The sequence below is a fragment of the Haliotis cracherodii genome, unplaced genomic scaffold (assembly GCF_022045235.1).
Source record: "Haliotis cracherodii isolate W230 unplaced genomic scaffold, xgHalCrac1.p SCAF_2, whole genome shotgun sequence".
Taxonomy (NCBI): Eukaryota; Metazoa; Mollusca; class Gastropoda; order Lepetellida; family Haliotidae; genus Haliotis; species Haliotis cracherodii.
In genome coordinates, this window is record NW_027266275.1 from 8,697,112 (window position 1) to 8,769,200 (window position 72,089).

Genomic DNA, 72,089 nt, shown 5'->3' on the forward strand with positions numbered 1-72,089 from the left:
TCCCGTTTCTGTCATTCGATTGGTGATACGAAAAACAGAAGATTTAAACATTTTTATACTAAATACGGTAAATTTCATCTTCACAAATAGTACTATTCCCTGACTACTATTGCTATTAAAGGGAAGTTAATTTTATATGTCGTAATTAATAAACTTCTTATGGAAACGCCATTTTATCTTTTTCAATTTATAAGCTCATATATATTGTGGTATTATATGAAGTGTAACTCTTGCAGTTTGTGTAGCTCTTAAAACGTAATTTGCATTATATATATATAATCAGTTTTCTTGCAACGGGTATGACTTCTCAGAACGCCATTGTGAACTGGAAAACACACAATATTATTGAAGTTTCCCAGGCATTTACCCTCGTACGTATGACGTAACATGAATTTATTTTAAGTGAATAAAATCTGATCGTGGATTTTTATGAGAATGTTTCACTATTACACCAGATATATGTTCTATGTTGGAAGAAATCGATGAAATGGAGAGCTTGTGAAGCCATGTGAGAATGTTGCCTTTTCGCACCAGGCAAGATACAGCATAATATAAAAACTGTAAGATTGGCGGGTAATTTGTACTTGTACATTACTGCGCATAGGTGTACTCCAACCAATGCGGCAGATGTTAGATGTGTTCAGGGGTCTGCACTTTGTTGTCAGTTGAAATGCAGCTTGCGTTTATCATGAACAAATATGAACCAAAGGGGGATAACTAGGAATGACGACGAGCAATAGTTGGTATAAGATATAAAACAAGGTTTATCCCTATAGGCTAATGAATTTACTAACCACCTTTTGCAATCTCTCTTCTTCCAGGTTCTTGTTTTCATAGGGTATCTTTGCATATGAAAGTAGGTTTAACGCTATATTAGTAGTAGATCTAGTTGGATATGATTGATCGTAATGACGCATGGTTACTACCATATTCAATATTTCATATACATTCTTGTTTCAGTTTTCATGACACCTGAATTAGTATTGATCTATGCTGATTTTCTTAACCGAGTTTGGTAAACAAAGTAGATCTACCTGTCATTAGCGACTCAAGGGCGGGCAACTCCATGGCTTTTTTGTGGTGTGATACGTGTGGATTATGTGGTTTGCATTTCCTGTTTTGGATTAGGCACAATCAGTATGCATTCAACCTAGGTTGGGTCAAGGGAATTCGTCTAAACAAATGTGTTCTTATCTAATAAATTTCAAATGGAGGTAGGGGTAATTCTACTTCAAGAACATCCCAGAAACCATCATAAAAAAGTTAATGTGTATACATGGTATACTTACGAATAGCCGTGACATATCACTACGACTCCTGTATTCGATCAAGCGATGAAATATCGTGCTTAGATTTGCATTAGTAAATAGTCAACATGGGATGTGGATTACAAGATTTACCGATACCGTGATAATATCAAGTCACACTAATTACTATACAATGTACACCCTTTATGGTGTTAGCATCACATTTTAATTTCTCATTTCAGGAAATGGCATCTCAATTCGGAGGAGCAAAGAACCCTCCTTGGGCCAGACCAGCATCAGGTAATGTAGTTTTTAGTGTATTGCATCTAACCAGGAGCACTTTGGGGTATTTCAATTAGCGTCCCGCAGAGGATCAAACTCGCGTTGCCAGCTTGAAGCTTAGCAAGGCTAATTCTAATTAGCCAACACTTTACCAGGAGACAACAGGGCGCTTTTTAAAATAATTAGTACTCCTTTACCAAGTGATCTGCACTGATAGTTTACCTTCATGCGCATCTGACAAGTGAACTTTTTAACCTCTAGGCTACCCAACCACACCCATCTCCAGCTGAATAGGCTCCTGTTGATGTTTGTGATAGATGCCACCAAAATTTAGAAGAGCTATCATAGAGAAGCAGAGTTGCCAACAATTATGAGTTTTACAAGGTCATTACAATAGTTTGAACCAAATTCCGCCAGTATGATGATTTTTCTTTTATGAATGTAAATAAATATTGCATTGAATTGGACTTGTTATTGATCAAGATATAGGCATTGTCATATACAACAGTTATTAATCAGTTATTATCCTCATGATCACTTGTTTTAGCTTGTGGGTATCCATGTTAAACTCCATGGTGTCTCAGTGAGCAAGCACTATAAGACCGACATAAGTCCGCACTAGACTACAAGCAGCTTGACCCGTGCATGTATGTTGCTGTACAAGTGATGTTATCTTGAATGTGTCCTTAAACCCCTTAGATTAAATTGCTTTGTGAGAAGGCGCCAGCACAATTTATGGTTTTGTTCTGAATTTGCAGTTGGCCCAGAGTACATGTCATCAGCAACAGGACCAACCACCGTTACCCCAACATCTCTAGCTCAGGCCCAGAATGCACTACTGAACGCAGGCTCAGTGACAGCAACACCTGTCTATAACCTCGGCACACCTGGTGGTGGAATCTCGCAGCCACAGTACAATGCACAAATGGCAGCGCTGGGTTTACAGGCACAGGTAATTCAAGCTATTAAGAAGAAACAATTTTTAATACATCTTCTGCTTACCATATGAGAAAGAAAACAGTGCCGTGCAATGGAAAAATGTTATTTCCGTTTTCGGTCTACTTTTGCAAGGACCCATAGCCACTGTCATGTGACCGTCTGTTGTGACATCACATCTGGTCACATTGCTGCTTGTCGCCAAAAAGACATGTTGTGCCCTGTTTTGGTCCTCAACTTTTGGCTTAATTTAATTGTTAGCACTCTGTCTGTTAAATTTTGTCTGCAATTGGTCAAGTACAGTGGTCCCTCGCTACAACGCTACCAATGGGGTCTCGCACATTGCAATGATACCAGTTGTTTACCGTTCATAGTGTAAAAATATATATCCATTATGTTTTTGCCATTTGTTTTTATTTACAAGCCTTAACTGTCACATTCAATGTGAATGTAGTCTACGAAAATCTATGTCTATGAAAATATCGATCGATAATGGTAGTAACAGACGCTATGAGTGAAGAGCCAATCAAAATCCATTACACAAGTACGGAGTGATTCAGTGGCATTGATTGGTCATGTTGCTTAAAATACGGAAAACGTGAGTTTTGACCAGCACTATGCGCATTCAAACACATTCATGCAAATATAGATACACATTCAAGCCAGATTAATTGGTTTATACGGTTACTTGATCCGAATCAAAAGGAATGACCGCCGTGTTGTGACAGCAACTACATGTGAGTTGACAGTGTCGCTTCAGATTGGATTGCCCACTAATAAAGAAAATAAACTTCGCTTGTGGTTCTCTTTCATTGCATGCATGCGCTTCTAAGATCAAAGGATGTATATTGTGAAAAGTTAACTAGTAGAACAATCGTATTTCCGGGACTTGCCACGGATGTTTTCAAACAGATAATTAGAGCTCTATTTAGTGATAAACGGTTGATTATGAAATGAGAAGCGTTGTGTGCAAATGAACAACGAACAGCAATACAATCACGGCTGTGTAAAACTCTCAGTATTAAAAGTGTACATAAATTTTGGGAGCCATGCAATGCCGCGCGTAGTAACCGAGGTAGCGCTTTATCGAAGAGCCCAAGAGCGAGGGATCACTGTATACCTCTTCATTTTATGTTCGCTTTTTGTGTAATAATATGTATGTTTTCCATGTGAAAAGACTTTGTCTTTTTCTTTTTCATGGCTCGTTGTTTCCCACCATTTTGTAATTGCATTACATGTTTGTCTCTTATATTCAAGGCAGTCATTGTTGTTGGCAATTCTTGGAGTTTTCACGTTTGTATTTTGATACACTTTAAACTTCTTTTGCTGATTTAAACTTTGGTTTAGTTAACGGTATGTACAAATCTACTTTCACTACAATTTCAAGTGTTGTGTACTTTATGCTTGAGCAGTGCATTAATTGTCGTGGCACAAAATCCTCAAAGATCCTCATCCGCATTGTTTAGATTGCACTTGTATGTGCACGCCGAATTTAAAATGTAATTTTTTGTTCGCCTTTCTCCCGTCAAGTTTCTCAACTCATAGACAGGTCATGCACAATCATATTCTGCAGCAGTCCATGCCAGATTCGCAGGAGGCTTTGAGCCACTTTTCCGCGGTTATTACCTCTCAACCTACATCTATCTAAACCCTACCAGGCTCATCGACTATGACTACATCTTCAAGGCGTCTAGCCACACCTGCAGTGTCTTCGACGCTTAGTCAACTGGCCTCTGTACCAGCCAGCCCCACCACCAACTGCCCCAGCGCAGGAGACAACCCAACGCTTACCAGTACATCGGCGCCTGCTGTTAAACTAGGCATGGCACAAGGAAATGGTTGTTTATTCCCCTATTCCAGACATCCACAACAAATGTCAGTCGCAACACCATATCACTATGGTTACGCGCAGTCATCCTGCTCGCTTACCTGATCGCTAACCTTGATCCTCTGAAAGCGAATAATCCTCACAAGATCAGAGCAGTCGCCTCAACCATGGCTCTACATAGCAACTGTTCTATTAGAGCAATCAAGAAAGGATGATTTTTTAGGTCTTTGCCAGCCATGATCTTTGAGGTGTGGGACTTGAAGACGTCGAAGGCGTTTGTAGCTTTGGCCCTCTGGTAGTAGCCCAGTAGGTTACCAACCACTGATGCAAGTAATGAACTCTTCCTGCCCGGAGAGTCTTACCCGATACACGCAGTGTTATTTTGACATGTCCGTTAGGGGGATTATCAGGCATTTTAGCTTTGGCTCAGTAACACAGTTTGTTAGATTTTAGCTTACGCTAATTTCTTTTTGCTGTTTGTTTACATGGATTTATCCTCAATTCTCATTTCTTTCTGATGGATAAGATTGAACGAGGATAACCATTCAGCACTTGACTTGCTATACGGTTCCCTTGACATGCATGTGGCTTGAAACTGAAAACAGAAACAACATTTTTTCTTCATCAAGGGTCATTGCTAGGCGCTGTTTTCTTTGTCGTTTGTACGATAAGTATACAAACGTAAAAAATATTTTGAATATACTAATTTTGCTTAAATTGGTCAGTGGAATATAAGTTGCCTGTTCAAAGCCATAATATAGGTATTACTATATAACATGAACTGGAATTTCCAATTTGCTGTATTGCTATATATTGTCACTTTTCAGGCTAGTAGACATTCTTGGTTAACATTCCCGCCAAGATACATCCCTGGAACCGATTTAAGATTTTTTCGAGTTTTGTCATTTTTGTGATTCACTACTTCGTAAACTATAAGTGAACACATTTTCCAAGTTTTAGCAAGTGTCAGTATCATAAATCTGTTATAAAAATCCTTGTAATGTTCAGTCTATGTGTTATTTAGTCTTTCTTCTCCTTCAGCAACAACTACAGCAGGCTGCTGCTTCAGCTGCAGCTGCAGCTGTACTTCCCCAGCCGGGCATTGCCATCCCCACCACCCTAGCCACCTCCCAAGTAGCCACAGTGAGCTATCCACCACCACGCATCACACAGCCACAGTCACCCAAACAGAGAGTCTTCACAGGAACAGTCACAAAACTACATGACAATTTTGGATTTGTAGATGATGATGTCTTTTTTCAGACTACGTAAGTGAACTGTAAGAAGAAGTATTTTAATGAGATATGGTTCAAATTTGTATTATTCTAATCATGCTAAATTAATTTTGAGAAAGAATCATTCACATTATATAGCTAATATTTGATATTACTGGAAAGTAAATAAGACCTCGCTACTTGATTAAGAAACTGAGTATTATTGTAACATATTACAGTATTAACTGAGTTGCATCTTCCAAAGGCAAGGGAGTTAACTGATTATGAAAGTCCAGTTTCCACCAAAGACTGGAATTTCGCAGGACCACCAGTTTCTATTACGAGTGATGTCCCTTCTGTGTCCATCCTTTTGACCAATCAGATTCTACCTCTCACATAACGTACAATTGCTTCAAGCAAAATGGTGGCACCCAGTCAAGATGATCTGGCCGATAATCAAGATCTATATTGTAATAAAACAGGTCTTACCTCACGAAATGCATATCGCTTTGGCATCTTGATTAAAAACACTAGCCTAGTCGGGTGGATACTGGACTTTTGTAGTCTGTTAACTCCCTTGCCTCGGGATGACGGAGTTAGGGGAGTGTAATTATTTGTCAGATGTAAGATGAAGTGAACACTTTATTGCTGAAAACATCTCATTTGGTTGGTTTGATGGTTTGACTCTCAAATATATCGTGTTTGATATCGTGTTTGATGTTGTATTGTGAGTTGACATTTTATTTATTCTACAGTTGTGTCAAAGGAAGCTTGCCAAAAGTTGGATCTAGAGTTCTAGTGGAAGCCACCTATAATGCCAACATGCCCTTCAAATGGAATGCAACCAGAATACAGGTCTTGGCTAATCAGGTAAGCAGGGTTTTCCCCGACGCAGAATTCTTGCATATATGACTCTCAATTAGGGAAAAATACGTCCAGAAATTAATGGCTGCGTCATGACTGACGCAATTTCAAAATATCTGTGTTGTTGTTTACCAGCTTTGGAATGAAAATATTACAACTACTCACCTGAACTTAATTTATACACATTTTCGAAGACAATATATGCAAATGTCTTACAATTTACGTCTAGTTTTTAATTAACCATCGTTTTTAGAAGTAACATAACTTCGCATAACACCACTGTCATGGGCTAATTTGGATAGCCTGTCACATGACCAGACTTTTCTCTTGTTTTAAAACAAACGCTAAAATCAGAACAGCCGGGGGCTTTACATATTGTTTTGCATAATTATATAGATATGCTACTAAAACTGTGCGACTGTGAGGTACACGACAAAATATATTTATTCATCAAAGTGAACGTAACTCTCACACTCCGTGTGGCTTCGATGACAGCACGTGATGTAAAGAAAGGAAAACTCCGCAAATGGACAAGGTTTTTCACGTTTCGGCATATTTTCTCACTAAAAGTTAACCATGACTTTTGTTTATCTAGATGTGTAGACTCGTAAAAAATGAAACAGAAGAAAATATTATCATTGTTGCGGTGAATAATGTGATTTGGTTAAGCGGAACCTATGGAACGGGGTAAACGGAAGTTGTAAGTATCGGAGGGACACATGTTTTTGCCGAAATTGAGTTTAACATTATTGAATGAAGTTTTAAATAAAATTAATAAAATAGATGACAAACATAAGGTCAGATATACAGAGAACACATTTTTATTACCAGATAGTGGATTAACTTGCGTAATTCAATTCGGATTTATTATGCTATTTCCAATGACGTATCATGACAGCCTGAAATGAGACTGAAGAAAATTCTGTGCGTATTATACATGAGAGATATTTTTTTCAGGATTTAATTGCCCATATTTAGGGGTGCGTATTATACACGAATAAATATGGTATATACGAAGTGTAAAGCTTTGAGCGTGTTTGTTGTTGCTAATAAACTGTATTCAACCAGAAAATATTACGAGTGTTCATAATTCTTCAGTTCAACTTCACTGTTGATAGATAATACAAGATAACTAGATAAAAGATGTAAATGAGTTAGTGGTATTAAATTATAATCTTACATAAAATGTATTTTAATATCCATCCATGATTAAAAATTATGTCTCACAGTTGAGACTGATGTTATTTATTCATCCTGTATTAGTGTCACTGTAAATTGTTTCATGAGCTGTGAAGTAATTAAAGACTGTGAAAAAATAAAACCAACAAACTTTTTTTTTCATTCATATATCCTTTATTTCTCTGTAGTACAATCAGCTGAGAACATTAATTAGCACTTGTTAACTTAAACTAAAGACATATAATATTTAAAAGATACTTACTTAAAGTGTAACATTAACAGTGAACACTTTAAATTTCATTAATCATACAATAAAACATTTGACTCTCAAAAAATATTTTTGACTCCCAAAAATTCATAGGCTGAGTCAAGGTGACTCTCAGATATTGGAGTCTAGGGGGAACCCTGGGTAAGAGGTGTTTTTTTGTAAATATGTGATATGCTGTAAGTGGTATGGGAACCAGGAAAGTCAGAGAAACAATGCAGTGATCTGCACAATATTGGGTATGCAGACGATCTCGTGTAAACATAGCAAATCATCCACATAGCAATGTTCTGGAGTAGCTGTGAGCTAGTTGTTACTAAAATAGTGCAAATATTTATCTTGAAGAGCATTTGGATGGGCAACTCCTTTCGGGAGCTTGACTCCTGAGAGTTTCTTGGGCTATGGTCCTGCCCCAAACTGAAGCACATGTAGCACATATGGTGTCTCCTTTGGCACGTGGCTTTGTTCAAAATATGCCTCTTCACCCAGCAGTGAATAGGCACCTGGTAGTTGACTGTTAATCTTCTAGTGCCTAGCCACAGAAGCTGAGAATGAAAATCAAATCAAGTGCACACTGATCCATTGACCAGGTTAATATTGTTTCCCTTTGAGCATACTTTATGGTGTGGATTTGGCACATTATAGATATGCACAGTATTATTATTGCACAGTTTGAGTTTTATAAGGGTATTTTGTTTGAAATAAAATTGATTTACTCTTACGTTTCTTCATAACTGAAATGCACATGATATCTTTTTCATGTTGTAGAAGTGTAAGATGCTATTCTATGACTATGACAACAAAACCCTGCTCAATCATGTTGCTGATAATAGTTTTTTTCCATGTCTAGGGAGCACCAAACATCCCCACAGGACTTAAAGGTGCACCTCAGCTGACAATTGGAGCAGGGTTGAACCCCCCGGGTGTGAGTATCCCACAACCCGTGCCTCCAGTTGGCAACATGAACCCAATGCCTGGGAACCAGATCATTACACAGTCTATTGCAGGACCAGTCCTCTCACAGCAGCCACCCCCTCTCATGGCACAGAACCCACAGCCATCTCTAGGTAGTGACGACTACTATGTTGTGGTTGCTTCCACCACTAGACTTTTATGAGGAGCTAAACAATTACCATGTACTTGAAAACCTGTGGCAGCTAATTTTCTGTTCAATTTGACTCAAATGATAAATGTATTTTCTAATATCATTATGAAATCTGTGTTTTGTCAAATTTGTTTGGATCTACTTATGTAGCTTATGATAATCTATTCTGAAAATAATATACAGTATAGTGAAACTTCATCCTTTGAGTACCTGATTATTGCTTGTTACACCCAAGCTATCACTCTCAATTACCAGAATATGTTGCCAGCATGATATGCTTACATTGCCCGCATTGCCAACATTACCAACTGTTTCTACCTCACGGTGTCAGTTATAGTTGTATTCAGAATCATTTGTCTGAACTTGTTTTCCCTCCTGTCAGGTCTAATCCCAGCTCAAAGGTCAGGTGGTGGTCCACCTCACCGCAATGATGCAGGGCGATTCCAGGGGGTAAAAAACAACAGAGACAAAGAAAGAGAGAGGGAGCGAGAGAGGGAAAGACGTGAAAGGAAAGAGAACAGATTAAAGCGTCAGCGATCTCCGTCTCGTTCTGTCAAGTCTCCAGCTCCAAGACCTAGGAGTCCTATACGAAGGCGGCCTGCTAGGGTTATTCCAAGATATGTTGTACAGATACCCAAGTTGTCACTTGAAACGTGAGTACAACTCTAGTTTTTCACAGGCTGTTCAATGAATATGATATTAATGTGTTTGTATCCTGTGTGGTTCCCTTGAGACAGCAGTGCATATTCTAATCAATTAAAATTTACCTTATTTGATGGTTTCTGAGAACAGCACATCAGAGCAGAGCTTCAGGTTGATTAAAATTACCTATGAAAGGTGAAGGCCCAAATGTGTAGGTTGAAGGTACGCGAAGTGCTCCAAATTGGGTTCTCTGACTTATTTTTCATTGATAAACTATGTGAAGTTTCAAATGGGCATTTTATGGATGTTTAATGTTATAGAACTTTTCATGATTATTTTATGAGCGCTTCACAAGTGGGAAAACTCCTACGTTCTCTACATTACTTTTAATTCCACACATATTAGTCAGATGTAGACATTTTAGAATTACTTCAATTGAATACCATTGCATATTGTACACATACAGATAATACTGTAGCTATGTCTCTATTGTGTTATAGACTGTATTCCCACAACCTGATTCGAAGTTGACATACATATCGTTTTGTACTTTGAGGGACTGTAAAAATAAGTTACTCTTTTAGATGTTTTCACAACATTAAATAACTTGATATTGTATGTTTACAATGTTTTTATCATGATTTGTATGAAATGATTCATTTTTGTCATGACAGTCAACATGGTCAATGTTCTAATGTCACTGTATTTATCTTTGCAGGAAAGGAGGAAATGTAATTGCTCTCAAGTCACGTTATAGTAACTTGTACATACCAAGTGATTTCTTCCATGCTGGCTTCTCATGGGCTGATGTATTCCCTGTTGGCCGACCTTTCCGCCTCGGCTCCAACTGCCAGTTCCACATCATGCAGAAAGATGTAGAGCCGCTTCAGCCCAATGACGCTGTCTATGAGGCCCCTGATGCTGACCATAGCTTCAGTTCCAAGGTTGGTCCAGCAAGTTTCTAAGGGAAATGTTTGGAAAGTTGATTGACATTCATGAAAAACAAAGCCACATCACATGTATGTTTGAATAGTGATGAATGTGATGTCACAGTTTGAGATTGAGAACAGCCAATTATCAAGCTCTCTGCAGGGTTAGATTTGGCCACTAGCTGGTTTGATAGACTGAGACTTGTGGAAATCTAGGACTGCTTGTTATCTCCCTCAAAGTAGTTACATAAGTCACTTGCTCGAAATGAGTATTGGAATTTCATTGTGTTTTATTACCTCCAAAATGTATTGGTAGACTTGCTATGAATATTTTCAGTGTTTCCACTCACCAATTAGTAACCCACATTTTCTAATATAATTTTTTGAAACTGTTACGGGACTGGTCGCTTATATTTAAGGTTTGCGTGGGAGGGTGGGGGGAATATTACTTAAAAATATCGATCTGATTTGAAAACTGTAATTGACTATTCAAAATCTACTATTCTTTCCAAAACATACCAATTTGTAAACTTTCAAGAGGATGTTTCTTGAACAATTTCCTTTGAAACAATTCACCGAACGCATCCCTGCATGATCATGGTCACCACCTAAACAAATGCGTCACGCACTGACTACCCCTGCCAAATCATTCTCTTTCTTATCAACACTCAGTGGAGACTTGCTGTGTCAGTGTAAGGAAAATGTATATATATATATATATATATATACTTGCCTACTATGTTGTAGTGTTTATGCATTACGTATGGGAATATGGACAAGAAAAATCCTTGTCAAGCCTGCCTGGAATGCAGGTGTATGTTTTCTACATCGGCCCCTCATGATTTATGCTGAGATTGCCGTGGCGGATGTAGTTCTGACAAGAGATGCTCTGAATGTACTCATCTTACTGATAAATCTTTCAGCGTATATATCTTCACAAGTGTACTGTATATGACCGCGTATAAGCCGAATTTTGAGGACCGAAAAAAGATTCTGTAGAAAGGGGTTGGCTTATCATACATATAACGATCATTATGAGATTAAAAAAAACCATTATGAAAGTGGATGACTGGTTTGTTAAATCTTTATTAGAAATAATAATGACTTTCAATATAATTACAACGTTTTTCATCTTATATTTTTGAATATCTGCGAGTACCGTCACATGTCTTGCAGTCTGACTTCGCAGTGTTTTTTGCCTTTCACTTCCTTATCTGCTGGTTATATCATTTTCTTTCGTATTTCAATGGTCAAGTTAACACCTCGGCTTATCTACGGGGTCGGTTATCTGCGGTCATATACGGTAATAGACATGAGGTGGATCACCATTCAAAGTACAAGAAATTAAAGAATGCCGTCAAGCGCTAGTCATTGGCTACCAAGTCAAAGAAGTCCAGCATGCTGACTGTCCCCTCTGTCGTTACGTTCGGATGGTTCTCTCCGTTGATCCTTCCGAAACTACTTTGTCTATACCTGTGGTGGACCCTTCTACCGCTCCTAGAATGTCTGCTTCCAGCCTCCTTGCGTCTCCTGCTCCTTCGCATGTTGTACTGGGTAGTGACAATCGCTTCTCCAGCCCCTTGCTGACCTTGAAGATCTCTCCTTACGTCCTATTCGAGTGCTCCAAATCTACTTGGAAGCTGTGAGACCACTTTGACCCTCCTGGAAGAGGCTCTTCATCCCACTTTCAACGGCGGCCTTAACCGAAGTCTCCACAATCTCCTTTTGGCTCCGGTCGACCTTAATACGGGCCTACACTTTTGCTTGATTATTGTCTCCGAACATGTCCAATCCTCACAAGACTTAAACGTTAGTCAGACTGAAGTATCAGGATGGTATCACCAGTTTTGATGTGTTTTCCCGCTCATGAGGTACTCTCTTTTACGACACTAGGCAGTGTTTTAGATATTTTATTTATTTCACTGTTTGGCACCAACTTCCTCGTGTTTGTCTCATGGTTGTAGTCTATACAGGCTAAGGTATCTGCACCCCTCTAGCCTGTTAGCTCTGACAAAATAGGATGATGTTGCAGGGGTAAACACATGATCAGGTTGTGTAGGTCAATATGCACATGATTACAGGGCATGACCCATTTGTTTGGGTGTTTGGGTGATGCTGTGATGTGTTAGAGTGAATTGTTTTTAAGAGGCTGGAAACTCTTTTCAAACACATTTCCACATAGGATCAAAGAAGAAATGGAGAGTGTGAGGTAGGATAAGTATATAAATATATAATTTTTTATAAAAAAAATTCTTTTGCGTACTAAGCATATGATATTGTGTTTGCAGGTAATGCTGCTAGCCTCCCCTCTGATGGAAGAACTGTTGCAAAAGTCCTGTGCTTTGGCCCAGACAGAGTCAGATTCGTTCCAGCACCCAACACGTCTGTTACAGTTTCTAGTGGGAATCCGAGGGAAGAATGAGCCGATGGCTATAGGAGGTGCATGGTCTCCATCACTGGATGGTCCCAATCCAGCTGAAAACCCCCAAGTGTTGATTAAAACTGCCATACGCACGACTAAAGCATTAACAGGATTAGATCTCAGTTCCTGCACCCAGTGGTGAGTTTATGGCATAGTTCCCAAAATAATCATGCAATTTTTGCTTAAGCTGTTTATTTCAAATGACTGTTTTATCATGTTTATATAGCGCTGAATATATATTTTTTTCTATTTTGGTTTAAAGAATTTTTTTGTTGCAAATTTTAATGTCTTGTTAGGTGTTTACAATATCAAGATTCCACGAAAAATACAGCTTTTTGTATCTTTAATTATTCAAACTTTTTTTCAATATCATAGGTGAAATAGGTACCAGTTTTTGTGTCCTTTGTGATGTGATTGTTCATCTATGAGCACCTTTTTATCCCCACCCCAACCCCTGAAGAAAGATCCCTACTAGCTTGCATACCACTCCTTTATCGCAGGTATCGGTATGCAGAGATCGCCTATCTCCGGCCTGAGACCAACCACAAAGGCAGACAGGTTCCAGCTCGTGTTGAAACTGTCGTACTTTTTTTGCCCGACGTGTGGACTTGTAGCCCAACCCGCCTGGAGTGGGGCAATCTGCAGGTGGCCTACTCCAAGCAGCTTCAACGCAAGATTGCTGCCATCGAAGGGACAGACCCACAGGCACTTGACTAAATTATAACTTTTTCTTTCTCAATGCAGTGTGTTTGATATACCACTCTCTGTCTGTACAGTCCAGATGTAGGAGAACTGCCCACCGGTCACTCTAGCTAGACCGAACTTGCTCAACACAATCGGTGTCCTGCCATGGTTGGCTTGATGCCATAAGATTTAATAGAGAGGTTAGACGTGAAGGAGGTGTCCAGACTTGTTGATCTACGGTAACCTTTGGCCGCTCCTGTAATCATGTTCCCTTAGTTCAAAGTTGTGTTTAATTGTTACTTTATTGATCTTTCAGATTAAGTCTAAAACTTGAAAAGTTGGTACGTTAGACTCATGGACAGTATAACCATGTTATGGACATTGAATCATCCTGATCTTTGGCCGAGGTAGGGCTGATCACACATCAACACTATAATCACTGTTTCCTACTAACCCAGCTGGATGGTTTGGCGCTTGCTGACTCATCCAACAGAATTCACTCAGTGTAGGACTTGGATGATCAGAGAGTTGGTACACTTTACACGAAAGAAGTGCCTGGTCCAAGAGAAACTATCAAAGTGAAAGATTATCCAATGGCTTGGAAAATAAAGTAATCACTATCTGTGAATATGAGGATCAAAACAGATCACTGAACAGGGATTTATCAAGACCTGCTCAGATGCTGGTTTTCGGCCCTAAGTCAGCAGCAAATGTCATCAAAAATTCCCAAATTGGAATGATTAATTTCCCAGTTCATGTAATAACTAATTTGGGGCCTTTGTAAAGGTAAATCACATGTAACAGGTCCAATCAAGAGAAAGAGGTTTCAATGTTAATTTGATATTATGGCTGAATGCTATCTCAAAATACAATGTGGAACTACCTCTGATTGAACTATAAGAACTTTTAATAAAATCCGAGTTAAAACAAAATAATGATTTTCCCCATTGATATAGCCTGTCAGGGCACTTAGTTCAGAATCCAAGATAAATCCCTGGTTAATTAACTTTTATTCACTCGTCATTCTACAGTACACTTTTAGTTTCACAAGTTCGCTTCCTTGGAGCAGGCACATAATTATGATTCTTTTGCAGGATTGAAAAATAAGCTGAAAGTATGGGCAGTGCCCAGTACCTATGAAACTGGATATGAAGTGAATATGATGGGGGGATGGGACAAGATGGTTGTACGAGTGTGCTGCGTGGTATAACACCTAATCCAGGCAATTATGTTTCTGTAACAATGTTCTCTCTTCTGTTCTGTAGGCGGAGGAAGAAACGGAGGAAGAGAAGGAAGCAGCGGAAAAGTCTGAACCCACAAACCATGCTCTCCTCGATCCCAAAACCATGAAGGTAAGACAAGCTATCATAGACAGGCATCCTGACTGAAGTCTGCTATTTTAGCCACTTGGCTGAAGCCAGAGTCTAGTTAAATGTATTTGGTCTAGTAACATCAGCTATATTCTAGTCCATGTACCAAAACAAAAATCTACTGAAACTGATGACAAAGTATGTGTTTGGGCGAGAAGACTGAAAAGTACAGACTGTGACTTTTCATGATCACCTTCAAGATAAATGAATCACATTGTCTATAGCAGTGTTAATTTTCAGAAGCTATTCGGGGGGGCCCGGTCGGGTAGCCTAGTGGTTGAAGTGCTCGTCACACCAAAGACCCGGGTTTTTAATCCCAACATGGGTACAATGTGTGAAGTCCATTTCTGGTGTACCCCCGCCTTGATATTGCTGGAATATTGCTAAAGGCGGCGTAAAGCCATACTCACTCTCTCATTCAGAAGCTATGACGTGCTTTTGTCATTACCCTAATGTTAACACTTACAGACTGAGGTGTCCCTAGGTAACTATGGGAGAAAACCTAAAGGATCCAGGGGCAAAACTTTTTATTCAATCTTTTTCAACAACTAACAAACAATGATGTAACTCTACTTATGGATTTTTGAGGCCATTGTGATTATTTTCTATGGGCTCAGCTTGTATCTTCTAATGGTTGGAGATGACAAATACATGATGTCATGACTCTTCACTACTTGACAGATTGTGGACTTAAGGCATGAGTTAGAGTGTCGAGCCCTGAGCTCTAAGGGTCTCAAGTCTCAGTTGATTGCACGACTGACCAAGACTCTGAAACAGGAGAAAGAAGATGAAGATGAGGAGAAAAGCCAGGTTAGATTTGCTTTTTATGCTTTGCTGCTTTTGCTGCTTACAAGAATGTAAGACAGTAATTGTTAACTTAGGATTATCTGTAATACTGTTATTGTGACAAGATAGACACAATTTTATGGATAACAACTTCTTTAATACTGTGAAAAGCGACGTTTCGGTATAGATTCTTATACTGTTGTCAAGCAAGACTGTCAACTTCTAAGTAATGCCTATCAAACAATTTACTGTTATTGTGGTTACTGGCTAGTGGTAAGATAGAAACATGCACTTTCTGACCAGGCTTCTGTGTAGGTTGTATTGCCTTCACCATTGACAATTTACAAATATTATCTTCAGGTTGATAATAATGTGTGTGTGCCTTGTCTTAAAGCATTCGTCACGCCGAAGACCCGGGTTTGATTTCTGACATGATTACTATTTGTGAACCACCGTGATATTGCTGGAATATTGCTGAAAGCGGTGTGCTAAAAGCGGTGTAAAACCATAGTCACTCACTCACTCACTCACTCATTCTTCAGGTGAGGTTTATGTAAAAACCTTCTAGCGCCCTTTAGGACTTGAGAATGATAACTGGAAAGCGAATGGATCCACTGGTAGGGGAGCAAATTAAACCTCATTTGAGCAGATACTAGTACCTGGATACCTGCAGTATATAAATGTATAATATAATATGATATAATAAAAATCATCTTAATGAGAATTGTTCTCAACTATGTTTAAGTTACTTCTTCAGTTTACCCATTAGTCCCAAGCCCCAGTCTCATAAACTGTGGCTCAGTCAAGGAAGCACAGCTGTTTATATGTTAAGACCAAGATCTACTGAAAATGTTTCCAAAAAGACAACTTTGGTCTAGGAGTCTCGGAAGCATTTTCAGGGTGCAGCTTTTTCTATGTCTGACACATGTAAGGTTCACGTACCTGAAATTCTGTTTAATATCCAACCATGTCAATTGTAGCCCGCTGTGGTACCAGTCAAGGTTCCTGATGAAATTGAACCAGAGGAAAAAGAAGCTGCAAAGAAGAAAGACGTATGTTGGCTCTGATCAGAAACTGTTCAGATAATGAGAGAAGATATGTCCATGTTTAAGAATAAGTATAGTTGCTGAGTTTCATGGGTGTATTTGATGGTTTAGATCGTTGTCAGATGAGAATGTTTTCACTCTATGAATATCTCCCTATGATCTGATGCACGATTTACAGCTGTAACGGCTTCATTGCTTTATGACACAATAAGGGGCTTTTGGGAAGCTTTATGGTAAGAGTAGTGAGAGAAACAGTAGAGAAAAATATTTTGAGCCAGATATTTGTGTTGGCAGATTAAAAAAATATTTTTTTGTGTTTATTATACTTTAGGTCAGAATTATACACAGCAACATGGATACAGGCGCCGAAAACATTAATGAACCATCCAAAAATATGTTATACAGTCAAACACCATTGTGTCTAAGTTGAAGGGTTAATACTTTAAGTTATCCCAGGTTTGACACAACCAAAAATAATTAATATCGAAGGAATATGCAGGGACCAAGATTTTACAACTGTAAGTTTGACACATCAAAGTTTGACACAACGATGTTTGACTGCATCATGAACATTAATAAGCGTTTTATTATTGCATCTAACTTGTAACTTTTTTCTAGGAAGAAGAGAAGAAAGCTAAGGAAAAGAGAGAGAAGGCAGCAGTTGAGAGAAAGTACTGCTTGCCTAGCAACCCAGCTATCATTATCCACCCTTCCCCCACAGCCAAGGGAGGCAAGTTTGACTGCTCCCTCATGTCACTCAGTGTCCTGCTAGACTACCGACCAGAGGATAATAAGGAACACTCGTTTGAGGTGAGATCTTCACATCACATATTTCTGGTACTTTGCTATGTATCTGAAGTTGACCAGGTATTATCAGAAAAAACTTAATGTTATCAAGCTTGAGCGTGAGTTGGTCCCATGCTGGTCATAAGAGGCATGTGATCATGCCAAGGTGGTGCGGCTCATTGCTTACAATAGTATTCACTTGATTGTCTGTCCTAGAGGCAATTATATACAGGCCGTCATCATATAGCTGGTTTGCTGAGTGCGCTGTTTATTGATTAGGGCAAGCTGTAGTTAAACTTTGCTTATCGCTTGAACTCAAACATGTCAGTGGCATTGACAAGTCAAACATCCTAACAACTAACTGTCCTAACCATGACGATCTGTAAACACAATCCAATTCATTCATGACATTCTAGCACTCACCAACTGTCATTCCAATAATCCCAAGCACATCTCATTCACTTCCTGAATAGCAAAGCATTAGAGTTACTTCCCTTACATCATTCTATCAGCATTATATTATCTGTTTATAAGAGGAACTGCTAATGTGACTAAATAATGCTCAGGGATGAATTACAAAATTGCTGAAAATATTATGGCTTTATCAACATGGAAACAATGATTGTTTGAGGGATATTTCTATGAGCACTGACTTTCAATGATTGGTTTTCCATTATCACGTTCTCACCAAGGATGAACATCTGAAATTATACTCTACAGATAAGAATTCTTGCTTCTTTGACAGTAACACCCAACATGGCAGCATTTTGTTTCCTAAATAACTTGATTTGCCTTTATTCAGTTTTATATGAATTTCTTTTGCCCAGAGATGTACTCATGGATCATTATTTTCAGGTGTCCCTGTTTGCTGAGCTGTTTAATGAGATGTTGATGCGTGACTTTGGCTTCCAAATCTACAAATCTCTTGTACTTGCGCCACCCAAGAAAGAGGAAGAAAAGAAGGATGACAAAAAAGATGAGAAGAAGGATGAAAAGAAAGATGACAAAAAGGAAGACAAGAAGGACGATAAGAAAGATGACAAGAAAGATGAAAAAAAGGAAGAAAGGAAGGATGACAAGAAAGATGATAAGAAAGATTCTAAGGTTTGACTTTGCAGTTTGACTTTGATGGTAAACAGGTGTACATTATGACTTTAGTCACGTTTTAAAGTATCAATGTTGCAAGCTAAATATTGTTACTATGTAGCATTCTTCAATTCAAAATGAAAATTCGAAGGTACAGTTTTGAAGCTTTGATAAAGGTATCATGAACTTAACTGAGCATATGCTTTCAGTCTCAGTCAAAATAGATTCATTAGAAGTGGTGGTGCTCAACAACTCTATTGGTCATGTATGTAATGCAAAGCAAGAATTACAAAGAACCAAACTGTTAGATGGGCGTCATTGTAGGGCCTTACTCAGTCATTTCAGAGAATGAGAATGTAGAGAATGAGGTATTGATGTATTGTTGAGCTGCATCAAATATCTGCGTATACAGTTGTAGGAGGGGGGATAGGCAGGTTTGTTTCATCTGATTAGCTTCACTTCAAATGGCTTAACTCCTCAACATATATTTTTAATAGAACTTTCTTTTGTATGCCATTTGTTGTGCATATAAGGTTATAGGTTTGAATGTGAAGGGACCTATTGAGGTAAAAGTTCACCTGATTTGCCTAATCTCTTCTGAGTCAGTTGAGCGGTATGATTTTAGACTATTTGGATGAGTTGGCATCAAGTATCACATTGCATGTTTTGCTAACAAACACTGAAAAATGTTCACTGAAATTGCAGGAACCTGTCATCAAGAAGAAAAAAACAGAAGAAAATGAGGTATATATATACTACTCAAAAGAGTCATACTTTGAGTCATACATGTCACTATGTATGTCATTTTATTTTTGATAAAGAACTTGCCCTTTTTATGAGTGTAATACATCAGACATGTATTGTTTTAACAATATTTGGTGAAAATTTCATCAAACTTACTTAGTGAAAACAGGTTTGTGATGAATCTGTTTATCTTCTAGGAGGAGAAGTTATCTGATGGTGCTATCAAGGAGGCAGTGGAGGAGGAGATGGAGACCGAGGAGATGGGCAATGATGAGGAGGTGCGAACCAATGGAAGCTTCATTGTTGAATGAAAACAGTTTAGGGTTGGGTAGCATCTCGGTAGTCAAAGCAAGCTGGAGGATTGTTATGTACACGTGCATTTCATTTATTGATTATTGACTTCTTAAAAAATATGATCAGAGTTGTCCCCCTTATGTTACATTTGCACTTTAGCCCTCAGTGTACTTTAGGTATGAATGACTACTTGATTAATGAAGATTATTTTTATTTCGAGACACTTTTTGTGGATTTCAAGATGTTCACTATGTTAATTTGTCATTACAGAATGAAGATAAAACTGATGGAGACTCCAAAAAAGATAAAGGTGAGGCTTACTAAACATACTGGTCTAAAATGTCTTTATCATGCTATTGACATTTCAAACATGTAATTCCTGAAATGGCTGCATTTATTTATTTTTTGTTTTTCAACTTCCCTAGACAAGAAGGATAAGGATAAGAAAAAAGATAAGAAGAAGTACTTGACTGTGGATCCTGCCCTGCTTCTTGCCTTCGTCTACTTCGACCAGAACCACACTGGCTACCTGCTGGACAAGGATGTAGAGGAAATCTTGCATACTATAGGGCTCCATCTTTCTCGTGCTCAGGTGATGACAATATTGTAGATTTCCTTACAAGATGTTGATGTACATTGTGATTTTAGCTGATTTATTTTAGCGTTAAAGTGATAGTGGCTTCTGTTGTCTTGTTTGTTTGTTGCTTAACGCCTCACACCAAATATTCCACTTATTTGATGGTTGGAGGTAAATAATGATGAACATTGATCTGCATAATTGGGATACAATGACATGCATCAACCAAGTCAAAGCCCACCTGAACGCTTTCGGCAAGGATGGGTTACTGAAGGCCAGTTCCAACCCAGATCTTGGGTGTGGCTTCTATCAAGTTCAAGAATTAAATACACCCAATGAGGAAACTGATTCATGTACATGTATTTGTGAGTCACCTTATGTTCTGTTTTGGTAATTGATGGGGGGCACGGGTGGCCCAGTCGTCTAAGGCGCCGCGATTCGCTGTGCAGAGTTGCGTCCCCTGGACACGCCAGAAACCTATGATTGTGGGTTCGAATCCCGGTTCACCCCGATTATGTTTCTAGGTTTGTCAGCACCATACCCGTGCTCGTGGGTTTCACAGAAGTGGTAAACGTCTAAGTCCTGCATCACTTCAGGCTTTCCTCCCACATTAAGCTGACACGCCGTGATATAACTGGAATACTGTTAAAAGCGGCGTTAAACCCAACTCACCCACTCACACTCACTGGTAATTGACGAAGAAGGCAGATATGTGAAGTGAGTTTAATCTACATCATATCACTATTTATATTTCTACTTAAATCAAAGTCATGTCTACATTAGGGAAGAGAATTTATGGATGTCAACTTCTTTATTATGAGGAACATGACTTTTCAGTATATACTTACTCTTTCATCAGGTGGTCTAAATGCCTTTTTTAAAGTCATGTCTTCATTGTTTAAGAATGAGAGAAGAATGACTAACTACTTCACTGGTAGTCTCTTCATGATTCACCTTATTTTACATTTGTGGATCATTATTAGACCTAATTGGGTAGTTAGGCATTTTTTGGCCAGATTTCTTGTCCCCAGAATATAGCCAGTAATTGAACAGACTGCAGACCATTAATGTTTCGTTCTGAAAACAGGTAAAGAAATTGGTACAGAAAGTTGTGTCCAGGGACACCGTGAACTACCGGAAACTGACGGACAAACCTGTAGTGTCTGAGGGGGAGACCAAGGTGGAGGAGGCTCCTGCAGGTGTAGCAGTCAGTGAAGAGGAGATATGCCAAGGTGTGGTAACCAGTCTCTGTACACTATGGTTATTACCTTGTAACATATGTTGTAACAAATGTTATAACAAATGTTATGCATATATTTGGGATAACACTTTCCAACAACTGGAACTCCAGATCATATACTTTGTGTACCCCTCTGACAAGTTGTTGGACTTCCATTTTTGTTGACACCTCGGTGGCTGAGTGGGTTAGATTGCTGGCAATTAAGTGCCTCACTCTGGCAGTGTGGGTTCGAATTTCCGGATGGGATTGGAAAATGTTATCCAAAATATGACATTTGTTACATTTGACCACTTTCTAAATGACACTGTGTGTTAACAGATATATTCCTTTGGAATAACTATGGACTTTCTTATGCACACTTGATGTAGATGGTGGGCTAATGTTTAATACCTTTTCTGATGGATGTTATTTGGTATTCTGTAATGTTCTTTCTAGTCATTTGGTTGTAATTTCAGTGTAAATACAAATACACCAATACTACATCTCCTGTGTTGTTTCTAGGTAACATAGACTTCTTGAAGAAAGCAGGAACAGTAGCTCCCAAGCCATCAGATAAGCCAAGCACTCGGAACAGTACCAGCAAGACTGATTCTCCCCAGTCCCACATCATCCACTACAAGGGCTCCCTGCTGGATATCGACAGTCTCATGGCCAGGCTGGACAAGAGTGAGAAGTGCCGAGGAGATCTGGAGAAGAAGATGGAGGAGATGACAACTGATAATTGTAAGTACAAGAGGCTGATAGACTCTTTTATCACTGTGGGCATTCAAGGTCATTATAGGTACCAAGTATTCTCTGCTTGTTTAAAGAATCTACTAATTAGGATTGAGAGGTTACAATGTTGTCATACTTTAGACCACGAAAAGCTGCTAATCTTGTCAGACAAAACTTGATTATTCAAAGGCTGCAGTTAGTCCTATTGTCAGACTCTAAATTCATGATGGCAAAAGATGGTAGGACTAGTAGGAATTGCTTGAAAGCTTCCCATAACTGACATTGTATGGCTGCCATGATGTGAAACAACATTCACCCATCGTCGAAGGGGAAGCTTTTAAGGGAAAGTGATTTTTTTAGGAACTTTCCGGAAAGTTTTAAGAAGTTTTAGGCTTCATGTAAATATACATTGAACCTATGTGTTTCCATATCCATTGTGTGATCTAGTGGATAGAGAGTCTGTCCGGAGACAAAAAGGTTAATGATTGAACCCCTGGCCTTGGATATTAAGAGATGGTCCTTGCTGTTACTCTGCTTTGGCATTAAGGAGATTAAACAAGTCAGCTTGGAGAGGGGTATACATGTTAAACTGTGGCATGGTATCTCAATAGGATAGCACTATAAACCCGGCATTAGTCCAGGTTATTCATCATACACATTGTTCTCCCATTCAGTATTGATTTGTTTGTGGCAGATTCCATGAAGAGCACCCTGAATACAAGTGAGTACAATTGTCAGAAGCTGATATCCGAGTTGCGGCAGGTGAAGACAGAACTGGAGAAGGAGCACATCATGCGTGAAGAGGCGGACACTTGTAACAGGAAGTGGACTACTGTTGTCACAGAAAGCAAGGATACCATTGCCAGTGCCCTCTCAGCCATGACCGCACTTCTGGAAAACAAGCCTGCCCTTGTTCACAATTCTGAACCAGAGAAGTCTGACAAAGATAATGTGAAGGATGTCAAGAAAGAAGCTGGCAATAAATAGATTTGTTATGTTTATACCATTTGTATATATTCACCTTTGCATACATACATCTTTGCATATGTTGATGTACCAAAATGTCAGTCATGTTTTGTCACATTCATGAATTGTTTCATTAACATTTGTCAACTGCATTTTATATGTTGATCTGTACATTATTGTGTTCACCGAGTAGAAGTTGAAGGTTTGGTGTGATAAAGTCATTTATGGAATACTTGGTGTTTACTTGCCAGATACGAAGGAAGGTGGTACAGTGCAACAGAAATTTACTTCTTTGGCTGAAAGAGGCATTGTCTTGAAAGAAGCAAATGGTCATGGCTTTTTCAGTCTCTAGATTGTTGCGGTACTTTTTACTTGTCGTATTTCTTTCAGGTCACTGTTTTAGGTCTGAAATTGCATAATAATTTTATTTCAGTCTGATTCTGTGTACCACTGTCAAAGGAAGGTTGTAGTTTCTAGTATTACTTCAATGGTGCTGTGTCTATGGTATGATAGTGGGTTGCATTCCTTCATTTGAGGGTGAATGGCATGGATTGCAGTGCAGCAGCAGTTAATTGATAGTTGAGACTAAACTGGAATACGGTTTGTTTCGCAGGCCATGCTGTATACGTATTCTAGTCGTACATTGCAATTTTGCCAAAAAGACATGATAGATGTAAATTGGCAAGCTTTCCTGAAAGACTTGTATGAATAGCAGTAGATTTGTTGTAGAAGGAAATAAATTTGAGTGTACACATTCAAGTTTTGCAGCTAGTTGATATAATTTGTTCCTTGTTGAGTTTCCTTGGGTAAGCGAGTTGAGTTGAATCGTGTGTCCATTTCCTATGAAATACGAGCACTGCCCTGGGGTAGCTCTGTGGACTGTGTCCACTAAGAGGTCACATTGACTTGATTCAGTTCATGTCGCATTAATACTGATAATGTTATCCAACCAACAGATTATTTAAAGAGATTATTATCCATACTTTGTTCAGCAATGGATTGTTCAAGAAGTATAGTCTTCTATTCCGAAACCATGGAGTTGCTTCATCGTGTCTTCATGATGTCAACAATGATAGGTTGTGATGTTATCATCTGCCTCATGATGTCAACAATGATCTCTATTTTATGTCAACAAAGTATCTGCATTAGGTCAGCAATATTGTAGAGTGTGTGAAATCATTATTGCATTGTCCTTCATATTAGGTTCTTGTTACGAGCAACATAGATGTTTATCATCTATCAATATGTGTGTGCTCCAACACATACATGAAATATAAATATTGGAGATAATATGCAATTGATGTGAAGAAAACATTCGGATCATCAAAGCTGCGGTGTTGTTTGACATATCAGAACATCACAGTTATCATGGAGGCATGGAATGTTTCTGCCTGCTAAAACTTGCAAGACATATATGCAGTGTTGTTGATTCTTACACAATTTGCAAGATTGTTATTTTGAAATATCTCTGTTTGGTTAGTTTGTTTGAAAAAGGCCCTTTCTTTATAAATATATGTGTCTGTGTTGACCGAATTGTGCAGTTGCCCTGTAGCAAAATTTGTATTTGTCTATTTGGGGAATCACTTCCACCAAGTGACCCTTATATTTTACTCAGATGGTGTTACTAGACAAGAAGACACAGCGTAACCAGCTAGCAGAAATATACTTATGATAAAGACCAGCCAATGGCTTTTATTCGATACATTCTTGTTCTATTGAATTTACCTCAGAATGTCTTTATGTCCGATATGTGTAAAATATGGTACACAATGATAGACATGAATAAATTATCATTTATATCAAAGTCATTTGTTGTTAATTGCTGTTACAGCAGAGAAATAGATTAACATAAGGATATCGATCGGAACAAACAGAACGATGCATGGTACTTCAACTGTTGTCCTGTTCGCCTCTGAATGTGGTAACTGTTGAAATCAGTCTCATAATAGATTTGAAAGGAAACAACTCACCTCTGATGATTGCTTTGAAATTATATATTGAATTTATACATACATTATTAATCATAACAGGACAGGTTGATATTAACCAACCTTATTGGTCAGTATTAAATATTTCCATGATGAAGTTAATGAATCCACGTATGTGTGTTTTTTCTATAAAATAGTTTAACTGATTCACTTCATTGTGTGAGGGGGGCACGGTTGGCCCAGACGTATAAGGAGGCGCGATTAGCTGTGGAGAGTTGCGTCCCTTGGCCACGCCAGAAACCTATGATTGTGGGTTCGAATCCCGGGGGTTCGAATCCCGGTTCGCCCCGATTATGTTTCTAGGTTTGTCAGCACCATACCCGTGTTCGTGGGTTTCACCGAAGTGGTAAAGGTCTAAGACCTGCATCACTTTGGGCTTTCCACCCACATTAAGCTGACACGTCGCAATATAACTGGAATACTGTTAAAAGCGCCGTTAAACCCAACTCACTTATTCATTGTGTGAGGATGTCCAGTTTGTTGACAAGCCAAGGGCCGGAAAAATATCAAGTCATTGTAAGTTTGATCCCAAGTCCTTCAATAACTCAAATGCTATGATGTGGATCAATCTGACTTAAAGTTTGCTCGAAACTTACTCGGACAATGTCTGGCAAGTGGCTCCCTTTAATGTGTCCAGTGAAGAACCTATTGTGAGGATCTTTGCACTGAAGAATGTATTGAATCTTTCTGCAACTTAGCTAGTGTTGAGTGTGAGGGGAGATGGCCTTGTTTCTTCCTGAAGAGCAAATTGTTTCTGAAATTGAAAATCTCTTTCTATGTTCGTGGGTTCGAATCCCGGATCGCCCCGATTATGTTTTTAGTTTTTTTCAGCACCATACCCGTGCTCCTGGGTTACACCGAAGTGGTAAACATCAAAGACCTGCATCACTTCGGGGTTTCCTCCCACATTAAGCTGACGCGCTGTGATATAAGTGGTATAATGTTAAAAGCGTTGTTAAACCCAACTTGCTTACTCACTCACTTTCCAGCTTACATAGCTGCTCTTTTTCTCTTCTCTTCACATCAGACAACCAGGGTGTCTGAGCATCACTGTGACAGTTTTTCTGTTTGGTGGAGCAAGGTTGTCTAGAATCTAACCAAATTATTGTAAAGGCTTACAGATTCTAGAACATCATCCAAAGCAGCCTAAATAGTGGGACAGAGTTCACATCTTGCTGGAGCAAGACATGAATGTACTTCCACTTCCTACATGCGTCAACTGTCTTATGTTAAGGTGGTTTGGGTATATTTACCATAACCATCACACAAAAATAATCAGACTGTTTCAAGTGATCGTGTATCAAGTTCCAGAAGTGTAACCCATCAGATCTTGTGATAAGTAAATCCAGAATTTGTCCTTTACTGTAGGTTTGAAACAATGAGCTGCAAAAGATTCTTTGATACCAACCATGACTTGAACCTCTTGGCATGGTTGTCACCTGTTATCAACGTGGATACCGAAGTCCCTACAAATAAGACACTTCAAATTCAGAGAGTCCTCACATCAATGGGGTGTTACGGCATCAGCTGAATCGGGCAAGTTTGGTTTAGGAAGACTTAATGCTCTGACAGCATTTTCATCCGGCTAGTGTCGATGAAATATGTAACCTGCAACCATTAAAGTGGTCAACCAGTCACTGTCAAGTTGTGTATTCCCATCTGATCTTAAACAAGCGCTCACATGACCCAGATAATCTCAAGAACTATTGCCCAGCGGCATCTGCTATTCACGTCAAAAGTAAATGAAAGAGCTGTGGCATCTCGTCTCCACCATCATTAGAAACTCAACAATTTGAGAGAAGTCCTGCAATCTGCCTTCAAATGCGTACATAGCACTTCCCACGGTGCAGAATGATCTTAATGCTTCGGATTCCCAGGGTGCCGCCATATTGCAGGGTGCAGGTCCTACTTGACCTGTCCGCAGCGTTTGATACCAAGGATCATTCCATTCATCTGTCACTATTAGAATCAAGATTTGGAATCAATGAAGATTCCCTTGCCTCACAGATCGCAATCAGTCTAATCGTCAATGATTCTATATCTGAGAAACTTCAACTGGTACGTGGAGTGCTTCGGGGTTCAGTCTTGGGACCTGTATTGTTCACCGTGTACATGTAGCCTGTGGAAGATACTTCCAGAAAGCACAGTCTATCCTTTCAGTTGAACCACGGGTGCAGACCTCTCATTAAGTCATCTGTTGACAGTGTATTTGCTGCCATAAGTGTATGCATTGACGATATCAGATTATGAATGTCCACACATTATTTGAAATTGAACTATGACAAAACAGAACTGCTAATCATCAGTACGATAGCTTTGTCAGCGAAAACAGTTTTTCCTGGATCAACAGTTGGCGACTGTAGTATCTGTCCAAGCAGTCAAGCCCTAACCTAGGAGTTATTTTCTAAACTCATGTGGATATGGAACAACATACTGACAGCATCTACAAAACGGCCCCCTTCCATCTAAGAGGCACTGGTCGAATTCACCTTCATGTAGACACGCCAGCAGTCAAGTCACTAGTGATCACACGTCTGGACTAATTCAGTTTTGTAAAGACCGCCTCAGCAAACCCTCAACAAACCCAAGAGAGTACCAAGTTCAACTGCAAGACAAATATGACCATTACACCAATCTTGAAATATCTGAGTTATTTACAAAATGCTCATGTTTGTATTCCAGGCACTTCATGACCAAGCCCCAGTCTACACCAATAATCTTCTCGACTGGTCCCAACCAAACGAACTGTGAGGTCGTCAACATGACAAACAGATGGAGTGATCTCCCTTATAGGTGGTCAGGGTCCCTCACAAACTGACCCGTGTAGAATAGGTCTTCAGCAACCCATGCCTATTATGCACAACTCCTTAAGTGTAATAAAGCAAAGAAGATGGTGTGTTATATATTTAGCCCATGAAGATCCTGGTTAGAATTGATCTTTATCAACCCATGCTTGTCGTTTGAGGCGACTCGCTGACTTGGTTGATGCATGTCATCGTATGTCAATCACTGGATTGTCTGGTCCAGACTCGATTATTTACAGACCGCCGTCATTTAGCTGTAATATTGCTGAGTGCGGCGTTAAGCAACAAACAAACAAACAAAACAAACAAACACAAACTGTGTTCTCCAAGGCCGGCTCATTAGAAAATATGAAACGATTTAAATGCAATATACAAAGTGGTCTGGTACGTGTATCCGAGTAAGACTGATGTGAAAGTCCCTTGTTAACTGCTCATCTACTGGCTTGGTGTATGGCTTGACGTCATGGGAATCTGAGGACGTGGCAACGGATCAATTGGTCTGATGAAAGCAGATTCTTTCTGCCCTTCACAGATGGGCGAATGCGAGTTTGGAGACTCAGAAACACTGTGTATACCCCCAGGACGTGGCAACGGATCAATTGGTCTGATGAAAGCAGATTCTTGCTGCCCGTCACAGATGGGCGAATGCGAGTTTGGAGACTTAGAAACACTGTGTATACCCCCAGGACGTGGTGACGGATCCATTGGTCTGATGAAAGCAGATTCTTGCTGCCCGTCACAGATGGGCGAATGCGAGTTTGGAGACTTAGAAACACTGTGTATACCCCCAGGACGTGGTGACGGATCCATTGGTCTGATGAAAGCAGATTCTTGCTGCCCGTCACAGATGGGCGAATGCGAGTTTGGAGACTTAGAAACACTGTGTATACCCCCAGGACGTGGTGACGGATCCATTGGTCTGATGAAAGCAGATTCTTGCTGCCCGTCACAGATGGGCGAATGCGAGTTTGGAGACTCAGAAACACTGTGTATACCCCCAGGATCATTGTACAAACAGTCCCGTGTGATGGAGTAGGCAGCAATATCTCATGACTGTAAACTGGACATGGTAACAGTTCCAGGCAATCTCAACGGCCATCGTTACATCCAAGACATCTTCAATCCAAATTGTTGTTGTGCCACATCATGCACTTGCCACCTGTATTTATGGACGACAAAGCTACCCTAATCGTCCTCGTGTTGTGACTGCATTTATGCAAGAAGCCGCTATTGGCACTTTGCCTTGGTCTGGTATGAATCCAGATTTGAATACATTGGAACATGTTTGAGACATTATTGGACCTCAGCTGCAGGCCATTGATCTTTTAGAACAGAATGTGGCAGCTTTCCATTTACATCGAGATTGGCAGCAGTTAGTTCTTGGTCGTATCAGAAGACCTGAATGAATGAGGAGAAGGGTAGAACCTCATCCAGGCACAGGGCGGTTACACTCGCTACTGAGTTTCAGGATTGTGATTATCATTGTAAGATTCAATAAAGGTTTTTTTATAATAGTAATGGTCGTTCGTATCTGATCAAAGAATTTCACAGATCATTAGTGTTCGTGGTTATCAAGTTTGCTCAATTACAGCACTATCGCAACCGTGTTATTATAGCAATTAAAATATTGAACATTTCATCATTATCTGTGTTTTCATGAGTCAAAAGTCTTATCTTACAAAGGACATCTCATTCTCCTCCATAGCTCAGGCCTGACGCGAATGATATCTTGTTGCTGTACAGAGAAGGTCGCGACCCATCAAGATCCGGGGTAGAATAGGTCTTCAGCAACCCATGTTTGCCGTAAAACGCGACTATGCTTGTCGTAAGAGGCGACTAACGGGATCGGGCGGTCAGGCTCGCTGACGTGGTTGATACATGTCATGATCCCAATTGCGTGGATCGATGTTCATGATGTAAATCACTGGATTGTCTGGTCCAGACTCGATTATTTACAGACCGCCGTCATATAGCTGGAATATTGCTGAGTGCGGCGTTAAACAACAAACCAAACCAGATAAGGTCGCAAAACAATATATCAATGGACCACTGAAAATCAGTGACGACATAAGGTGTTCGCGAAAAGGGCGAGTATGTCCTGCCCTACGGGAAAATGGATTGCCTTGGAACCTAAGTGAAATGTCCCAAAATAGTTCTTTTGAAGAGTCACCTTCTTCGGGTTGGACTATTGCGCAACCACTGACTGGAATTGATATTTTCTTTAAGCTGTATGTCCACTGTCAGGGTAACATAAAAGTTTTTACTTGTTTTTACTTTAGTGATCCAAATATTGGAAAATTCCGACATCTGTTAAAAAACTCCAGATAAATTAACTACATCTCCACGTTCTGTTAAAGAACTGAAATTGTAAATAATGTATAAAACTGTGTGCACACTTTTGTGATATGTACTACAGATCTGTGGCCTCTAAGTGCTTGAATAAAGATTGATTGATTGATTGATTGATTGATTGATTGGTCACGTCTATCTGGGTTTTCATTAAGTATCTTTAATAAACGTATGCAATATGTTTTTTAATTTCAGATCGTCATCCAACCACCCACATCTTTTTTACTGTCGAACCACAAACATAAACATGATTTTGTCTCTTAACCTCACCCATTTCCTTTCCCAGCTTTCAATAAACTAACATTAATAATAATAACATTCCCCAGATGACATGGAAAAATGTTTAGAGATTAAAGGCGGGTCACTAAATACCGATACGGATAACGATAATGATAACAAGTAAATAAATAGTTTTAACATACCTCCATGTCCGAATGATGAAATATTACTGATTCACTTGATATTGATAAAATACTTTGTAACAGGTGGGGTAGGATACGCTCACCTTATCGCGAACACCGGTCATTACTATTTGAGGGGGCACGGGTGGCCCAGTCGTCTGAGGCGCCGCGATTCGCGGTGCAGAGTTGCGTCCCATGGGCACGCCAGAAACCTATGATTGTGGGTTCGAATCCCGGTTCGCCCCGATTATGTTTCTAGGTTTGTCCGCACCATACCCGTGCTCGTGGGTCTCACCGAAGTGGTAAACGTCTGAGACCTGCATCACTTTGGGCTTTCATCCCACATTAAGCTGACACGCCATGATATAACTGGAATACTGTTAAAAGCGGCGTTAAACCCAACTCAATCACTCACTCACTCACTATTTGCTTTTCACATACGTATTAGATAGTCGGACTCATACAATGGACAATTGGTAGAGATTTTTCTTTTTTCCACTTGTATTTGTATTGACACGATATATGGAATCTGTTTTCTTGGTATCGTTAAGGGGCATGGGTGGTCTTGTAGTCTAGTACGCTGACATTCTCTGTGCAGATTAGCTTCCCTTAGGTGTGCGAGCAACCTATTATCTTTGGTTCGAATCCCAGAGTCCTAAACCTCCAAAACTCCATTACTTCGGGCTTCTTCCCAAATCACGGTGATGATAGAACTCACTCAGGTACTCTCGGTTTCGTTTGAAGGTATTCAAAGCGAATCTTCACGGCTAGAACCACACGGTGTTCTTCTTAGACCTTTCAGGAGGCAGCAGCCCCTAGACGTTGAGTAATCGATACTGACACATACCAATGACACGTGTACTCTGAAGAGGTCTTCAGCAACCCATGCTTGCCGTAAAGGCGACTATGCTTGTCGTAAGAGGCGACCTACAGGATCGGGTGGTCAGGCTGCTGACTTGGTTGATGCATGTCATCGTATCCCAATTGCGTGAACCGATGCTCATGATAAATCACTGGATTGTCTGGTCCAGGCTCGATTATTTACAGACCGCCGTCATATAGCTGGAATATTGCTCAGTGCAAACAACAAATAAACAAAAACGTGTATTCTGACATTACCTAACACAGTATTGAAGATGGTTTTCCCCCTAATCACAATGTCACAAGAAGCATCAGCACCATATTCACCGGTCTCAGGCATCTTATTCAGAGTGTCAGCCTTTGTAGCCAAAAAATCCTACATCAGGGTTTGCACCAACAATAAACATTATGGGTGACATGTAACTGTTGATCAGGACCGTTGGTTATCGGTGATGGTACCGTTATGACGAGGGCGTCTCCCGGTATTGGAATCAAAGTTCCATCTGTGTCAAAGAACAAAACAAAAATCATTTTTTCTTCTGAAAATACCTAAATTGCAAGAAGCACCCTTTCACCATACGCACCTTGGCTGTATACTATACAACCTTTCCATCCTATCAGTTTTTGTACTGAGTACTAAGAGTCAGTATTAAGCTGGTGTTATTCAAAATCAGGTTCGATTGATGGGCACCCGAAGCTCAACTACACCAAACGACGCCCGATATTATCGACATGTTCAGAAAATAATTACTGATGTGCCTTCTTTCGTTTGAAAAGATTTTGAAAACACGCACTATTTCACAGTCTGCATGCCGATTCAAAGCACTTGACATACCCATGCATACCATATACATGTACATATATACAGATATAGGTATGGAACATATGCTTTCTTTGTGCATGTTTAAACCTTAATGGTGTCCCCCGCCGTGATATTGCTGGAATATTGCTAAAAGCGGCGTAAAACCATACTCACTCACTCACTTAAACCTTAAATGTACCTTTGCCATTCGCATACCATGGATGCCTTTCGTGACACTGAGGGCACACGTCTACCACTTTAGTGGCGGCTTGTACTAGTCCGGACTGATGTCGATTTATAGTGCTAGATCACTGAGATACCATACCAAGTTTAACATGAATACCCCACTCAGATACAGTACACGGACTCCGAGCCGACCAGTCCGCGCCATACAGGGTAACAACAAGTACCATCTTTTAATGTCTTTTGGTATGACGCTGCCGGGGATCGAACCCCGGACCTTCCGCTCTCCTGACAGACGCTTTACCACTAGACCACGGAGGCGGCCCCACGATGAAGAACAGAGTGCTGAGATACAAGAGGAAAATGAGGGGATTCGAACCCAATACCAGCGGATCCTTGCACGACTAAGGGACGCAACTCCGTATATCATAACACTATAGATCTCACTGACGTTGGAACCATGTGTATATGCAATGACGTTTTCATAAAAAATAAGCATGAATAATTTGCAAACAGTGTTAAATATGTTTCTTTAAACTCAACTCAAACATGTCCCTGTTACATCATAATCAACAGACAACATTATTTCAGGAAAGTACAACTAATACGTTTACTTCCACTGCCTTCCGATCGCGCGATTATCAATTCTCTCATAATGCCAACACATAAAGATTAACCGCTCTCTGTGAAATAGGATTGCAGCTATTTCTTTGACTAGGGAGAGCATTAAATAATAAGCCTCTTCAACCTTTGTAAAGAAAAACGTGTTTAAAAACCAATAACATCATTTCCTTTCCCACCTTTGAATAAACTAATATTAAAATAACATAAAAGCAGGACAAGATTGTCAATGCGCCACCTTTCCCATTATGCTATTTCATCTGGGAGAATTAGGATTCAGAAACGAAAAAGCACGCCGGAGGTTTAAAATTTCACAATTCAATCTTTAGATCACGTTTAATCACTTCCAATTCAATCTCTGTACTCCCCATATCTCGGCCGATAGTAATCATGCTAATAACGGTATTTACAAGCAAAGAAACATGTGGTTTTGTGAGTTCAATCATGGTTCGTTTGGATAAAAGAGACATTAACGTAACAGCATAACACATAATAATTATCACTTGCTAATTCACAAGGACAAGACTTGTATACTTCAAAGCTGAAATAATCCCGCCGTGGTTTCTCGGTGTGAGATGAAATCATTTGCTTGATGGCACACCGTAAATAAGCATATAGCCTCTTAATGATCAAAGGCCCCAAGAAAGTCTCATTTAATGCTACGGTGTAAATAAGTTATTAACCTTTCTATCTGAAAAAGTAAGACTATTGTTGAGACAGGAATCCTATCTCTCCCCAAGAGCCTCAGGTGACAATTGAATACATCATAAGGTTTTTTTCTATCTGCTATCCTGACGCGTACGTTTATTTCCGGCAAGTATTACATTAAAATGATTTTGGGAAGTTTTAAAATCTCCCTTTTGCTTTCTTCGTGTAGTCTTTGAAGGTACGTCCCGATCGTAAGCGGATTACAAGCCTAACGCCGAGTGGAAGATAGATTTGAAAAGAAATTACTTCTATAAGTAAGTCTTTTACAGCGCACCTTTAATGAGTTTCACCTGCTCCAGGCTTGGGCCTTTGTAACAATGAGCTCAGCGCAGTTCGGAGATGAGAAATCACAATTCATTCTCTGGCGACGCTGATTAAATTTCCAGTTTATTAATATCAGTATTCAGCTGCTGTCGCATCTTTCTTCGGCCATATAATTAATCTTTAAGGCAGATATATTCTAATGGATACGGAATAATAGCTCGGAGTCATCGGATGATGACAACCTCGGGTTGTGAAGATGGAGCGGCAAAGTCAAACACGAAGGCTAAAGACACCATCGCAATCTGGTCAATTCGAACTGTGCGAGAAGTGACAGACTCAATTGTAAAGGTAAAAAAACTAAAATAAGATAAAATGCTTACAGAATCTGTTGGCAGTAATTCGGTTTGAAAGGAAAATGTTATTAGGGAAGAGGAATGAACGCTTTGTTTGCCTCAGTGGACTGTCCCAATGAATGAGTGAGTTGATTTGATTTGATGCTGCTTTCAGCAATGTTTAAGGAGTGTCACCAAGTGCTGGCTTCAGACAGTGTCTCCTGTGATGAACTGAAGAACTAAACCTGTCCACTGGGCTACCTCATCCGAAACGTCCGACCGTCATCCGAGACATGGTTACATGATGAATAAAAGTGAGGATTAAGAAAATTAAGGATAGCAATCTGATAAACTCTAAGTAGATACACGTTTAAATGTACACAAATAACGTATGTTTAAACGTACTGAACAAACAAACCTCTATCGATGTTTCGTGTGGTCTTGCCGACTGAACGCTAACACATGCTAGTAATAATTTGTCACTCATAGATTTTTTTACGTTTTTTTCATGTAATTAATTCACTTTGTTAGTATCGCAAGGAAAACACGGAAAACACCAAGCAAGGGGCGAGAAATGGTCGATTAACTTTCAAAATTGATTTAGAATTTATGGAACTAGCATAGTTGTAACAATACATATTGTTGTCGTCCACAACACCAAGTACAGAGAGGTATTGAAAACAATGCTTTCATGGTTTCTCAGAGAGGTTTTTGAGTTAGTAGCATATCGTTTGTTAGCGAAATAACGGATTATCTGTTTTAGGTAAAAAAATCATTAATTCTCTAATTCTCTTTTTTTTTGTAAGAAAAAGAAGACGTGGGTTTGCCCGTCACACAAAGGAATATTGTCCAACTCAGTGTATCATTCGAACGATGTTCATAAGATCAATGGATGACATCATATTATTCACGACAATGCACTGATAAGACGCCATCCAACTAAACAAATGTTGTAAGTATCGCTTTGCAGACAATGGAAATGGTATAACAATATGCGATTTACCATTTAGTAACACTATATTTCCCAATGTAAATTACCGTGAAATAACAATATATTTCCCAATGTTTGTATGTTTTTTCTTGTTTAACGCCGCACTCAGCAATATTCCAGCTATATTTCACAATATAAATTACCATAAGGTAACTTTATGTTTCCCAGTGTGAATTACCATGAAAATACATTATATTTTCCAATGTAAATTACCATGAAGTAGTTATATATTTCCCAGAAAAATTACCATGAAGTAACATTATATTTCCCAATGCGAATTACCATGAAAAGAACATTATATTTCCTGATATAAATTACCATGAAGTAACATTATATTTCCCCAAATAAATTACCATGAAGTAACTGTATGTTTCCCAGTATGAATTTCCATGAAAATACATTATATTTTCCAATGTAACTTACCATGAAGTAGTAGTAGTATATTTCCCGGAATAAATTACCATGAAGTAACATTATATTTCCCGGAATAAATTACCATGAAGTAACATTATATTTCCTCATGTAAATTACCATGAAGTAACATTATATTTCCTCATGTAAATTACCATGAAGTAACATTATATTTCCCCAAATGAATTACCATGAAGTAACTTTATATTTCCCAATGTGAATTCCCACAAACAATGTCCCTGTGGATAATCATTGGAGAATACCATTATTTCACGAGCGACAGATTATCAGTAATCCCTTGTAGCGAGTACATTATACTTTCCACACACAGTCCTTTTCTCTCAGAAAATTATCAGTAAATTTATTGTTGGACCAACGTGACATAAAATCGTTGCGACTTCATGAACAATGGATTTACGTCATCGTCAATCATTTGCGACGAGTTCATTAGACATCACGTTGCCCTAGACCTTTCCACAAACAATACCAACAACTGGAAAGAACTACCCCATCATGGTGAAGCACGAAGTATAATGCTTAGTGAGAATTCCTGAAAATAGCATCCCCTACATACATGACACCATGGTAATGTATGGAGCGTGTGTATTTCATACGCTGACTTGACGAAACTCGCGTCCGCTCCGGGAAGGAGCAGGTGACTAACATGAATTTCAAGACACCATTTTCGTAAAATCAGTAAACACATATGAATTTATTTATGTCAGTAAGTTATTATCTACAACTCATAAAGTAAAGAAGATGGTGTGTTATATATTGAACCCGTTAGGGGTTAGAATAGGCCTTCAGTAACCCATTCTTGCCGTAAAAGGCGACTATGCTTGTCATTAGAGACGACTAAAAGGATCGGGTGGTCAAGGCTTGCTGACTTGGTTGATGCATGTCATCTTATCCCTATTTGCGTAGACCGATACTCATGATGTCAATCACTGGTTAATCTGGTCCAGAATCGATTATTTGGAGACCACCGTCATACAGGTGCAGCGTTAAACATCAAGCAAACAAAACAGTTCTATATTGAGAGCCATGTCGAGAAGCTCTTCATGACACTGTCCACAAGATGCCACCAATGACACGCCGTAACGTTATCATCTGAAGTGACGTCATTACAATGTCAACAATGACAGTATCACGTCAACGCTGGTCTGCATTATGTCAGAAATGATTTGCGTCGCATGGTCGCGGTTATCTTGAGTGAGTGAGTGATTTTGATATTACTCCGCTTTTAGAAATAGTACAGCAATGTCATGGCGGGGGACGCCAGAATATGGGAGTCTTATCTCGAACCATGTTGATCATTATGTGATTGCATGGGATTAAGTTCAGGTTAGTTCATTTTGTTCATATTAATAATAACGACGCTAGAACACTGTCGAAGAAGGGATGTGTGTAAGGAAAAATAAATCAATTGCTTTGGGTGTATTATTTTGGGTCATATTGTCTTTATCAAGCTCACATGAACACAGATTAGATTCTCATTCAGTGGCATTTTAGAAACTGTAGTAACAATGAAGACTTGTGGATTTCGACTTCTTTTAAATAAATAAATAAATAAATAAATAAATAAATAAATAAATAAATAAATAAATAAATAAATAAATACGTTGTACTCAAATAGTCAACTCTGCCTTCACAGGTTAGAATATAGTTTACTTCAATCGGATGTATCTCTTTAGGTATTGAACGACATTAAATTCATTGTATTATATTTCAAAAACATGTCTGTGGATGTTGAAATCAGTAAATGACTTTAATCCATTTATCAATTTTCGTGTGATTCATTAGTGAATAGTTATTGCAACATGAAACGACCGAAATTCTAGTAACATTTTTTTTGTCTCAAGATGAAGATTTTCGCTTGTGTCGAAAAGAGAACAAATTATTCCTGAGACAATTTCCGCTACAGGGATATGACTTGTATTATGCCATATTATATTGTATTACGTTACATTACATCATATTACCCGATTGAGGTACAATGTTGTACTTCTATCAATGGGAATGATGTCCCCCAAAGCTATTCATTATAATAATTTCATTACTTGATGCTACAAACAGGTTTTCCATTGACAATAGTGATCCCTATTTAACACCTTTAATTTAACAGCAACGAGTTGTGATATCAAACTTCTAGCATGAAAAGTCATTCAAATATTGCTTGAAATTGTTGTATTTGTATTGTAGTCAAATAATCAATCTCGTGACGCACCACTTTGCATAACAGGGAACTTACAATGCCCTAACACTGGTCTCAGATAGGGCTTTGTTGTGCTTTGAATGTTCCTATTTGGACTGAGACGGGTCCTATTTACTACCCGGGGACCCCCATTACAACCATCAACCCTCCAGCCCTACCTTTGAGACCCGTTTTAACTGTTGCAGAGCATGCGCTTTTCTGAGATATAATAGGTCGTTGACCAGAAATTCTTTGACCAGGTAAATAAAAATAAATAGAAATCATTTACAGATATTCTGTAATAATATATATAAACACACAAACACATTCGAACACTAGACACATATAAACACACAAACATAAAGACACACACACAAGTACACACAAACACAAAAAACACCAATACCACACACACACGCGCGCGCGCGCGCGCACACACGCGCACGCACGTACGCAGGCACGCACACACACACACACACAAACAAAAAAACAACACAAAAACACAAAAAAACACCAACATCACACACACACTCGCACATTTCTCAAAATATTTGCACTTCCGCCAACCTTCTAACAACCATCTTAAAGTTCTCATGCTCACAGCCTGTTTCAGTCGACCAAAGCTACCAAACCAATACCACTATAGTTTGGGATGATTAAATTTCAACCCAGATATATTTATTTTCCCAACCGGGTACCCGCTAACAAAGAACCCATATGTCATATGTTGAAAGTCACTTCAAAGAATAAAGCTCTATCGTCCTGTGTTTCGAGAATCATTTTCTACAATAGAAAACCAAATCTGATGAAATCTTCTAAATTCTATCATTGACCAGGTGTTCGTAATTGTTCCGCTAATTGACAGTATTGTCACGAGTGATGTCAAGCACGGCATGGTTGTCGTACATTGCGTGGGGGAAACTCGGCGCCTTTGTTTGAGTCCTATCAAACGCCGACCTCCCTATGTTGACAAAACGTAACCTAACCTCAAATGTTTTCAAACATCGGAAATGGACCAATGATGCCCGCATCCAGACAGCGGGGATATTTTAGTCAAACTGCGTTGTCGATTATTTCATAATTGACGTTGGTCAGGCGATATCCGTGGGCTGGGTGACTGAAGCGTTCGTAAAATATCCACAGCTATTTCTCATATTTTCGGTTTATTTCCTCAAGTTTACGTGTTAGTGGGATTTTCACCCAGTATCACAGCGGGTTAAACGAAGAGATTCACATCTTGTGTTTATAAGAATATCCCAAACCCTGGCCTATCTGTGCGTGATTATACTACATAATATTTTTTACCCGTGAAAATACAGGGTAGAATGGGTCTTCAGCAACCCATGCTTGCCGTAAAAGGCGACTATGCTTGTCGTAGGAGGCGACTAACGGGATCGGGTGGTCAGGTTCGCTGACTACGTTGAAGCATGTCACCGTATCCCAATTGCGTGGATAGAAGCTCATGATATCAATCACCGGATTGCCTGATCCAGACTTGAATATTTCCAGACCGCCGTCATATAGCTAGAATATTGCTGAGTGTGGCGTGAAACAACAAACAAACAAAACAAAAACAATATTTTACTGCCCACAATGTCCAACACTCAAACCGGTTTGGGAAAAGACTGACCGCGGTGTCGCTGAATTGAAACAATAACCTCCCATCGAAATCTCTTTGGTGAAAATGGTATATTAACAGCTTTCATTTGTTAAATAACGATTGTCGTAAATTTTAGTTTTGAAATCCTTTTGCATATGTATTTTTAATAATGAATTGTGTCTAATTATAGATCTTGTTCGAACGTGCAATTAAATTGTGAAACAATTTCCTCTGTGGGTACAAACATTTAGAAGAAGCTTAATTATTATAACAGTACATATCCTAAAGAAAACTGCATTTACTATGTATTGAGTTGTCGAGTTTCAATATTTTAACATGCCAGGAGCCACAGAGATCAGAATCTACGATAAACAAGGTCTGTTAGCTTTACCGGTACATATGGTCGTATACCATGCTAAAGCTGTGCCAATGATAACAATAATGCACGGGCTAAAGAAAGTATACACCCATGTTTGACGGTGGCTAAAATGAAACAAACAAGAAATGGTTATTCTATGGTGATTTATTTGATCATAGTTATGTTTTGGATCTGAAGTTTGTAGTGCTTGGAGACTGTTTTCAGCCTTGTTGAAATGTAATTTTTAAGTCTATTTTTTCTCTTGAAGAGCAATTTAGTTTCTTGCTGTAGGATGGTCACTGGCCATGTCTAAGATAACCATTTAAATACATTTTGACAAAGTGGACATGTTACTGAAGCTCCTCATACGGCAACATTGGTTGTATACTCCCCAGGGAGCTGAGAATGAACTTTCAGTGCACACTGATCGAAATAATGTAGCGCTTAGAACATTCACCTGATGAATGAAATCCTGAGCATTATGAATGGATTTAATATCAATATTATAACTTGGTAGATTCACATACTTTGCAATATCAATTCTTCAGGCTGCACTCTTAAAATATTTGACCTAGACCCCACAAACCAGTGGGCGATAGTGTGAGCATCGAAGTATTCATATGGGGTCAGTGAGCTATCACTGAACTTTGATACATTCTGTCTCCATATAGTATACAATGCTAAAAACGACAAAATCGATATCAATATTGTTAATGCATTTAAAAAAAATATATTTATATCATTTTAGTGATTGTTGTTTCGAACGATAATCACCATCAGCTTGTACACGTGTCAACGAATATTGTCTGAACGGAGATGGTAACAGATTATAGAGACCTTTTTTATCAACTTATTCACAATCAGGGTTTATCAGAGATCCTCTCTATGTGATCGCCTAATACAATGGGATGTTTGTCACTTGATTTATGAAAACTCAGACGTCAAGTGCAAGTTAGAACTCTACAGTAAAAATTCTAGCTCATCATTTTTGTCGAATTATTTCGGGATACATATTACGGGTCAGCTTCTGTCTGATTTTGAAACTTAATAAGAAGATTTCAGGGTTAATAAGAACAATAAGATAAATACTATATCATAATTCCATTTAGATTTACGATTCAGATTCAGATTTCACGGTTAAATCAGACATTTCTGATTCAGATATTTATTAACGCCATTTCGGCGCCACTACAGTTCCGATGACATCCAAAAGCACACGTTTGTACTTTCAACCTCGAACTTCTAATCATGCGTCACAAGGTCTAACATGACCACACCGAATCCAGATTTAAACAAACGCACCTAAAAGTACTAAAATGTAAAATAACACGTGCCCTTTCCACATAAATAATTCGATCAAACGTCAGAAGTAGTACAGACGTAACAATTAAGACATTATTTGATTAATTACGAATTTCTCTCCGCAATCCGATTGTCTCCGAGCTTTCCCGCGTGTGTGTTCCGCGTCCAGCCGACTATTCGATTACCGCTCTCGTCAGCACCCGCCTGCATAGTGTTACGGCTCAATCGGAGGCCCTTAATTCAACTTAGTTATTCGATTATTAGTAACAATTACTCATACTAATTCAGTTGTGTCAAAGTAGTTGTTATCCCATTTGTTGTACTTGTATGTAGCACGATACCTACGCAGCATCGCGTATCAACATACCGTATAGCGTTAAAAAACTGCACGGGGTTAATCAGATCGTGTTAACTGACCTGCAATGGCCTCCTAGGAAAACCTTTGATGTCTGTTAGTTAAATTCTCTGGACTGTTGGGAACAGGATTCCTAAATAACGGATAAACCATAGGGGAAGGAACACTGAAGGGCTTTAATTGCCTATGCGTCATGATCTAACTGAGGATTTGCGAGAATTTCTGGGGTGATTTTTCAAAAATGTTTTTTAATTTTAACTTAATTAAAAAATGGACGCGTTACACTTTTTATACCTGCGCTGTCTCTATAGCTGCGATCGTGGAGAAGTGAATTATCTTTGAGAGTGAATACAGTATACATGAACATCTAACGTGAAGGAAGGTTAAAAATATACTAAAGCTGTAAGTATGAAGTATTGATACCGATAGCGGAAGAATTGATGTATGTATTAGCGTATTAGACATAGGTATACGTCGTTAAATAGGTATACACAAATGATCGACACTGTGACATGTACTGTCTTGAAGCTACTTCCCAGCGCGTGACACCTTCGTTACACTTCAGGTAACATCGTTACCACAAGTGTGGATGCGGTCATTACACGAATCTTGAAATCTGTTCTCTAACCCTAAATAAGTGACATTTATATTTGTATATGTCTAAAGAAATATCCTTATAGTGAATTTGGAAAAGTTGACAGAGTAACCATGTTCCTTTTCTTTGTTTGTTTGTTTAATCAGATTTGTTCCAGGTTGCAGGTTATAACGGAGAATTACATGACAGTTTACATAAATACTTCAAGGGACACGTACATAATACAGTGTCGACCTATGGTGTGTCTATGCCAGACTTTAAGAGACACGTACAATAAATGTTATAGTGTCGACCACTGGTGTGTCTGCGTCAGACTTAAGGGGCACGGACGTGTTACAGTGTCGACCACTGGTGTGTTTGCGTCCCTTGAATTCTGACGCAGACATACCAGGGTTCAACACTGTAGCGTACTGTACGTGTTCATTGAAGTCGGACGCAGACACACCAGTGGTGGACATTGTAACATGTACTATACGTGCCCATTGAAGTCGGACGCAGACACACCAGTGGTGGACACTGTAACATGTACTGTACTGGTCCATTGAAGTCGGAAGAAGACACACCAGTGGTGGACACTGTAACATGTACTATACGTGTCCATTGAAGTCGGACGCAGACACACCAGTGGTGGACACTGTAACATGTACTATACGTGTCCATTGAAGTCAGACGCAGACACACCAGTGGTGGACACTGTAACATGTACTGTACGTGTCCATTGAAGTCGGACGCAGACACACCAGTGGTGGACACTGTAACATGTACTGTACGTGTTTATTGAAGTCGGACGCAGACAAATCGGTGGTGGACACTGTAACATGTACTGTACGTGTCCATTGAAGTCAGACGCAGACACATCAGTGGTGGACACTGTAACATGTAATGCACGTGCCAATTGAAGTCGGACGCAGACACATCAGTGGTGGACACTGTAACATGTACTATACGTGTCCATTGAAGTCGGACGCAGACACACCAGTGGTGGACACTGTAACATGTACTATACGTGTCCATTGAAGTCAGACGCAGACACACCAGTGGTGGACACTGTAACATGTACTGTACGTGTCCATTGAAGTCGGACGCAGACACACCAGTGGTGGACACTGTAACATGTACTGTACGTGTTTATTGAAGTCGGACGCAGACAAATCGGTGGTGGACACTGTAACATGTACTGTACGTGTCCATTGAAGTCAGACGCAGACACATCAGTGGTGGACACTGTAACATGTAATGCACGTGCCAATTGAAGTCGGACGCAGACACATCAGTGGTGGACACTGTTACATGTACTGTACGTGTTTATTGAAGTCGGACGCAGACACATCAGTGGTGGACATTGTAACATGTAATGCACGTGCCAATTGAAGTCGGACGCAGACACACCAGTGGTGGACACTGTAACATGTACTGTACGTGTCCATTGAAGTCAGACGCAGACACATCAGTGGTGGATACTGTAACATGTACCGTACGTGTCCATTGAAGTCAGACGCAGACACACCAGTGGTGGACACTGTAACATGTACTGCGCGTGTCCATTGAAGTCAGACGCAGACACACCAGTGGTGGACACTGTAACATGTACTGTACGTGTCCATTGAAGTCAGACGCAGACACATCAGTGGTGGACACTGTAACATGTACTGTACGTGTCCATTGAAATCTGACGCAGACACACCAGTGGTGGACACAGTAACATGTACTGCACGTGTCCATTGAAGTCAGACGCAGACACATCAGTGGTGGACACTGTTACATGTACTGTACGTGTCTATTGAAGTCAGACGCAGACACACCAGTGGTGGACACAGTAACATGTACTGCACGTGTCCATTGAAGTCAGACGCAGACACATCAGTGGTGGACACTGTTACATGTACTGTACGTGTCTATTGAAGTCAGACGCAGACACACCAGTGGTGGACACTGTAACATGTACTGTACGTGTCCATTAAAGTCAGACGCAGACACACCAGTGGTGGACACAGTAACATGTACTGCACGTGTACCTTGAAGTCAGACGCAGACACACCAGTGGTGGACACTGTAACATGTACTGTACGTGTCCATTGAAGTCAGACGCAGACACACCAGTGGTGGACACTGTAACATGTACTGTACGTGTCCATTGAAGTCAGACGCAGACACACCAGTGATGGACACAGTAACATGTACTGTACGTGTCCATTGAAGTCAGACGCAGACACATCAGTGGTGGACACTGTTACATGTACTGTACGTGTCTATTGAAGTCGGACGCAGACACACCAGTGGTGGACACTGTGACATGTACTGTACGTGTCCATTGAAGTCAGACGCAGACACACCAGTGGTGGACACAGTAACATGTACTGTACGTGTCCATTGAAGTCAGACGCAGACACATCAGTGGTGGACACTGTTACATGTACTGTACGTGTCCTTTGAAGCCTGACGCAGACACACCAGTGATGGACACTGAGACATGTACTGCGCGTGTCTTTTGAGTCTGACGCAGACACACCAGTGGTCGTCACTATAACATTTATTGAACATGTCCCTTGAAGTCTGGCATAGACACTCCAGTGGTCAACACTGTAACATGTACGTGTCCTTTGAAGCCTGACGAAGACAGTTATGGACACTGTGACATGTACGTGTACCTTGAAGCCGGACGAAGACACACCAGTGATGGACACTATTTTAAGTACTACACGTGTCTTTTTAAGCCTGACGCAGACACACCAGTGGTCGACACTGTAACATGTACTACACGTGCCCATTGAAGTTTCACGCAGACACACCAGTGGTGGACACTGTAACATGTACTGCACGTGTCCCTTGAAATCACATACAGACACGTTAGTGGTCGACACTGTAACATATACTGCAATAAATAATAATATATTTAAGAATGAAGCATTTTTTATTGCTTCTGAGAGGACTCGCGGAGTTTCAAGGACATAATGAGTCTTGGGTGGATTGAGGATTGAGTACTCACAATATGTGACATGGGTGGTAGATCTGACCAGACCTGGGCCCACTTGCACAAAGCGATCTTAGCGCTAAGACTATTGTAAGCCTGTACTAAAGTATGGGAGTTACGATCATCTTAACGCTAAGATCGCTTTGTGCAAGTGGGCCCTGGTGGCATCGTCCCCCGAAGGCATGGACCGTAACCTTTGTTATCAACAACTGGTCTGTCTGGCCTAGATGCCTAGATTATTTACAGGTCGTCGTGATATAGCTGCAACTTTGCTGATTGCGGCGTTACACAACATTCACCCACCCCGCCACCCCCACCCCACACGCACTCTCACTGTGAAGACAAGGTGGTTATCTAGACATAAAGTTTGTTAAACACATCTCACTTACAGAGGCAATACGGTATCTATGAACAGTGCACAAGAATGTATTTGTGGTTTCCTTTCCGACACTATCGTGACCCATGTTGTGGTTCGATGAATGTTTGCTGTCAGCATTACCAAACTACAGTCACAATTTAGTTGAAATATTGCCGACCATACGTAAATTTTTAACTCACACAGAAAACCACACTCATAATTTGTATACTATCAGTTTGATGCCTTGTCATGTTACTGCCATATATCTGACATTAAAGTATAGCCTTATTTCAAATAACAAAACGGTCGATTATGTTGGGATATTTATTGCATATACCCTTAATATTATAATCATAAGAAATAATAACAAAATAGTTTAGGCAAATGCCCGCTCTTTTGTATAGAGCAATACATTTGCTATATATTGATATAGTTTTTAGTTTGTGTTTGAAGGCATGCTCTCATAATACTTATTGATAACGCATTATATTTTAAGTCAATGAAATTAAAATATACGTAATTCCCGAATATATTCTACTGAGGAGAATCTAACAGCGTAAACTCTTTTTACAGTTCAACATCGAGAAACACGATTAAAGTATAAATTTTACTGGTGGCATTTCCCAATGTACATCAAAGTGCATTTAAAGTGTATTTCTCCTTTCAAAGTTTTGACTTTAAGAGTACTGATTAACGTCAAATGACAAAAACTGTTGAGATAAAAAATGAAATTACGAATTTCACTTGATGTGGCGTTGATATATCAATCGTATTAAGGCTGTTATTTATGAATCCCCTTGTCACATTTTTTACAGCATTTCCTACATTCAATTGCGTTCAAATAGAATATATATGTCTTGTCGCCTTTATCACACAAAGTAAGCGAGTTTCCCTTAGGTTTTCAACAAAGCAAACCATTAAATAACTCCGGCGTTTACAAGAAAATATTTCAGACTTCGTTTTTCGTTTGTTTTTCAATTGTATATTTGTTTTTCTCGGAAATGTTAGAATCAATCTATTCTTTGGTCCCGAGCTATAGTCACAGTGAGTTTAGTTTTAAAAATACAATTTCGTTTCGTATTGACAAATAGCCCTGCTTAAAGATAAACAGGCAGAGCGAGAAATCGTCCGTCACTCTTTGAAGTTTATTTTCAAAAGCCGCAAAAAACTCACATCAAATGAAACTCGATTCATACAATATCATTATGCCCCTAATTAATAATAATACACTTACTTTGGTTCCAATTTAGAAATCTCCGAAGAGATAGAAAAACACGATTTTCAAACGCCAATAATCAGATAGAAGCACCCGAGTTCGCGTTGGACATTCAAATACAATTACTTACTCTAAGCCTGTGTGATTTCTAATTGATTAAGGAGGAAAACTGTGTCATAATTTCATTAAATTTCCAATTTTTGGTAAAAAGATGAGAAGCTAGACGTCCCAAGGGTTTAAGGAAGTCTTAATTGACAAAACATGCGGCTGTCCTTATCCGATTGTCAATTCCCTTTCATGCTAGAAGATGCTATGAAGGCTTCAAGATTTGCCGTCTATGTCGGCGCGGCGACTCTTTATAGGATCTATTGAATGAAGGTGAAGTAAGCAGAGGGATGCTGGAGCGAGTGGCAAGCACGTACGCGTACAATAGAATATGGAATTAAACGACATCTTGAAGGTGTTTGTGATGTTTCACTGCCATTCATCAATGAATTAAAGGTCACTTTTGATTGTCCTTTATCAATATTGGAAATATTTGTGATTATGATAATTTGGTTTTACTCTGATTATGAATTAATAAATCTTATAGTTTACACATTTGTAGATTTTGTATAGGGAGAAATATGAAACAACGTATGAATACATTTATAATATATTTTTAAAAATAATTTTTTAACGTTTATATTATTTAAGGCTATATTAATGATAACTATGAGTTTTTTTAATCTAACATTGAATGGAAGGAGCAAGGGGAACATGACTGTTGATGCGTGATTGTCTTGAAGCGCCAGACAAACTTCGTTTGTCAGCCATTGTTAAGCATATCCGCCTCAGCCGCTGCAGTATGAGATGAACGACAAGAGCGTTCACTAGCTAATGCAGTGTTTAGCTGGAAGTAAGGAAACGTACTTCATACGGGAAGCATCGTTGTGGCGAGAGCGATAGCGAACTAAAAGTTAAAGTTGCATCGGACATCTGTCGGCCAAATAGCGACTTGAAGCCTCATTATGGTGATGTGTTGCCCTTTGCTGATTTTCTTTCTGTATGAAAAAATCTTCCTTTTGTATTTGTTGTTTATCTATTGTTTAAAGCCACACTAGCAATATTCCAGCTATATGGCGGCGGCGTGCAAATAATCGAGTCTGGATCAGACAATCAAGTGATTGACATCATGAGCATCGATCCACGGAATTGGGATACGTTGACATGCATGTCTAAATTGAACTGACCAAGGTTACTTAAAGACTGACAGTCACTCATTACTCCCTCCACACACTGACTAAATTTCTCCACACTGACCAAGTCTCCTGTTTCTCCACGCTGACTAAGGCACCTGTTTCTCCACGCTGACTAAGGCACCTGTTCCCCCATAATAACTAAGGCACCAATTGCTACACACTGACTAACGCATCTATTGCTCCACACACTGACTAAGTCATCTATTGCTCAGCATTGACTAAGTCACCTATTGCTCAACACTGACTAAGGCATCTATTGCTCCTCACAGACTAAGGCACCCGTTCCTCCACACTGACTAAGGCACCTATTGCTCCTCACAGACCAAGTCACCTATTGCTCCACACTGACTAAGGCACCTATTTCTCCACACTGACTAAGGCACCTACTTCTCCACACTGACTAAGGCACCTATTGCTCCACACACTCACCAAGTCACCTATTTCTCCACACTGACTAAGTCACCTGTTCCTCCACACTGACTAAGGCATATGTTCCTCAACACTGCTCGACACACTGACAAAGTCACCCACTGTTCCAGACACTCAATAAGTCACTCACTGCTCCACACACTCACTAAGTCACTCACTGCGCCACACACTGACTAAGTCACTCACTGTTCAACACACTGACAAAGTCACTCACTGCTCCACACACTGACTAAGTCACTCACTGCGCCACACACTCAGTAAGTCACTCACTGCACCACACACTGACAAAGTCACCCACTGTTCCAGACACTCAATAAGTCACTCACTGCTCCACACAGTGACAAAGTCACTCACTGTTCAACACACTGACTAAGTCACTCACTGCTCCACACACTGACAAAGTCACCCACTGCTCCACACACTGACTAAGTCACTCACTGCTCCACACACTGACAAAGTCACTCACTGCTCCACATACTGACTAAGTCACTCACTACTCCACACACTGACTAAGTCACCCACTGCTCCACACACTGACAAAGTCACTCACCGCTCCACACACTGACTAAGCCACTTACTGCTCCACACACTGACAAAGTCACTCACTGCTCCACATACTGACAAAGTCACTCACTGCTCCACACACTGACAAAGTCACTCACTGCTCCACACACTGACTAAGTCACTCACTGCTCAACACACTCACTAAGTCATTCACTGCTCCACACACTGACTAAGTTACTCACTGCTCCACACACTCACTAAGTCACTCACTGCTCCACACACTGACTAAGTCACTCACTGCTCCACATACTGACTAAGTCACTCACTACTCCACACACTGACTAAGTCACTCACTGCTCCACACACTGACAAAGTCACTCACTGCTCCACATACTGACTAAGTCACTCACTGCTCCACACACTGACTAAGTCACTCACTGCTCCACATACTGACTAAGTCACTCACTACTCCACACACTGACTAAGTCACTCACTGCTCCACACACTGACAAAGTTACTTACTGCTCCACACACTGACTTAGTCAATCACTACTCCACACACTGACTAAGTCACTCACTGCTCCACACACTGACAAAGTCACTCACTGCTCCACATACTGACTAAGTCACTCACTGCTCCACACACTGACAAAGTCACTCACTGCTCCACACACTGACAAAGTCACTCACTGCTCCACACACTGACTAAGTCACCCACTGCTCCACACACTGACTAAGTCACCCACTGCTCCACACACTGACTAAGTTACTCACTGCTCCACACACTGACAAAGTCACTCACTGCTCCACATACTGACTAAGTCACCCACTGCTCCACACACTGACTAAGTCAATCACTGCTCCACACACTGACAAAGTCACTCACTGCTCCACATACTGACAAAGTCACCCACTGCTCCACACACTGACTAAGTCACTCACTGCTCCACACACTGACTAAGTCACTCACTGCTCCACACACTGACAAAGTCACTCACTGCTCCACACACTGACAAAGTCACTCACTGCTCCACACACTCACTACGTCACCCACTGCTCCACACACTGACTAAGTCACTCACTGCTCCACACACTGACTAAGTCACTCACTGCTCCACACACTGACTAAGTCACTCACTGCTCCACACACTGACTAAGTTACTCACTGCTCCACACACTGACAAAGTCACTCACTGCTCCACACACTGACTAAGTTACTCACTGCTCCACACACTGACTTAGTCAATCACTACTCCACACTGACAAAGTCACTCACTGCTCCACACACTGACAAAGTTACTCACTGCTCCACACACTGACTTAGTCAATCACTACTCCACACTGACAAAGTCACTCACTGCTCCACACACTGACAAAGTTACTTACTGCTCCACACACTGACTTAGTCAATCACTACTCCACACTGACTAAGTCACTCACTGCTCCACACACTGACAAAGTTACTCACTGCTCCACACACTGACTAAGTCACTCACTGCTCCACACACTGACAAAGTCACTCACTGCTCCACATACTGACAAAGTCACCCACTGCTCCACACACTGACTAAGTCACTCACTGCTCCACACACTCACTAAGTCACTCACTGCTCCACATACTGACTAAGTTACTCACTGCTCCACACACTGACTAAGTTACTCACTGCTCCACACACTGACTACGTCACCCACTGCTCCACACACTCAGTAAGTCACTCACTGCTCCACACACTCACTAAGTCACCCACTGCTCCACACACTGACAAAGTCACCCACTGCTCCACACACTGACAAAGTCACCCACTGCTCCACACACTCACTAAGTCACCCACTGCTCCACACACTGACTAAGTCACTCACTGCTCCACACACTGACTAAGTCACCCACTGCTCCACACACTCACTAAGTCACCCACTGCTCCACACACTGACTAAGTCACCCACTGCTCCACACACTGACAAAGTCACCCACTGCTCCACACACTGACAAAGTCACCCACTGCTCCACACACTCACTAAGTCACCCACTGCTCCACACACTCAGTAAGTCACTCACTGCTCCACACACTCACTAAGTCACCCACTGCTCCACACACTGACTAAGTCACTCACTGCTCCACACACTCACTTAGTCACGCACTACTCCACACTGACAAAGTCACTTACTGCTCCACACACTGACGAAGTCACTCACTGCTCCACACACTCACTAAGTCACCCACTGCTCCACACACTGACAAAGTCACCCACTGCTCCACACACTGACAAAGTCACCCACTGCTCCACACACTCACTAAGTCACCCACTGCTCCACACACTGACTAAGTCACTCACTGCTCCACACACTGACTAAGTCACCCACTGCTCCACACACTCACTAAGTCACCCACTGCTCCACACACTGACTAAGTCACCCACTGCTCCACACACTGACAAAGTCACCCACTGCTCCACACACTGACAAAGTCACCCACTGCTCCACACACTCACTAAGTCACCCACTGCTCCACACACTGACTAAGTCACTCACTGCTCCACACACTCACTAAGTCACCCACTGCTCCACACACTGACTAAGTCACTCACTGCTCCACACACTCACTTAGTCACGCACTACTCCACACTGACAAAGTCACTTACTGCTCCACACACTGACGAAGTCACTCACTGCTCCACACACTGACGAAGTCACCCACTACTCTACACTGACAAAGTCGCTCAGTATTCCACTATGGTTATCTTATGTGAATCCATTAACGTGGTAGTACTGGTGTATTACAGTGACGTCAGAATTTTTTTTATCATAATATCTGCAAAAGTATTGTCGAAACAAGCCGTTAAAAACTTGCTATTTAATTGTAAATAAATCCTCCAATAAACCATAATAGCAACAACACAAAAGCAAACAAACTCCGAGTACATTGGGCAGTGACCCTTCCCTTCTGTGACCTACGTGTAAGGTATGTTTTATAACCAAACATTAACGTCATCTGTGTAATAGAATGGAAGTACATAAAATCTACAATAAGTCGTCAAATGTGTTAACCCAATCGACAGCGTCTTCGATTCCTGCCAACAATATCAGCCCAACAGAGGCGTGACCTTTCCCGCGATATGTTTAGCTGTCAGCAGAGCGGCGAGAGAAGTTCGTGATTGTGTATTGATCAGCTGGGTCCCAGGGGTCGGGCTTAGACTGCCCCCCTCCTCCTGGCCCCCCGTAATCGGGTGACATTATCCCCCGAGACGTAGCTCAGGGTTAGAGCAAATGCAAGTTCAGAAAGCAACGTCCCATGGAGGATAAACGTCAATTCCTGTCCATATTGAAGTGTTTGGGCGATGAAAATTTAATGAATCTAATATAAAGCGAATTAACTTATCCTCACTACCTCAGTTAAGACCTATTTGTGCGCCAACGGAAGTGGAAATATAAACCATAAAGTCATTAGCGGCAGAGTCAGCTGAGAGTTCTGTATGGCCACAAAAAGATCCACGTGTCAAAGTCTCTCAGGCTGAAGACCTCAGTGGAGCCCCTGGGCTTCTCTGCTCCTCTCCTGCTCCTAACCAACTTTGGGAGAGCCGAGGCACATTAGTGTCGGCTCTGCGGACTTTATCTACTGGTTCTAGCGGTAAAAGCCCTGCGCTCTGCTATGAATAATACATGTTCTAGCAAGCCGTGCCGGCTTAAAGAGATATTTACTTTTTCTAATTCAGGTAATTTGATAATCGGATCTTTCGCGTAAAGATTGTCGGTAGGAGTAAGAATCGTGTTGCGATCAGCATGGGGAGATGGTTGTGAGGGGTGGGGAGGGGTGGAGTCAGTGGAGACAGACGGACAGGCGGCTGTTGGACAGGCTGACATACAGATGTCGGTTGGTTCCACAAGAGTGTATTTTGATTTAAAGAGTGTTTAACGAGATCGAGTTTAGAATTAAAGCGTTCGACTTCGGTTAAGGAATTCAGACAGATAGAAATACAAGCAAGCAAGAAGGTGTACCGGTCGGAAAACAGACAGCCTTGTGTTAATGTTGAGAGGGACAGAGAAAGACATTTTTTGTCCTTTTTCTGTAGTTGCTGGTGGATCCCGAGTCTGGACCAGACAATCATGAACATCGATCCATGCAATTGGGATACGTTGACATGAATGACAGCGATTTTGATCACCTGATCCCGTTAGTCGCCGCTTACAAGAGTGGGTTGCTGAAGACCAGTTCTAACCCGGATCTTCACTGGGAGAAAGCACGGGTTGCTGAAGATCAATTCTAACCCGGATCTTCACTGGGAGAAAGCACGGGTTGCTGAAGACCAATGCTAACCCGGATCTTCACTGGGAGAAAGCACGGGTTGCTGAAGACCAATGCTAACCCGGATCTTCACTGGGAGCAAGCAGGTGTTGTTAAAGACCAGTTCTAACCCGAATCTTCACGGGGGACAAACATGGGCTGTTGAAACCCAGCTCTGACCCGGATCTTCAGTGGGGGCAGATAATACCATGAATACCGTAAAAATAATAAAAATTGATACTTTCGATCGTGATTTATGATATTTCTCTATATCGAGTTTAATTGTGTTGAAATTATGCTTAAAGAAACATTTGGACTGTATTTCGAGATTCATATATTAAGTATATGCTTTTTGATATGAAGAAAACGGAGGAAATGTAGATTGTTATAACTTATTAACGCCTTATTCTCAGGACGTGATTCTAGGTGAGTATACCTCTTAGTCCCGAAGCTAGTCCCGAAGCTAGTCCCGAAGCCTGTATGCCAACAATTAACTACCGTAATCGACGTAATAAGCGCCCAGGGCGCTCTCAAAATTAGAAATAGGGGGCTCTTTTTAGAATATTATTTTTGTGAAAAAACCCAGTTGAAACGAGTTGAAAGATACATTTCGCGGTTTATACTGACAGCCTGAAATGTTTATGTACGACAGATATATTTTTCTGGAATTTAATTGCCCATAATTAAGGGTGCATTTTACACACGAGTGCGTATTGTACTCGAATTAATAAATCTTGTGAACATTGATCAATCGGAAGGGGTGCTAATTGGGATTGCCCACTAGCCAATATATTAGCAAATATCGCCGTGGGCGCTTATTAGAGCGGGGCGCTTATTACGTCGAATACGGTAATAATAACAATACTATTAACGTCTTAAGCACAGGACTCCACATTACGTATACTCAAAGCGTAAGATATCATATTGTACTAAAGGAAATCGTCATAATATTCTCAAATAGAATCTTAAAAAAATATCAATGCACATATGGGAGTGCACCCTACGTCCATCTTCCTTTTACGTCCTTGCTGACCGTTACCGTCGCTGACCACTATACACACATGTAGTGGCGATGCTGACAATAAGTACGTCAGCACTATTTGTCATTATGACGTGCAGACACGTCTCGTACTAATAACGCCATTAATACCTCTCTATAGCCAAATAAACCTTGACTGGGAACCGTCTTTGATCCGTTAAGGATTTGATCACAAATTAGTGATAGAATCAGCGGCTATATTTCTTATTGAGCTCAACGAACGTAAAAGTAGGTTTGTTCTTATACCCTGCCATTGTCAATCTAAGTCAAAGAACGGGCGCCCGTCCACACTAATGGGTTCGATAACTTCCGCTATTTGTTAAGGAGCGGAGTACCTCTGTCGGCAGTTTGACTTATTTAGCAAGTAGCAGCCTTCAGACATATCATTTGTTGAAGTGAAAAACATAATGAAGAATTAATCGTTTTCGGGTTAAAAAGTGAAAATAGGTTTGATGTGTTTTCGGCCTCTTGTTATTGAATCTTCCACTCCTATTCCGGTTAATGGCGGCTCCAGCCGAATTGATTCTGGTGCCTTGCCTGTTATCCTTGACAAGCGTATGTGGTATGTTTATATTGAACTGAATCCGATTATTTGATTCAGTATTATCTGGGTTTGTGTGAAGTGTGACAGTTTCTGGGACCCTTCTGTTTGCACTTTTCTGAATTTTGTTTTGTATTACATACGACCAAGTGTCTGGTTTCGTATGTTATTAAATATTATTTAAATCCAAAATAAGGTCGATCGCACATGTGTTATTCTAAACGTTAACATTAGTAGACTTTAACCCTGTCTGTGTCCATTACCATTGATAGCTCGAATTGCACTTTTTAATGTGAATACGTATGTATAAACGAGGAACAATGGCTAACTACATACAGTAAAACAAAGTCACACTGCATACAGTAGAACGATGTCATAATACATACAGTAGGACAACGTCACACTGCCTACAGTAGAACAATGTCACACTACATACAGTAGTTAATAACACACAACATAAAGCAGAACATTGTCACATTACATACAGTGTGAACAATGTCACACTGCATAGAGTAGAACAATAACACACTGCATACAGTACAACAATGTCACACTACATACATCAGAACAATGTCACACTGCACACAGTAGAACAATAACACACTGCATACAGTACAACAATGTCACACTGTATAAAGTACAACAATGTCACACTGCATAAAGTAGAACAATGTCACACTGCATAAAGTAGAACAATGTCACACTACATACAGTAGTTAATAACACACAACATAAAGCAGAACATTGTCACATTACATACAGTAGAACAATGTCACACTGCATAGAGTAGAACAATAACACACTGCATACAGTACAACAATGTCACACTACATACATCAGAACAATGTCACACTGCACACAGTAGAACAATAACACACTGCATACAGTACAACAATGTCACACTGTATAAAGTACAACAATGTCACACTGCATAAAGTAGAACAATGTCACACTGCATAAAGTAGAACAATGTCACACTACATACAGTAGTTAATAACACACAACATAAAGCAGAACATTGTCACATTACATACAGTAGAACAATGTCACACTGCATAGAGTAGAACAATAACACACTGCATACAGTACAACAATGTCACACTACATACATCAGAACAATGTCACACTGCACACAGTAGAACAATAACACACTGCATACAGTACAACAATGTCACACTGTATAAAGTACAACAATGTCACACTGCATAAAGTAGAACAATGTCACACTGCATAAAGTAGAATTATAACACACTGCACACAGTAGAACAATGTCACACTGCATAAGTAGAACAATGTCACACTGCATAAAGTAGAACAATGTCACACTGCATACAGTAGAACAATAACACACTGCATACACTACAACAATGTCACACTACATACATCAGAACAATGTCACACTGCATACAGTAGAACAATGTCACACTGCATTCAGTAGAACAATGTCTTCGTGCATACAGTAGAACAATATCACACTACATACAGTAGAGCAATGTCACACTGAATGCAGTAGAACAATGTCACACTGCATGCAGTAGAGCAATGTCACACTGAATTCATTAGAACAATGTCACACGGCATATAGGAGAAGACTCTGACATGTACCTCACCTTTGTAAATGTAGCTCTACTACGTAAATGTAGCTCAATCATTTAAATGTAGTTCATCAGTATGTGAATGTAACTCATCCATAAGTGAATGCAGGTCAACTATGAAAGGTATTACTCAACTATGTTAATAAAAACATGACTGGGAACGTATTCCCGGCGAAAGGGGTAAAAACAATTCAACCCCCAAGATGCACTGCCTGGATGGCTCCGAAGTGGACCACAAGGGGCGCCTCCCCCTGTGCCATTCCTTGCACGACACCGTGTGGCTGTAGCACATAACTTGGAAGACATTACCTACCCAGCACAAGAGGATCCCGACAAGTTGGTTAGATTTGCAAACTACATGCGATTACTTTGTGTGGTATCTCGTCCAGAGCATAGTTCACCACACAGCATCGATCCACATCAATCCGCGTGTGCTTCACGGAAGCTTAAATAAATAAACTTCCGAGTTAATTTTCTTTACCTAAACGAGTTTGCATTCAAACCGTTTCTTTTATGCTATTATAGTTTGAGAGCAACTAATAGTAAAAACAGTTCTGCTTGTTTTCAGTTGATCCTCAATGTTCTATCAAATATAAAAGTTGCGAGACGGCACGGTCAAGGATCTGTCGACAGGATTACCTCTCTTCTCTGTGTAATGGATGGCCGTCGCGTTGTGGAGCCTTGAACACTGATAGTGAAGAACAGCTTGGTGGGCGAGATGGATAGGTGGAGGGATGAGGGATTGATGGTAGGGCATGGGTAGATGGATATAAATGGCTGAAGGGTGCCTGGGAAATGGAAAGAAGGCAGATTAAGGAAGATTGCAGGACAGTTAATGGATGCTGGATTGTATGTAAGAACCGCGGTTTAGATGAGGTGGCTATTGTCGACTAATGGCTAATCATGTGAGTGAGTGAGTGAGTGAGTGAGTGAGTGAGTGAGTGAGTGAGTTATATCACGGCGTTTCATGTTGATGTTGGAGGAAAAACTGAAGTGATGTCGAAACCCACGACCCACGGGGATAGTGCTGAAAGACTTTGAAACAAGGCAAATCGCGATTCGAACCCACGATCCTGTTTATGGCAAAAGTAAGGGAAGCAACTCTGAACGGCGAATAACACTGACCACCTGTAGATGGATGGGTACCAGATGGACGGGAACGAGACGGATGGTTACCAGATGGATGGTTCAACAGCTAGTTGTCTCGTAGTGAAACCTACTTCTACACTACTTCAATATTGTTCTTTGGCCTACGACGTCGAAAATGCATATGCACAGTTACGTCCCTTAGCTGTGCTTGGATATGCTAGTCGTGGGACTGAATCCTATATTCGCCCCGATTATGATCCTTGGTGTTTCAGCATCACACCATTTCTTCTTTCATGATGTGTACCCTTCCACCATAGTGGTAAATGTCTTCGTTTGTGGCTCTTTGAGTTTTTACATTACAAAAATAAAATGAAATATTGTTAGCCCAACTCACTCACTCTCCGGTGTCGAGAAGGTGATTTCGGCGCGCATGCGGTTGAAAACTGTTCCACAAAAAATGCAGTGAAAAGAACACAAATCACCCTACAAAATATAAAAAAAATATGCATGTACGACAAACACAGGTCATTTATATCTGATAGAATCCTCATGAAGTTCCTGTACTTCAAACAGAACACGCAACAGAATAGTTTTTATGAACTTAGCACGTCTGTCTCTACAAAACAAGGGTGCACTCTTCTCTTGAGAAACGGAAAAATAACTCTAAAAACGGATTATCCTTTGTATGAGAATAAATTGAAGTGAACTACCAGTTAATCTTATTTCGTGAAAGCGAGATTGTTTGGGTTGCATGGCAAACTGACAATACACTTCAAAAGTTACCCTCTCGGTGTGCATAAAAGTTCACAGCCAGCTCTGGTTTATATTGAAACTTTGCAAATAATAAATAAATTACTATAATTTTATGAAGACCTGACAGGAAATTGATCGGTAATGGAAAATCCGCAATGGACTAACGAATTTTAGTCAAGGGGTTTTTGAGTGGGCCTTGGTCCTTGTGACGGCGAACGAGAGACTCCATCACATTCCGTTCAATTTGAGGCAAATTATTTTGTAAAGCTCTGTTTTCTATTACAAAATAATTCAATTTTCTGAGATTTGACGTTTATACAATATTTTGAGGTGTAACTCAAATGTCAAGCTTACAAAAAGAAGAGCTAGAAATTGTATTAGTTAGAAATGAGACATGAATTGCACGTTTTTTGTCCTCGATTTCCAAGATCATCTGTCAAATGTCTTATTTCCTAATACTATCCACTCCCATTCCTTGAGAAATATTAAATCTTCATGGCCTGGCTAGTGCAGTCATACTGTAATGGAATTAATATTTCTTTGTTCGCTGAGACCGCTTCTTTGCCGCGCACATACGGATAGGTTCATACAGGGGATTCGCTGGAAACACAAAGGGGCTAATCATGCCAAATCAACCTCGGTACCGGACACAAGGGCTATTTTACGTTATGGCATTATAGTTAAATCTTGAGGAATAATAACAGCATGATATGTACCAACGGATCAAAGCGGCTCTGTGGTTGGAGCAGTTTGACAGATAGTTATAGGGATTATGTGCTTCTGTATGTGAAATTACAACTTACATGAACATATTGGTTCTGTTCTGTTTTGAAGTTGTTTGTCTTTGGGCACAAATTGTGTATGGTAGGCTTGGTGCGGCCTTTTCCTTGCTTAGTAGCCGAGAATGGGCGTGGAGAGAGTGGGGTATGTCATTGTGGGGAGGGGGGTTTGAGGAGTGGGGTATAGAGGTTATGACAGGGGCAGTTGGGGGTCAGGGATGGGGTAGTGTCTGTTACAGATTCCAGTGCATTTTCTTTAGAGTGAATGAGTTTGGTTTTACGCCGCTTTTAGCAATATTCCAGCAATATCACGGCGGGGGACACCAGAAATGGGCTTTACACATTGTACCCATGTCGGGAATCGAACCCAACGCTTTAACCACTAGGCTACCCGACCACCCCCATTTTCTTTAGATGTTACAATAGAGCGTCTGATGGAGAGCGGAAGGTCGGTGGTTCGATCCCCGGTCGCGTTATACGAAAGGTCTTTAAAAGGTGGTATTTGTTGTTACCCTGCCTGGTATTCGACAATAAGGGGATACAAGTATACTGTTTTCGAGTGGGGTATCCCTGTAAAACTGCAGCATGGTATCTCAGTGGCTAGCACTATCAAACCGGCATAAATCCAGACTAGTAAAAGCAGACACACGCACGCGGGCACGCACGCACGTACGCACGCACGCACACGCACGCACGCACGTACGCACGCACGCACACGCACGCACGCACGCACGCACACACACACCCGCGCGTGCATATACGTAGCTATATTTTGTCAGCACAATACCCGTGCTCCCGAGTTTCATCGAATTGGTAAACGTCGGAGACCTGCATCACTTCGGGCTTTCCTCCCACATTAAGCTGACACGCTGCGATATAACTGTAATACTGTTAAAAGCGGCGTTAAACCCAGCTCACTCACTCACTCACTCACGCACGAGCGACGCTATATAATTGCAATACTCATGAACGCGACTTTAATCCCCATTTCTCCTCACCTAGAATAGAACCATCATTCCATTTCCTTCTCACCCTCTTCTCATCTCCAGCAGCCTATATTCCTACCTTAGAGACTTGAGGGGTTATTTATGGAGCTTTTTTACTTAACCTTTTGTATACAACTTTATTCCGGTTGGAATATGTTGGTTTTAGGTTGAGCTCATGGTCACATTAAAAGTAACATATTGACTAGGGGGAGTTGTTTTTGGGTAGGATGGTAGGAGGCAGAGAATGCGGTAGGCGATTGCGGGGTAAGAACTTGGGATGGAGAGAGCGGAGTTAGGATGGGGCTTCAGTAGATGCATGAGCGGATTATGTCATACCCTCCCATTATATTTTCATCACTGAATATACCAATCAATGTATGTCTGGTATCATATTTAGAATATTTGTGAATATAAGAATTCGTGAGTGGAATCATTTTTGCTTGAGAGGAAACTACAAATCGCCAAGACGAGGAGAGTTTGGATTCGAACACTAGACCCTCACTTCGACAGTTGCTGGCGGAACCAGAGGGGGCTGCAAGGGTGCGCTCCTTTTCTGAAGCATACGAATCATGTTGACGTATAAAACATACATAACTAAATCGTTTGGTGACTTGTTTACATTTAGCACCTCCCTCCCTCGTCCTTTTTCAATAAGCTGTTTCCGTGGTTGGGTTTATTATTATACGTATTAGAATGGTGGAATGCCTTTCGGACGTGCTAGTTCAAGAACCCGACAACACCGACATCAACGGCAACAGCGACACCGTTGAAGACAGGGTCGACTTATGGATTTGTGACGTTTTGTGAAGGCACTAGCATCTGTACTGCACCGTGGCATTCAAAGATTAAAAGCAAACTGGTGTCTATCAGTTACATCTTCATAGTTGCTGCAGCTTCCAAATACAACTGTAAGATACCAATACGATTGTCATATTTGCCACGGACCATTCCAGAAAAGACACTAAATGTACATCCCACGAATAGATTCTCTGTCTGTCTGTCCGTCTGTGTGTCTGTTTGTGTGTCCGGCCGTCTGTGTGTCCGGCCGTCTGTATGTCCTTCCGTCTGTCTGTCTGTCTGTCCATCTGTCTGTGTCCGTCCGTCCGTCTGTATGTCTGTGTGTCCGTCTGTCTGTATGTCCCACATGAACGTACGCCTGTATCAGGGGAGTATACTAACCACGACGCCAGCCTCATAGGACATCTTCATCAGTATTTCTCATCCTAAAGTGGCTTCTACGGGCGACAAGGCTTAGTTGAGCTCAAGCGATATCTCCTTTGATATATCCCTGCAATGAAATCCCATCACAGTGCTTTGCAGACCATTGTGTCGGTCCCAACAACATGGCATCGCTAAAAGCTCTGCCAATGATCCTGGCTAGCTGTAACTTTTAGACCAAAAACACTGAATATTGCTGTTTATGAACTGAAAAATTGGAAAAAATGGTTAAGGATGATATATAGAATCTCACCTTTGATTGATACCAAATACATTCAGCCTCGGAAGTTTTAACTTTAATTGACTGTTTATATATTTGACACCAAAAGACACCCGGAGAGATTCTCTTTGCGTCAACACGTTATATGCTCTCATAATTACGAAACGTTTGCTGTAGTTTAACTCTGGGCGGTGAATATTGATACCATGATTAAACATGAAAGGAGAACAAGTCCGAACAATTCAGACAATTAAACAATTGTTCCCAGATCTGTCTGTGACTGGCAGTGGTCTGTAACAATACATCGTCATTACCAGGCAATAAGCACGTTTCAATTATTTAATTTTCGGTGATTTTTAAAAGCCCAGCCCACAAATAATTCATTTATCTTTTCACATATTTCTCAATTCTGTCTTTTTCCTTATGGCTCATTTACTAGCGAGTCCATTCCTTTCCCAAAACCTGAACCTGGGCCTAATGTGAGAGAATTATTGATATCAATGGTTAAAATGACATAAATATTGGTTAATAATAGTTAATCTAGTTAATACACGAAACGTGCGGCAAAGCAAAAATGATTTATCTTCATAACATCCAATAATTCAATTTCCGCGGAAATAAATCTTTATTTTTGTTAATTATGACGCCTGAAGCCATTTGCGTGCAGTCCTGGTGACCGGAGTGACCCGGATGATTGGAGGTGCAAGTCACCAATATGGCGACTGCAGAATATCACAAGGGGTGGGGTGGGGGAAGATTGGGGGCTTTTTGGAATAAACGTCAGGTCCTCTTATCAGATTTGGATAAAATATGTCTACTCGGTGAGGTCATGATATGCACAGACCACAGACAATATCTATACAGGTGTGGGTCCCTCGTGGTCTCTCTGGCCACGGTAAACATAGGATGTAGAGACTGGTTCAGAGCGTCGTTCCACGGTCAACATACAGCGTTCGGTTGATATAGATAATGAAATGAAATCCTATATTCTCATTGATTATTGCTTGGCTTTGGGGGTAGTGTAGAAGATAAAGCGGTATGATGTTTCGCAATTTTGTATTGCCTTCGAAAACTCAGATGTCTTATTGTTTAAATTCTTACACATTTATAACAGAGGGCGTCAAACCCCTCATCCTGAATCCCTAATAGCATCCAATTTTTCACTCTCAGTCTCGTTGTTCATCCCCGAATCCCGAATACTACTTTAAGCAAATCTCAAAAGCATTGAGAAAAGGGTGCTATTTGAAATTAAATTACTGATGTTTTATTTGTTTGTTGTTTACCGCCCACTCAGCAATATTTCAGCTATATGACGGCGGTCTGCAAAAAATCGAGTCTGGACCAGACAATCCAGTTACATTACGAGCATCGTTCTACGCAGTTGGGATACGATGACATGCATCAACCAAGTCAGCGAATCTGACCACCCGATCCCGTTATTCGCCTTACGACATGCACAGTCGCCTGTTACGGCAAACACTGGTCTGTCTTGCGAAGACTATATAATTAACAGACCATAAAGTGACAATGATGCCGACGTAGACCGATATTCATTCAGCCATACACTATATTTTGACACTACATAAGTATGGTCTTATTGTCATATGAGGTGGTGGGGTGAAATGGGGTTTAGCGCGTCAAAGATTATTGCACGGTACATGCACGTGTGTGTGTGGCTGCTTGTACTAGTCCGGACTAATACCAATTTTAGTGCTAGCCCACTGAGATACCATTCCGCAGTTTAACATGAATACCCCACTCAGACACAGTATACTGACTCCGAGCCGTCCAGTCCTTGTTTTAGCCCCTTAATGCCGAACTCCACGCAGAGTAACAAAACGTACAATCTTAAAACGTCTATTGAAATGACGCGGCACGGGATCGAACCCCGAACTTGCCGCTTACCGGACGGACCCTCTACCACTAGACCACGGAGGCAGTATCGTATTGTTATATTGTTTCAAACATACATATTTTTCTCAGACTATGACATAGTACATGTTAAAGAATGATAATTATCATAAGCATAAATGAAATATTCAACCTGTAACCCGTCATTGTTGGGGTCACTGGTTGTCTAAAGTGCGACATGTCGCTGCTGTACAGAGTTGCGTCCCTTAGTAGTGTCAGGATCTGATGATGTCATTCAATATTCAACTCAGCACTTCTTATACTATGTCGAACGTTAAGCCTATCGCTTATATCATGTGCCTTTAGATTGATAATGCTAAATATTATTGGCTTAAAAATGATTTTAAGATATGTCCCCGTAGTTTAAAAGTGAAACAGATATTTGGTTTCATAATTAAACGTCGGACACAACGAGGTTACACTGTACAATAGTCCTTTTAACGTTTGTTTTGTTCAGGCCCGGAGAGCGGAAGGTCGGTGGTTCGATCCCCTGGTCGCTTCAACTAAAAGACGTTAAAAATGGTATTTATTGTTACCCTGCCTATGGCTCGCCATAAAGGGGATAAACAAAGACTGGTCGGCTCGGATTCTGTATATTGTCTATTTATAAACTGCGTCATGCTATCGTTGTTGGCTAGCACTATAAAACGGGCATTAACCTGGACACTTTCAAGCACACACACGCACGTACGCACGCACGCACACAAACGCACGCACGCACGCACGCACGCACGCACACACAAATACACATGCACGTCGCTTGACCTATCACCTCACCTCACCTCACCTCGTTTTGTCCTGTACAGATCGTGATTGAATGCGATTGACGTAATTGTATTCACAAGAATATTTCCCAGTAACCGGTCTGCTCCGAAAGAATTCATTTTCCAGTTACTAAATTCAGAACTTTAAATGAACAATTCACATGAAACCCTTTGACAGGAAATTACATTTTTCAATAATCATTACAAATCCCCCAACACAATTTTCGTCCGTTTCCCTCCAATCTAGACCCCATTTCATTAATCCCACCATAAGAAAAACCCAGAAACAAAACCAAACTTTTAATTGACGAGATAAATTGACAAAGCAAAAATGGCTGTGTAACATATGTGGAAGATTAAAGGATTTATTTCTAGATTGATACAAAACATCTGTTTTGTGGCTGAGACGGTCCGCTATTTGTGCCAAAATCACAAAATGTCGCTTTTCTCTTCAAGAACATGACATCCCGATACGCGGTTCATCACAACGATTCATGCTTTTAAATTTAATTTCCTTGACGGAATGAAATGAAATCAGTCGCTACAACTAAATCACAGTCTTTCTTTGTCAGAAGATTTCTTTGATTATGTTAACTTTCTCACGCATCTGTCACAGGGATAGTATGGCTTATCTCAGAGGTAGAAGGACTTCGTATTGTGACAGTCCAACTATATGACAATCAGCGGCCAAGGCCTAGAGAATATGCAAAATTTATTTTTTTGGGCGAATGAAACATTTCATTATGAATTCTCCACAAGATTCTGCAACGGAGGATATTTGTGAAAACCTGTGTTTTTATTGAAGATTTAACTCCATAATAGCCCCAAAGCTTGTGGTTTAAATACCTCTGAGAATATGTTAAGCAAATACACAAATTTCTTTTTGTAAACTTTCATTATTTTCCGCGTTCTTTCTTCAATTTTGAGAATATTTGCAGCCAAATTGAATACCAATTGTTTGAAGCATGTATTAAACAACAGAAAAACTGTGATAATAAAATTTACTGAGAGTGTGTTTTGAATAATTTATTATATAAGATGCAGACAGTTCTTCAAGGATATTGTTTAAAACTTTTATGATTATTAGAATTACATGCTTGTAGTCGAAAACAATGTGATTGCCCACAACACATGATTGGAAAGCAAAAACACACTCTTGGGTATTCTGGAATGTAATTTACATCGACAAGGTAAAAATCCTGCTTTAGAAATGTATCATGAATACAGTTTTGATCAATACCGTTCCTGTTTTTCACTTAATATAAATCTTTGTATGCAATTTTGCGGCGTAGCATGATAAATATGTATCACGACGATATAAGAGTAGAAAGAAATGTTGGACATGATGGTCGGTTGTTGAGACTTATTTACATGTGAAACCCAATTCTGGGGTCCCCTGCCGTGGCATTGCTGGAATATTGGTAAAAGGCCTCCTAAAACCACTCATTCACTCACTCATTCATTCATTCACTCACTCACCCACCCACCCTCTTACTCACTCACTCACTCACTCACTCACTCAACCACCCACCCATCCTCTCACTCACTCATTCACTCACTCCCTCACTCACTCACTCATTCACTCGGTGCCGGGCAATAGAAAATATACACCTATATTTGGTGGTGGCTAAAAACGAAAGGATGGTTATTCGATGGTATTTGATACGGGTATCATAGTTGTGTTTTGGACCTTAAGTCTGCAGTGTTTCGGCGACTGTTTTCAGCCTCGTAACGTTTTGATAATGCTTGTATTGTTTTGTCAAATCCAATTTTCAAGTGAATACTTTCTTTTGACCGTCAGTTTAGTATATCCCATATACCCGTATACGATCTGATATACAAGAGAGGGTTTGGGATACTAGAGTGAGTGAGTGAGTTCGAGTTTAACGCCGGTATGGTCAATATGGTTAATATATGGCAGGGCGTTACAATTTAATGTGTGAAGTTCTAGATGGCGCGTGTCGAAGACATTCAGCACTTAAATGTTTGGGACAAACCAGAAATAGATATATGAAGAATATGGGATTCGAACCCATCACTAACTGATCCTTAAAAGCCACAAAACGTCCATGTTTTACTCGTTCTGTTGTATTAAGAAGGTTCCATTATGCCGAGATAAAACTTTACACAGAGAACAAATTTTATGAAGATACACGATTACATAAAAAAAACATGAGAAACTAAAAACATTTAGATAATGCATGTACAATAGAAGTTCTTCATATAAATTACCCCTAAGGGATACGGGGATGGAGTTGGTCCCAGCGTCCTGTGATGGTCGGGGATAGCCGAGTGTTTAAAGCGTTCGCGCGTCACGCCGAAGACCCGGGTTCGATTCCCGACATAGGTACAGTTTGTGAAGCCCATTTCTGGTGTCCCTGTCGTGATATTGCTGGATTATTGCTAAAAGCGGCGTAAAAGCATACTCACTTACTCCTGTGCTGGTCGTAAGAGGCGAATTAATGGATCGGATAGTCAGACTCCCTGACTGGTTGATTGTGTGTCATCCTTCCCTCGCGTTGCTAATAATATTAATCACTGGATTGTCTGGTCTAGACACAATCATTTACAGACCTCCGTCATATATATGTGGGATAACATAAAACAAACATCATATCCTAAGGAAGATCTTCTACACTGTTTACAAGGATACATCTGGTAAAATCTTAGTTTGATTTTTGGTTTTTTAACGCCACACTCAGCAATATTGGGATCGATGACAGGCATCAACCAAGTCAGCGATCCTGACCACCCGTTAGTCGCCTTTTACGACAAGCTTAGTCACCTTTTACGGCAAGCTTAGTCACCTTTTACGGCTAGCATGGGTCGCTGAAGACCTATTCTACCCCGGATCTTCACGGGTCTGGTAAAATGTGGTATAGTATACCAAGGGAACATCTGATACATCGAAGAACTTTTTTATACACCAGACAAAAGCTTTTGAAAGGTGAGGTGAGGTGAAATGGGGTTCAACGTCGCGTCCAAGAGTATTGCACTTACATAGCGACGTGCATGTACGTGTGTGTGTTTGTGTGGCTGCTTGTACAAGACCGGACTGATGCCGATTTATAGTGCTAGCTCACTGAGATACCATGCCACAGTTTAACATGAATATCCCACTCAGACACAGTATACTGACTCCGAGCCGACCAGTCCTTGTTTTTTAGCCCCTAAATGCCCAGACAGGGAAACAACAAGTACCATCTTTTAACGTCTTTTGGTATGACGCGGTCGGGGATCGAACCCCGGGCCTTCCGCTCTCCGGCCTGACACTCTACCAATAGACCACGGAGGCGGTCGATTTTGAAAGGACAGCACAGTGCCAATCCCGACCCTTTATTGAGCACGCTGCATCAACCTAGCGTCTAAAGTGGAAAACTTGCTTTTAACAATAGTCACAATTATTTTCAATTGTGTTCCAATTTCCGTTTCTATTACTGCTCCGTTGCCAAATTATGACCGCCATGTCATCTCTGCCCCAAAATCCGGGTAATGGAACCACGTGACGTTTCGCGGAATCTGTAATGTGATTTTGTCGATATGTGATCCCGGTTAAGTTAATTTAAAACACAACCTCACAAAGGTATTACTGCATAAAGCAATTAGTTCGGAAACTTTTCACTTGGATTATCTTCTTTTCGTAATGCACAAAAATGTTTTGACGAAAATGCCATTGATTAATTTAAAACAAGATCACTAAATTTAATTACCGCATATGGAAACATAATGCTGTTTCAGCATATCTATCAAACGTCAATCTCATGCTGCAGATCGCGAGATGCTATAAGCGTCGTATGCCATGTCAAATTCCATCTCAACGCCCCGAGGAAAGTAGTTGTTACTTAAAAATCTGATTTTCCTCATCCCGCGAACTGAGCGAGTGACAAGAGATGATCCAGTCGAGCATGCCATCCCAAACCCATAGGGAGATGCCTTGATAGAATGCAAGTGAATCAGATTGAATTTAAAAGAAAAATGGCGAAAGTCAATAGATGGTTTGTGTGATATAATTGAATATTTGGGGATATAAATGACTTAAGGTTTAAATTTTAACAATGCAGAGACTTTCTCCCAATCGTATCTTCACACGGTGCGAATTCGCTTGCGGAGTTGGCTGCCAAATGCGATACAAAGTGTGATGTGTAGTTTCTTCACGCAATGTTTGGCTTCGAGTGCCAAAATCGTGTTGTGATCGCGGTGGGATGTTGCCTCTATGATAGCGATCGTAATGGGCAGTTATTTCATTACTTGCAAAGAAGCCACCTAATGGTTTGACGCCCTTACCGTCCGCGCTCGCTTCAATATGTTGCTACCCTATCACGTGAGAAGCGCAACACCATTTGGTATAGGGGTGTTAACATGACAGAACCTTCAGGCAATATCATCCGGCAATAATACGAAATATCGTATAATGACGCACTTGTACGTGTAATAAAAAACATTATATTGATGCGTTATTATATGTCTATAAGCAATGCGTGAAGAATGACGCATTGTTCAACAACAAAGATTTATAGTCTGGAATTATTTGGAGAAAAAAGAAAATAAACCCATTTGACTTTTCAAACCGACTTAGTTGAATTTCCCGTCGGAACTTTAAAAGCAAGTTTCAGTTACGTCAATTCTGCATCTCAAATCTGAAGTGAGATAATAGTTTAATCATTTAGCAGATAGTTTTCAGGTCTGTTATCCTTCAAAACAATTTGTGTGTTTGGATGCCGCCGACCTCGTAACATTATGCCTGCCTCTGTGACGCCTGATTATTTTTCTCTGTGTGAGTTTGAATTGGGCTGTCTTTTCTGAGTCTCAGGACCCGTGAAGATCCGGGTTAGAATAGGTCTTCAGCAACCCATTCTTGCCGTAAAAGGTGACTATGCTTGAAAGTAATGACTAACGAGATCGGGTGGTCAGGCTCGCTGACTTGGTTGATGCATGTCATCGTATTCCAATTGTTGGCATATTGCTAAAAGCGGCGTAAAACCATACTCATTCACTTCCGTGCTGGCCGTATGTGGCGAATCAATGGATCGGATAGTCAGGCTCGGTGACTTGGTTGATTGTGTGTCATTCTACTCTGAGGGCTTGGAGCGATGCTCATGATGTCAATCACTGGATTGCCTGGTCGAGACTCGATTGTTTACAGACCGTCGTCTTATAGCTGGAATATTGCTGAGTGCGGCGTTAAACAACAAAGAAACAAAAACAAACTGTCTATCAGTGTCTGTCTATCTTGCTGGCTGAACCTCCATGCCTGGCTGTCTGGACGCCTGTCTGTCTGCACGTCCAGCTGTCGGTGCTATGTCTCGGGCAAGTCTATCTGTGCTTGATATATATATCTCAATGCCGTTGACATGTCTGACTGTCTGTGTCATCAAACGGCGCGACTGCCTGACGTGATGCCTGTGTCTCCGTCCTTGTGTCTGCCTATCCGTGCCTGCACGACTGTGTCTTTGTCTCTCGCTGTATACTGCTGTATATTTAGCTGTAGTGTCTGTGTGTCTGGTCGTAGGTGTTTGTATGTTTGTGTCAGTATGTCTGTGTCTGCTGATATTGTTATCTGTCTTCACATCTGTTTGTGAATGCATGTGAACGTCTGCATGTCTACATCTGTATGTGACCCCTGAAGATCCGGGATAGAATAGGTCTTCAGCAACCCATGCTTGCCGGGTAAAAGGCGACTATGCTTGACGTAAGAGGCGACTAACAGGATCGGGTGATCAGGCTCGCTGACATGGTTGAAGCATGTCATCGATCCCAACTACGTGGGTCGATGCTCATGATATCAATCATTGGATTGCCTGGTCCAGACTCGATTATTTACAGACCGCCGTCATATAGCTGGAATATTGCTTAGTGCGGCGTTAAACAACAAACCAACCACCCAAACCAACATCTGTCTGTGATTGAATGTGAACGTCTGCATGTGTGTGGCTGCATCTGTATGTCTACATCTGTATGTCAGCTTGTCTTTGTCTCCTTGTGTATGTCTACATGCCTATGCCTGACTTGTCAACAAACGGCCAGACCTCCTGCGTGTCTCCACATCACATGTTATATATACACAAAGCTGATCACAGCACGGCGCAATGGTGGTCCATAAGATCGAGAGATGAGCGCATTTAAGCAAATGTGCATAATATCAACACAATCTGGCCTAATGTAAATAAACGCACGTTTATCCTTAATACATAAAACGGAATGTGTCCGTTATCGGGCCGCCTATTTCCGTCACGTACAGGAGATGCACATGTAGATATGTATATATTCATCACAAGTACACTCTAAAATAGGGCACATGGACTCATGATATGTGTTCTCTGATATGTTTCCCTAACGTATCCAAAAACACAAGGGGTCACATCACTAATCCATATTTGACCCAACTTCAGCACAAACTTGATAATTAGATCATTCCATGACCAAAAATTCAGTTTGGGGTCACCGTATCATCTATCTCCCGGGAAATTACTCTGTAATAGTTGTTCCATTACTTTATAAGATATTTCAGCGTAAAATTGATTTTTTACGCAATGTACATTATAGCTCCCGGAAGTGTGTGTCACAACACATCCGCACCGAATAACAAGTACCGTTATGACTGGTCCTAATAGAACATGAGTTGAGAATCTAAAATCCGACGTTTGTAATTATCTGTTTTCGTTGAATGCTAAGACGACACAAATTACACAGTTACTGCTTAAATTAACCAACCAAGTCGGTTGCAGAGTTGCGTCCCTTTTGACTTGCCAGGAGCCTATGATCGTTGGTTCGAATCCCGGCTCGCCCCGATTATGTTTCTTGGTTTGTTAGCACCATATTCATGCTTATGGTTAAAGTACAAGACTCGTATCACTTCGTGTTTTCTCTCACATCAAGTTGACACACTTGAATACTGTTTAAAGCGGCGTTTAACCCATCTCACGCACCTACTCTAAGAGGGGCGGTCGGGTAGCCTAGTGATTAAAGCGTTCGCTCGTCACGCCGGTTCGATTCCCGACATGGGTACAATGTGTGAAGCCCATTTCTGGCCCCCGCCGTGATATTGCGTTAATATTGCTAAAACTGGCGTAAAACCATACTCACTCACTCACTCACTTACTCTAAGATCTGAGATTGTGGCCGAAACCCTAACTCCTAAGTGTACTGAATAAACACTTAAACAACTAACCCTTGTAGGATTCGAATCCTCGAAACGCACGTGCATCTCGATTTCCTATTAAGCTCTCAGTCTGCAATACGTCAGTTCGGATGTGCTTAATGTGATCATATGACGACCTCGCTTTGGAGTTTCACTGAGTTGTTCTTATTCAAAATAAGAATGTGACATCCTTGATCGAGACCTTATTTCATATAAGCAAGAAATAGTACCAATTACATATCTGGCGCTGCGCCACATGACTAATCTCAAATGTTTTTTAACACCCGTATGATGCACATTGTAAAGCCAATATAATCCATGGACTAGACGTGCAACAGGACTTGTTAGTGCTCCAGACTGTCATATAATCTACTTCGTCAATTTTAATATACAAAACACCGTCCTAACAGGAACAAGGAAGTATATAAGATTGTATGTTCTACTGACGGAATCGTATTAGAGGATGTCGTTGGTGCAGGAAGGGCGGGTTATATTTCGTTTCCAGATAGGTTGTTTGTAATGCGTGAGTAAGTGAGTATGGTTTTACGCCGCTTTTAGCAATATTCCAGAAATATCACGGCGGGGGACACCAGAAATGGGCTTCACATATTGTCCCATGTCAGGAATCGAACCCGGGTGTTCTGCGTGACGAGCGAACGCTCTAACCACTAGGCTACCCGACCGCCCCTGTAATGCGTGAACATTTACACCAATAGTACCGCTGTATTTGGG

At 40.6% G+C, this 72,089-nt stretch overlaps 1 protein-coding gene across 1 annotated transcript; it reads left to right on the forward strand.

Moving 5' to 3' along the window:
* Positions 1-309: 309 nt before the first annotated feature.
* On the forward strand, positions 310-24,964 carry LOC139469710 (cell division cycle and apoptosis regulator protein 1-like). Its single transcript, XM_071251956.1, has 22 exons — positions 310-371; positions 1,490-1,547; positions 2,288-2,481; positions 5,335-5,561; positions 6,263-6,377; positions 8,666-8,882; positions 9,303-9,573; positions 10,281-10,506; positions 12,780-13,051; positions 13,414-13,618; positions 14,863-14,949; positions 15,649-15,777; positions 16,734-16,805; positions 17,418-17,609; positions 18,441-18,689; positions 19,377-19,415; positions 19,613-19,693; positions 19,980-20,019; positions 20,135-20,301; positions 21,374-21,518; positions 22,028-22,249; positions 22,935-24,964. Exons 2-22 carry the CDS (start codon positions 1,493-1,495, stop codon positions 23,225-23,227), a joined length of 3,498 nt encoding a protein of 1,165 aa, XP_071108057.1. The 5' UTR covers positions 310-371; positions 1,490-1,492; the 3' UTR covers positions 23,228-24,964.
* Positions 24,965-72,089: the final 47,125 nt, after the last annotated feature.

What these genes read in the sequence shown, in the direction of transcription:
- LOC139469710 (XM_071251956.1), top strand. Translation starts at nt 1,493, where the DNA reads ATGGCATCTCAATTCGGAGGAGCAAAGAACCCTCCTTGGGCCAGACCA. An exon ending in CCCAAGTTGTCACTTGAAAC is followed by an intron (nt 9,574 to 10,280) that starts GTGAGTACAACT and finishes TTATCTTTGCAG; the next exon opens with GAAAGGAGGAAATGTAATTG. An exon ending in ACCATAGCTTCAGTTCCAAG is followed by an intron (nt 10,507 to 12,779) that starts GTTGGTCCAGCA and finishes TTGTGTTTGCAG; the next exon opens with GTAATGCTGCTAGCCTCCCC.